Source organism: Palaemon carinicauda, chromosome 22 (genome assembly GCF_036898095.1).
Source record: "Palaemon carinicauda isolate YSFRI2023 chromosome 22, ASM3689809v2, whole genome shotgun sequence".
Lineage (NCBI taxonomy): Eukaryota > Metazoa > Arthropoda > Malacostraca > Decapoda > Palaemonidae > Palaemon > Palaemon carinicauda.
In genome coordinates this window covers 105,288,821-105,350,360 of record NC_090746.1, presented here as the reverse complement: position 1 = coordinate 105,350,360, position 61,540 = coordinate 105,288,821, and the positions used below count along the sequence as shown (strand labels likewise).

At 42.8% G+C, this 61,540-nt stretch overlaps 1 long non-coding RNA gene across 1 annotated transcript; it reads left to right on the top strand.

The window, feature by feature from the left end:
• The first annotated feature begins 942 nt into the window (after positions 1-942).
• On the top strand, positions 943-50,417 carry LOC137616673 (uncharacterized). The gene is made up of 3 exons (XR_011039472.1): positions 943-1,043; positions 25,805-25,923; positions 50,128-50,417. It is a non-coding gene; the product is annotated as an uncharacterized lncRNA (long non-coding RNA).
• The last annotated feature ends 11,123 nt before the right edge of the window (positions 50,418-61,540 follow it).

The window sequence follows — 61,540 nt, the reverse complement described above, 5'->3', positions numbered from 1 at the left end:
CTAAAACCATACTTTTTTTACCAGGAATGATGACACCGAACCTCTTTGCATGCCGTTATCATGAACCTCCTTATTTAAACTTTGCTTATGAATCTTGCAATAGTTCGAGAGAGAGAGAGAGAGAGAGAGAGAGAGAGAGAGATTGTAGGAGAGATAGGAAATTTATTGTTACCGTTCAACATAAATATCGATAGGTATGTACAGTATCTTTTACCTTCAGTGGACAGGTAAAAGTATATATATATATATATATATATATATATATATATATATATATATATATATATATATATATATATATATATATATATATATATATATATATATCCGTGTGTCTGTATGTATGATCTGCGCGTGTATGAGAGCGTATGAATGCAAGCATTTTTTATGATGGTGTACATCCATTTATTTTCTTGCAAGAGTCGGGGGGGGGGGGGGAACTCAGAAAAGTAGTTCATGTTATTTCTCCATTTTATCGTAAAACTAACAGAGTTAAGTATGCATTCAGTATATCGTCTTTTGTTTATCTTCCCAACATGACATTAAATTAAAATATACTGTTAAATGATAATTTATTAAGAAAAATAAATATTTTCACATTCCAACATTGCTACCAAATGTATTGTTCCGCAGTCGGATGTGTCATTACACTACCAGCAGTGTTGCCGGATTTGGAGATTTATCCCTAGAATTGGGAGTTTATCCCTAGATCTGGGAATTTTGTGTGTCTGATGGGGATATTCTGTACAAATTTCTGCAAATGATAAACAAATATGAGTAAACCTTCAGATTGTTGCAATTAGTTTCCTTACACTTTTGAAGTACGGTGAGTAATTTCTATATTAGGAAAGCCTTAAGGATCCAAATAAAATATAGTTAAGGAAACGGGGATTTTTTTGGGGGTTCTTTTGGGGGATTTTTTTTTAATAATAAGCCATCTGGCAACACTGACTACCAGCTGATACTTTGGAAAACAAGAACAGGATTAACTGTGGTTACGTTACGACATTTTCCGAAATTAAACACTCAAAATTTGACCAAAGGTTGGTACCTGTTATTTATATACTAGGTCAGGTATATTAGAATATCTTTAGAAATTTTTTCAAATAGAAATTGATAGATAAGTTTGTAGTTTGCAATGTTGGATAGCCCACCATATTTTGAGTCTGCATTCATGGGGCCCCAAGACATTTTACCATGGCATAACCTGGAAGGTGTAGATCATATTTGTTACCCACGTCTAAGTCTAGTTTATGACAAATGTTAGTTTCAATAGACTAGATCTTTCAGAATTTAGAGGATTCTTCAGTAAATATACGAGTCTCATTTCTAGCCAAATATATGAACCATATATTTTTCCTCCTCGCTATCTTGTGTTCTATATATTTCTAACCATGATTATTGGGGCAAACAGCCCTTTCATGAGTTTGTGGGCCCCCTTATATAGACAATTATGTTGGACCCCTGTGGGAAACCTGGGCTTTTTGGGTGGGGAAATATTATAAACGAGTGATTTACAGGAGTAATACTGGTCAGAAATGCAAATTAAGTAGAAGATAACCAGTTGGAAAAATATATGGATCGTTTAGGGCCTAAATGGCTGAAAATAGGCCAAACATGATTATTTAACAATTTTGAGATTTGTGAAAGGGTACAGAACCTAGCAAACCTACCTAACCTAGTAGTTCCTAGGTCAAAACCCCTAGCCCGGGCCAAGCTCCCAGAACCCCTTCCCAGGTTACAACCCCTAGGCGGGGGGCAAGCTCCCGGACCCCCTTCCCAGGTCACAAACCTTCCAGTCATTTGTGCAGTTTTCCATGGTTTTATTATATGTCCAAGAAATTAATGTATAGAGAAGAAAAGGTTTGTTTTACCTATGTATACAGTACCGTTTTCCTAAGTGTGTTTTCCCCTCCCCAAACCTTTGGTTCCCACTGGGGATTGCCCTTTTTTTTGACGGATGTAGGTAGATATATATATATGTATATATATTTCACTAAGTATTTACTTACCTTGAAAATAAGTTTTATTTTTGAAGAAAACGGGTTTTTTTAGTAGGAAAGCTCTCTCCGTCCGTAACTATAATAAAACCCAGTAAATAACATGATTTAACCAAATTTGACCTTCACTTCAATGGCAAACAAATAGAACAACCCGTTCAACTACTTGCTTCCCTACTACAGAATCACTAAATCTGGTTTTATTATAATTGAAATGAAGTCAAATTCGGTGAAATCACATTATTTACTACAAGAAAACATTTTTTCTGTTCAAAATGTTATATCTTAAATACAATGGTCTTTGCTCTACCGTGCATTCGCCTCGCTCGGGGGAAAAAAGAAAAACATCAAGCTTCTATGTACTGGCAAGGGGTAATGCTGCGTGCTAACATCATTGGTTGATTATTATTCCTTAGATAATTAATCCAGGTATATTTTTTAATAAAATCTAATGGTTCTTGCTTTGGCATGCGCTCTCTTCACTCGCGATAAAAGAAAAACATCAAGCTCCTATGTATTGGCAAGCAGTAGGCTATTATCCTAAATTGATTCCATCTACAGCTCTGGAAGTCACATTAGGTGGGCTGGGCATCCTAGTCTGAATAGGCTAGGTAATGGTCCTGCGCTCTAGGTTAGGTTATGATCCTGCATCCTTGGTTAGGTTAAGGGTAGTAGGCTACACATTCCTGTAATTGAGATAAGTGGTAGGGTAGGGAAAGGCAGTTATCACATGGGAGGGGGATGGAAAAACTTGAATGGGTGGTTTGCCCCAATATACATGGTTTTTAAATATTAAACTTAGCCGGTGAATATATAAATAGCTGACGTCTCCGACGGTCGACAGATTCCAAAAACTCGCGAGCGATCGCCATGAAGGTTGTCGGGTGTGCCCACCAGCGCCGACTATCGGCCAGATACCGCATATACTTCTCAACCAAACCAGTTCTTCTCTGTCGGTGGTCCAGACAACAGTGGTTCCGCTCGCACTTGACCTCAAGTTTCTACCGATTGGTGAAGTACTTGGTTTTGGTTTTATTGCTTTCGCTGTGTTGGTTTTTTGCTTCAATAAAACTCTTGAAACCCTTTTTTGATTTTTGTTGATGAACTTGGCTTTCCTTTGGATTTTCATAATGGCTGACCCTTCTCCTGTCTATCGTAAATGTGCGAAAGACTGTAACAAACGTCTTCCGAAAGCTTCTATCGATCCTCATACTGTTTGTGCTAATTGCCGGGGTAAATCCTGTCAATTAGGAGATCGGTGTGAGGAATGTGTGGTTTTATCGGAATTCGAGTGGTTGGAGTATGAGAAATATACTCGGAAACTCGAAAGAGATAGGGTGAGAAGAAGCTCTAATAGATCTATAGATTTTTCCTCTTCCCATGCCCCTGAACCTAATCCTTCTCCTGTAGTGGTAGTTTCAGAACCCCCTATTGGCACTCATGAACCTTCAATGCGTGAAATGTTATTGGCTATTCAAGTGTTGGGTGAGAAGGTCGAAACCTTGGCATCGGACAGGAACCAGCTTATGTCCGACGTTAAGCTTTTAAAAGGTCAAAGTGGTAAAGTGGAAAGTCAAAGTGGAAAAGTGGAAAGTGCGACTAATGTGTTTTGTGTTGCGACGGAGGGTTCGTCTGTTCGTGCTTGTCGCTTACCTAGTCCGAGACCTCTTTCAAGCTCCCCTGCACCAGGGAGAAGGAATGTCGTAGGACTTAAGGGAGTGAGAGGTGTAAACCAACGTACAGACGTTCCCTCAAAGGTATCAGACGTTGCTCCTCCAGCACGTCCTTACCATAAGACGGGAGAAACTAATTTCTCCTCGTCTTCCGATGATTTGCCTCATAAGAAACCTTGACGTAAGGTTTCAAGACCCTTAAAACGCATGTCAGTCCCTTCAGGACAGGTCCAGCGTCCTGGCTGTAGTCATTGGGACAGCTCTGACCGTATTCAGTCATCGGATGGCTGTTCGCCTGTTAAGCATAAACGTGACGCTGAGTCCGAGGGTCTCGTTCGGTGCGATGACTTGCATGCACAGACGTTGCCGACGTCACGGCCCGTTTCGACTCCCGTTGACCCCAAGTGGAGTGTCTTACAAGACATGCAGTTGAAACTTTAGTCCTTGATGGAAGTTTATGAGCATGACCAGGTTCGTAAAGATCCTCTGCTTGCGGTTCGCCAGTCCGGCAAGCGTGACTCAGGTCTTCAACCGCCTAAGCGAGATTTGTCTCGTCATTTTGACGTTAGCGCTAATGTTATCGGTGCTGTTAAACGTGACTCTGATCGTGTTCCTCGTCAGTCACGTGACGTTGAACGTCATTTTCCGCAGTCACAGCGTGACGTTCAGCAGCAGTCACCGCAGTCCCGACATGACGATCTTCGGCTGACTCCGTTGTCCCGACGTGACGATCTTCGGCTGACTCCGTTGTCCCGACGTGACGTCGAACGACAGTCGCCGCGGTCGGGTGTTGTTTTTCAACCTCAAGACCTGCAGTCTGTGCAGTCCCGACGTGATGTCGAACGTCAGTCGCCACAGTCTGTTGTTGTTGTTCAGCCTCAAGACTTTGTCTTTGCAGTCTCGACGTGACGTCGTTACCTCTGCTTTTGCTGCGGCTCCTTCGCATATTGATATAGCCTGTCAATCGTTGCCTCCTCGGCATGCTTCTCCGTGTCGCGGGACTTTGCCTTTGTCGGATGATGTTCCTTTGGATGAGGAAGTTGTTGATCCCCTTCCTGCTGATGTTCCTTTGGGGACTCTTTCGGATGGAGAGGAGCCTAGGGTTGCTCAGCGATCCCTTGACTTTAAAAAGATAATGCTGATCTTTAAGAATCTGTTTCCCGATCATTTTGTTTCTGCTGCTCCTCGTTCTCCTCCATCTGAATTCACTCTGGGCCTGACTTCCTCGACTCCGTCGTTCACGAAGTTGGTGCTCCCTCGCTCTTCTAAGAGAGCTTTGCGTTTGTTGGGAGACTGGTTGATGTCCAGGAGGAATTTAGGGAAGTCCTCTTTTGCCTTTCCCCCTTTCAAATTGGCTTCTCGTGCGAGCGTCTGGTATGACACGGGAGAAGTTCTCGGCTTGGGGGTGCCTGCCTCTGCCCAGGGAGACTTCTCAAGCCTTGTAGACTCTCCTCGTCGTCTGCCCATGAGACGCTCGAAGGTTTGCTGGTCCTCTACAGATCTGGATTATCTCCTTAAAGGAATTTTCCGTGCCTTCGAGGTTTTCAATTTTTTGGATTGGTCCCTGGGAGCCTTGAGTAGGAAAGTCTCGTCAGCGGACAGGGATGTCTCTATTCAGATAATGTCTTGCATGGACAAGGCAATAAGGGATGGCTCTAATGAACTAGCTGCTACGTTCACAGCAGGGGTTCTTAAGAAGAGAGAGAGACTGTGTTCTTTTCTTTCTGCAGGGGTCACTCCTTGTCAGAGGTCAGAACTTCTCTTTGCACCCTTGTCTTCTGCTTTGTTCCCTCAACAGCTTAATAGAGATATCGCGGCGTCTCTTGTCCAGAAGGACACTCATGATTTAATGGCCACGTCTGCTCGTAAGGCTTTACCTTCGTCTTCTCATGTCAGCAGACCTAAGTTTGACACGCCAGCGGCAAGGTTTATCCCGCCTTTTCATGGCAGAGCTCCCAGTAGGGGAGGCTCTCGTGCCGATAGCAAGCGAGGCAAGAAGAGAGGATCTAAATCCTCACGTGGCAGAGTCTGACTGCCCACGTCCTCAGACAGCAGTAGGTGCCAGATTGACCAACTTCTGGCAGGCCTGGGAGAAGAGGGGTGCAGACCGGGAGTCTGTTTTGTTGCTGAAGGAGGGTTACAAAATTCCTTTTGTACGAAGACCTCCTCTGGTGTAAGTTCCGATAGACCTCTCTCCCAGGTATCGAGAGGAGACAAAGAGACAGGCGTTACATCTTCAGGTGTGTCTGTTGTTAGAAAAGGGGGCGGTGGTGAAAGTCTCGGACCTTCAATCCCCAGGTTTTTACAACCGTCTCTTCCTGGTTCCGAAGAACACAGGAGGTTGGAGGCCAGTGCTGGATGTAAGTGCTCTCAACGTGTTTGTTGTAAAAACAAAGTTTACGATGGAGACCACCAAATCCGTTTTGGCAGCAGTCAGAGAGGGCGACTGGATGGTCTCTCTCGACTTGCAGGATGCGTACTTCCACATTCCGATACATCCAAACTCTCAACATTATCTGAGGTTTATGTACAGGAAGGTGGTGTATCAATTCCGAACACTGTGCTTCGGCCTCAGCCCTGCTCCTCTTGTTTTTATGAGGCTCATGCGGAATGTAGCGAAGTTCCTACATTTATCGGGGATCAGAGCCTCCCTGTATTTGGACGACTGGTTACTCAGAGCGTCGTCCCGTCATCGCTGTCTGCAGGACCTACAGTGGACTTTGGATCTTGCGAAAGAGTTAGGCCTCTTGGTGAACATGGAGAAGTCGCAACTGACTCCATCCCAGACCATTCTCTATTTGGGGACGGAGATACAGAGTTTAGTTTTTCAGGCTTTTCCGTCTGCCAACAGGATTGAGCAGGCTTTGCTCAAAGTCCGTCTCGTGCAAGAGAAAAACCGTTGCTCTGTGAGAGATTGGATGAGCCTCCTGTGTACTCTTTCGTCTCTGGAACAGTTTATCTCTCTAGGGAGACTCAACCTGCGCCCTCTCCAGTTCGACCTAGACATCCATTGGAACAAGGAGAAGACTTTAGAGACGGTCTCGATCCCAATCTCCGATCCAGTCAAGACTTGTCTAGCTTGGTGGGACAGCAATATAAGACTTTGGGAAGGTCTTTCTCTGGCAGTCAAGAACCCAAACCATGTGTTGTTTTCAGACGCATCGGATTTGGGTTGGGGGGCGACTCTGGACAATCTGGAATGCTCTGGTCTTTGGTCCGCAGACCAGAGGAGTCTTCACATAAACTGCAAAGAGCTGTTAGCAGTCCATTTAGCGCTAAGGAGTTTCGAGAGTCTGATTCGAAACAAGGTGGTGGAGGTGAATGCAGACAATACCACGGCCTTGGCTTACATCTCGAAGCAAGGAGGCACTCACTCCCACTCTCTTTTCGTCATCGCAAGGGACCTTCTCATTTGGTCAAAAGATCGAAACATCTCTCTTTTGACGAGGTTCGTCCAAGGGGAGTTGAATGTCTTGGCGGACTGTCTCAGTCGAAGAGGTCAGGTGATTCCTACGGAGTGGACGCTCCACAAGGATGTGTGCGAGAGACTTTGGATGACTTGGGGTCAACCCACCATCGATCTCTTTGCGACCTCGTTGACAAAAAGGCTCCCGACTTATTGCTCTCCGGTCCCAGATCCAGAGGCGGCCCACATAGACGCTTTTCTTCTGGACTGGTCTCACCTGGACGTTTATGCCTTTCCACCTTTCAAGATCCTAAACAAGGTGCTGCAGAAGTTCGCCTCTCACGAAGGGACCAGGTTGACGTTGATTGCTCCCCTCTGGCCCGCGAGAGAGTGGTTCACAGAGGTACTTCTATGGCTGGTAGACGTTGCAAGAAGTCTGCCATTGCAGATGGATCTCTTGCGACAGCCTCACGTAAAGATTTCATCAAAGCCTCCCCGCGCTTCGTCTACTGCCTTTAGACCAGGGGTGGGCAAACTTTTCAGTGTAAGGGCCACATTAAAAAAAATAAAATTTCACTGGGCCGCATAGTATATTTTCCAGTATAATTGATATCTACAATGTCCAAAATATATTGTTTTCAAACTGAAAATGCAATAATTTTTAATTTATTAGCATTTTAAAGTACTGTAGACTAGAGGATTCCCATGAAACGCATTTATTTAGAAAAACAATTTAAAAAAAAAAAAAAAAAAGCAAAGTAGGCCTAACTCTGTTTAAGAAATAGAAAAATATATTTTTATTAATCAATAATTTGGAGTAGAAGTTCAAGGTAAACATATAAATTAAATCCAAAAAGACATATTTTATATATTTAGGGAAAAACTTCACATGAAGCATATTTGCTTGAAAACAAAGTAACTCAATTTAAAGACAAGAAATATTTGTATTGATATTTTAAAGCAGTAACTTCACATGAAACATAAACATTTATTAGACAAGCAAAGTAGCTCAGCAACTGAGCAACAGAAGTATCAAAATGACTCGGTGAGAATGATGCAATTGACTGCAATCATTTACCAGTTTGTTGAAATTAGGTGTCAAGTGGCTTGTACTGATTCTTAACACTGACTGAAGATTCGAGTCTGTGAGAAGTGACCTGTTCTTTGACTTGTTAACTTTCAATATAGAAAAAGTCTGCTCACATATGTAAGTTGATGCAAATATCACAAACATCTTTCTTGCAAAATTTTTCAGATTTATAAACTTTTCTGAGTGCAGAGATGCATAAAACTCGACCAGTGGTTTATTTTCAAAGAGCCTCTTTAAAGAGTTGTCGGCTTGCAAATCAATCAGTTCTACCTGCAGTTCTTCAGCAGCTGTTTCAACGTCACAAATCAAACTGCCCTTCAATTGCCTTGAAATCGGCAAATCTTCTGATAAATTCATCTCTTAGAGCCGTCAACTGGTAACTGTATTTGTCTGATAGTGCTTGTGTAACAGTTCGTGTTTTCAACAGAGGAAAATGAACAAAGTTTTGCTCTTTAAGCTGCTTGGAAAAAAGTTGAAGTTTCAATTGTAATGCTTTCACTTCCACATACAATTCATGTGCAAATAAACCTTTGCCTTGTAGTTTTGTGTTTAACTCATTCAGCTTTTGCATAATGTCCACAGCAAATGCAAAATCACAAACCCATTCGTCACACTCCATTTCCCTTGAAAAGTCACAAGAAATGTCTTTCATATTAAAAAACAAGACAACCTCTTCTTGAACGTCCCACATCCTCTTCAATACTTTCCCCATACTTAACCATCGGATATTTGTGTGGTACAGCACATCAGTAAAATCAGCCTCGATGTCTTCCAAGAAGCTTCGGAATTGCCTGTGATTCAGTCCCCGTGCTCTTATTAAGTTCACTGCACGCACCACTGGATCCATAACGTGTTTGAGTTTAAAAGATGATCTACAGAGGCTTTCTTGATGTATGATGCAGTGAAAAGACAACACACTGTGCGATGGAAAATCTTCTTTGATTTTATCATTCATCAAGGTCACAAGGCCACAGTGTTTACCTATGAGTGAAGGAGCACCATCAGTTGTAATACTTGCCAATTTATCCAGGCTTAATCTAGACCTGATTAGACTGTTAATGACACTATTGTATAAATATTTTCCAGTAACAGTGTCTTTGAGAGACTCCATAGATAACAATTCCTCTGTAATTTCGAAGTTTTCGTCAATTCCTCTGATATAAATGAGTACCTGGGCAGTATCCTGAATGTCATTACTCTCATCTAAAGCAATAGAAAACCACTGAAAACTAACACTGGCTGTTAACACCTGATCTTGAATATTCATTGCAATTGCATCTATGCGACGAACAATAGTTCTTCGTGACAGAGATATGGCTTCCACTTTAGATATGACTTCAGGACACACAACACTGACAGCATCAACCATGCAATCTTTAATAAATTCTGCTTCTGCAAACGACTTATTTTGTTTTGCAATTTTATTTGCCAATACAAAACTTGCCTTTGTTGCATTCCTTTGTAAAGATGAAGTTTTTTCAAACACATTTTGTTGTTTCTTCAAACTTTTCATCAGATCAGTTGCCTTCTTTTGCAGTTCTTGCTTTGATAAATTGCTTCCAAAGTTGGTGTGCTTGGTTTGAAAGTGCCGTTTCAAATTGTATTCCTTGAAAACAGCAACTGTATCATGACAAATCAAACATACAGCTTCAACTCCGACGTCAGTAAAGAAATACCTTTCAGTCCACTCTTTGTTAAATACTCTGCATTCGTCTTCAATTTTTCGTTTTTTAGAAGGCTTCGAATCATTCATTTTGGGTAAAGTTTGAAAGATAGTAAAAGCTGTGCTGAAATAAAATGTCCAACGTCTTCTTTCTCTGGAATCTGCCAGGACACTGAAATGATTGAATATAAGGCAATAAACTCGTTGGCGCGGTAACAAAGTTACAAGGTGACCAAAACGTTTTGTACACTATCGAAATTTAATCCCACTGGCCACTGGTAGCAAACGTGTCCGATACACGCTTCACTCACGCATACGCCCATCCCAGATGCCGAACTGCATCTTTATTCAACGATGGCCAATTATAGATTAAAAAATGAATAAATAAAATAGAATAAGAAAATTAAAATCATGAAAAAATCTATTTCCGTCTGGTTGAAAAAAAATAATGAGTGAGAAAGGATGCAAATAAAATAGAGAAAAAATGCAAGATAGAGAGATAGAGATAAAAAAGCAGAGAGAAAGAGATAAAGAAGAGGTCAGGCAAGAGAAAAGCCCTTTTGTCCGTAACAAAAGGGCAGGGAAAGAAATAGAGTGAGCGAGAACAAATTTCCGATTACTTACATTCCAATTTTAAAATACTGGTTATCAAATCCTTTTGGACATTTAATATCCAATATTTGGAGGGCCGCATGAATTCCATTGGTGCGGCCCTCGGGCCGTAGTTTGCCCACCTCTGCTTTAGACTATCGAAAGACTCTCTAGAGCTCGAGGGTTTTCGAAGGAGGCAGCTAGAGCGATCGCGAGGGCTAGAAGATCCTCTACCATCAGGATCTATCAGTCGAAATGGGAGGTATTTAGAGACTGGTGTAAGTCCTCTATTTCCTCTTCCAGTGCCTCTGTAGCGCAGATTGCAGATTTTCTGCTTTATCTGAGAAACGGTCGCTCCCTCTCTGCATCCACCATTAAAGGCTACAGAAGCATGTTAGCTTCTGTTTTCAGGCATAGAGGTTTGGATCTTTCTAATAACAAAGATCTTCAAGACCTGCTTAAGTCTTTCGAGACTTCCAAGGAGCGTCATATTTCGACATGGTCCTACAATTCCTTATGTCAGACAGGTTTGAACTGTTCAATTCAGCCTCCCTGAAGGATCTTACCCTCAAGACACTTTTTTGGTGAGCTTGGCTTCGGCGAAAAGGGTTAGTGAGATACATGCTTTTAGCAAGAACATCGGCTTCTCCGCTAATAAAGCAGTATGTTCTCTTCAACTTGGTTTTTTGGCCAAGAATGAACTTCCGTCTCGTCCTTGGCCTAAATCATTTGAAATCCCCAGTCTTTCTGAGATTGTGGGGAATGAAGTTGAAAGAGTGCTGTGCCCCGTTAGAGCTCTTAAATTTTATGTATCCAGAACTAAACCGCTACGAGGTTGTTCAGAGGCTTTATGGTGCTCCGTTAAAAAGCCCTCTTTGCCCATGTCTAAGAATGCGTTGTCTTATTTTATTAGACTTTTGATTCGGGAGGCACACACTCATTTAAGTGAGAAGGATCGTAATTTACTTAAAGTCAAGGCTCATGAAGTTAGAGTGATAGCAACTTCGGTAGCGTTTAAGCAAAATAGATCCCTTAAAAGTATTATGGACGCTACCTTTTGGAGAAGCAAGTCGGTGTTCGCTTCATATTACTTGAAAGATGTCCAGACTCTTTATGAGGACTGCTACACATTGGGACCATTCGTAGCAGCGAGTGCAGTAGTGGGTGAAGGTTCTACCACTACATTCCCTTAATCCCAATATCCTTTTAATCTACTCTTGAAATTTTTAATCTTGTTTTGAGTTGTAGGGGAGACTAAGCAGTCTTTCGCAATCTTTTTGATTTGGCGGGTGGTCAAAATATTGTTTCTTGAGAGCGCCCAGATTAAGGGTATTGATGAGGTCCTGTTATAGGGGTGTTCACCCTGGATATAGCAGCTCCTGGGAGTCTCTCAGCATCCTAAGAGGATCGCTGGGCTTCGTGAGGATAGCGGACTAATGAGGCAGAGTAATCATCAGAGTCAGCTTCCTTACCAGGTACCTATACTTAAGTTTGTTTTTTGAATATTTGTCAAAAACTCTTGAGCATATACGCCTTTATTGTTTTAATACTGGTCTCTACCCACCACCATGGGTGTGAATCAGCTATTTATATATTCACCGGCTAAGTTTAATATTTAAAAATTATATTTTCAATATTAAACTTAGCCGGTGATCATATAAGCTGCAACTCTGTTGCTCGACAGAAAAACCTACGGTCAAAATACGCCAGCGATCGCTATGCAGGTGGGGGTGTACATCAACAGCGCCATCTGTCGAGCAGGTACTTAGTACTCCAAGTGAACAAAGAACCAATTTTCTCTCTGTCGGGCTACCGGCAAGACCTACTAATACGCTGTTACTAACTGGATTTGTTTTCACAACTATTTGGTGAAGTACACTATTCTAGTTTTGAGCTTTCGCTATGCAGGTGTTTTATCTTCATCTCAAAACTTGAACTCGTTTTGGATAGATTTAATTATGGTGACAAAGAGAGTATGGACTCTCTTTCACTTTTAAATGGCCGACCCTTCCCTTAGACGGAAGTGTGTTTAGGTTTTTAGTAATTTTGCTTAACACGTTATAGATCTATATATTTTATATCTCTCCGCCTTTATTAGGCCTCTTCGATTAACTTTCCATTTATTATAAACATATAAAAATAAATTTTTATGTTTTGTTTATATGCGACCTTTCCTGATAGTAGGCGGTCCTAACTTGGAACCGAAGTTAATCAACGTTGAGCCCGTTATATCGTATTTAGCCTTTAAAGAATTTAAAACTTTTTAAATTTAATGTTTTATGAAAGAATTTCTTTGATAGTCTTCGTACTGTTTTCAAAGATGAACTAACGTTTAGTTTTTTAGACTACGCAGTTGTTGACGTTCAGGACGTTCAACATGCGCTCTATCGTTACGATAGAGAGAGAGTGTATCACGGTTTCACTTTGCAGTAAGAGTAAATCGATTCTGACGTTTCGTTCATTCTTTCTTAGCTTAAATGTTTTAAATTCTAAATTAAAGGAACTTTTTATTTGGAAAACCTTTCAGTTTTTTCCTTTAGTCAAATAACATGTTTTTTTGACGATATATAATTGGGCTCTTCTCTTAGGTGCGAAATCAAGAGAGAAAGAGAGAGAGAGATAGAGACGGAGGGAGAGAGAGGAGAGAAAACGTTCCGTTCAAGCGGGTAACGTTGTTCTCGTGTTACTCTCCTCCCTAGTCGCTGTACGGGGAAGAAGGTAAAACGTTTCTAGGGTTTTATTCTTGTCCCCAGGCTATGTGCGGTGAGAGATTGTAAACGTAGTTTATTTGAACTAGTGTTTAGTCTCTTTCCCAGCCACTGAATTTTTTATCTTTATATATGTTTTCTGTTTTTTGCTAGTATTAATGAGCTGCATTATACGACTGATTTCGCAATTACTACCTTTTAATGAAGGGTAGAATTGCGTGTTTCAGGTAGAAATCAGTAAAAGTTTCGATTTCAATGAAATAAGTGCAAAACAGAAAATCGAAGTGATAAAGTGATATGCGCAAAGTGTTACAGTGTTGCGTCCGAGGGTTCGTCTGTTCGTGCCTGTCGTTCACCTAGTCCGGGACCTCTTGCAAGCTCCCAAGCCCAGGGGAGAAGTAATGTCGAACGACTTATGGGTTCCTCAGGCCTTGATCAACGAACAGACGTTTCCCTCCGTGGTTTCGGGCGTATCTACCCAAGATCGCCCCACCCACACAAAGACGAGAGAGCCCATTTATTTCTCGTCTGCGGAAGAGGTTTCTCGTAAGAAACCATGGACCAAGGTCTCGCAGCTTATTAAGCGCAAGTCGGTCCCTTCCGCGCAAGTCCAACGGCCCAGTTGTAGCCACTGGGTCAGTTCGGACTCGCTGCAGTCTTCCGACGACTGCTCACCTCCTAAGAGAGGCAAAGCAGTACCGCATCAGGCAGTCACACCGTCTGTTGCCGCACCTGCTCCTGTAGACCCTAAGTGGTCTTTGCTGCAGACCATGCAGTCTCAGTTAACGTCATTGATGCGGGACTTTCGTGCGGAGAAGGTTGACACTGCACCAACCTCTAGCCTACAACCAACACGGTTGTGCGTCCTGTGGACGCTGAGGCGACCTTCTGCCGCACTCCAGCTGAGAGAGTCCCGCCACCCATGCGTTCCAGTGTACCCTGCCAGCCGCATGTTGACGTTCAGTAACGCACGGAACCTTCCGTTGACGTTCGCGAGGTACAACAACAGTCTAAGTTGTTTTGTTTTGACGCGGTGCGTCAACCTCCGCATTCTAGAGTTGTTTTGACTGCTCAGTATAGACAGTCAAAGCAGTCTCGAGTGAACACTGTATGTCCTCACGCACCTGTTGTGGTTGACAGTTCAGTTGTTGACAGTTCACAGACTGTCAAGCAGTTACATGACGTTGCCTTCTGGTCTGCTACTAATGCACCAGTGCTGTATGTCCTCACGCACCTGTTGTGGTTGACAGTTCAGTTGTTGACAGTTCACAGACTGTCAAGCAGTTACATGACGTTGCCTTCTGGTCTGCTACTAATGCACCAGTGAGAGACTCACTGAGATAACCTAGCTTTTATCGGACAAGGTTCCTGTAGATGAGAAAGTGCTGTTCTCCCTCCTACTGATATTCCCTTGAGGACTCTGTCATTTGGAGAGGAGCCTTAAGCTGCTTAGCCTCCTATGGACTTTAATTAAATCATGATGATTTTTTAAGGATCTTCGTCCGGATCTTGTAACTGCTGCTCCTCGTTCGCCTAAACGTCAGAACTTACACTAGGCCTAGCTACTTCGAAGTCGTTGTTTTTAAGCTAGTGCTCTCTCGCTCTCCTAGAGAGCGTTACGTTGGCTAGGCGACTGGTTTTTGCACCAGGAGGAGTTTTAGGGATACAGCCTTTGATTTCCCTTCTTTTAAACTGGCTTATAGAGCGAGAGTCTGATAGGACACGAGAGAAGTTCTCGGCATGGGAGTTCATGCCTCTGCCCAGATAGACTTCTCAATTCTGGTAGACTCGCCCTGGCGCCTAGCCAGGAGACGCTCCAAGTTGTTTACAGGTCAACTTCTCAACTTTTGTCGAGCCTTTGAAGTTTTGCTGTACTATTATGTCACACATAACAAGGCTTTCAGGGATGGTAAATGGTTCCGCCTCAGTCGCTAACCCCGTCTGTTGCCACACCTGCTCCCGTAGACCCTAAATGGGCTTTGCTGCAAGACATGCAGTCCAAGCTTGCGTCCTTGATAGAGGACTTAAATGCGGAGAAGAACCTTCTGGCCAACAACCTTCCAACCGGTTGGTTGTGCGCCCTGTTGACGCTGAGGTAACCTACTCGCGTCTGCCAGTTGAGGTGGTTCCTCCTTCTGGCCAACAACCTTCCAACCGGTCGGTTGTGCGCCCTGTTGACGCTGAGGTAACCTACTCGCGTCTGCCAGTTGAGGTGGTTCCTCCACCGATGCGACCCAGTGTGGGTTGCCAGTCGCACGTTGACGTTAAGCGACGCTCGGAGGTGGTTGTTGACGTTCAGGACGTTCAACAACCAGCAGAGGTGACTTGTTGTGACGCAGTGCGTCAACCTCAGCAACCCGGTAGGGTGTTGACTGCACAACCCAGACAGTCTAGACAGTTTCGGGTTGACGCTGTACTTCCTCGCGCACCCATGGTTGTTGACAGTTCACTGACTGTGCAGCAGTGCCATGATATTGCGTCCGGCTCCGTCACGCATCCACCAGTGCGACCGGATTCAGCGAGTCAGACGTTGCCCACTCCGTTGCCGTTTCCTCACCAGTTTCGGATGAGGAACCCTCTGATGAGGACGTTGCTGAACAAGACGATCAGCCCCCAGCCCTGCTATCCATCCAGAAGATGCTGAAGAAGGAACGCTGCCCAGTCAGGCTGTGGATGAGTCTGGTAGGGACACTGTCATCCGTGGATCACACCTCCGTCCTCTTCTATACCATCTAGCTTTTCACTGGAAAAAGGACAAGACGCTAGAAGCGGTCTCGATCCCGGTTTCCGGAAAGATAAAGTCTTGTCTGACTTGGTGAAAGGACTATATCAACCTTAGAGAGGGTCTTCCCCTGACTGTTCAGACTCCCAACCACGTTCTCTTCTCGGACGCATCGGACGTAGGCTGGGGTGCGACATTAGACGGTAGGGAATGCTCGGGATTATGGAACTCGAGTCAAAGGACAATGCATTTCAACTGCAAGGAGCTACTGGCAGTACGTCTGACCTGGAAAAGCTTCAGGTCTCTCCTTCAAGGCAAAGTGGTGGAGGTGAACTCGGACAACACCACGGCTTTGGCGTACATCTCCAAGCAAGGAGGGACCTACTCTCTGACATTGTACGAGATCGCAAGGGACCTCCTCACCTGGTCAAAAGGTCTAGACATATCACTAGTAACGAGGTTCATCCAAGGCATCTTGAATGTCATGGCAGATTGTCTCAGTTGGAAGGGACAAATAATTCCAACAGAATGGACCCTCCACAAGGATGTATGCAAGAGACTTTGGGCCACCTGGGGCCAGCCAACCATAGATCTCTTCGCAACCTCGATGACCAAGAGGCTCCCAATATTTTGCTCACCAATCCCGGACCCAGCAGCAGTTCATATAGATGCCTTTCTACTAGATTGGTCACATCTAGATCTATATGCATTCCCTCCGTTCAAGATTGTCAACAAGGTACTGCAGAAGTTCGCCTCTCACGAAGGGACAAGGTTGACGCTAGTTGCTTCCCTCTGGCCCGCGAGAGAATGGCTCACCGAGGTACTTCGATGGCTAGTAGACGTTTCCAGAACACTTCCCCTAAGGGTGGACCTTCTACGTCAGCCACGCGTAAAGAAGGTACACCAAGGCCTCCACGCTCTTCGTCTGACTGCCTTCAGACTATCGAAAGACTCTCGAGAGCTAGAGGCTTTTCGAAGGAGGCAGCCAGAGCGATTGCTAGAGCAAGGAGAACATCCACCCTTAGAGTCTACCAATCGAAGTGGGAAATCTTCCGAAACTGGTGCAAGTCAGTATCCGTATCCTCGACCAGTACCTCTGTAACTCAAATAGCTGACTTTCTCTTATATCTGAGGAAAAAACGATCTCTTTCAGCTCCCACTATCAAGGGTTACAGAAGCATGTTGGCATCAGTCTTCCGTCACAGAGGCTTAGATCTTTCCAACAATAAAGATCTACAGGACCTCCTTAAGTCTTTTGAGACCACGAAGGAGCGTCGTTTGGTTACACCTGGTTGGAATTTAGACGTGGTACTAAGATTCCTTATGTCAGACAGGTTCGAACCGCTACAATCAGCCTCCCTGAAAGATCTCACCTTAAAGACTCTTTTCCTGATATGCTTAGCCACAGCTAAAAGAGTCAGTGAGATTCATGCCTTCAGCAAGAACATCGGATTCTCATCCGAAACGGCTACATGTTCTACAACTTGGTTTTCTAGCCAAACACGAGCTGCCTTCTCGGCCTTGACCAATATCGTTCGATATTCCAAACTTATCGTATGGTTGGAAATGAACTAGAAAGAGTCTTATGTCCTGTAAGAGCTCTTAAGTTCTATTTAAAAACCTTTACGAGGCCGTCTGAAGCTTTATGGTGTTCAGTTAAGAATCCATCTTTGCCTATGTCAAAGAATGCTTTATCCTATTTTATCAGACTGTTAATACAAGAAGCTCATTCCCATCTGAATGAGGAAGACCAAGCTTTGCTGAAGGTAAGGACACACGAAGTTAGAACTGTCGCAACTTCCGTGGCCTTTAAACAAAATAGATCTCTGCAAAGTATAATCGACGCAACCTATTGGAAAAACAAATCAGTGTTCGCGTCTTTTTATCTTAAGAATGTCCAGTCTCTTTACGAGAACTGCTACAATCTGGGACCATTCGTAGCAACGAGTGCAGTAGTGGGTGAGGGCTCCACCACTACAATTCCCTAATTCCATAACCTTTTTAATCTTTCTCTTGAAATGTTTTATTATTGTTTTTGGGTTGTCCGGAAGGCTAAGAAGCCTTTCGCATCCTACTTGATTTGGCGGGTGGTCAAAGTCATTTCTTGAGAAGCACCTAGATTAGAGGTTTTGATGAGGTCCTGTTGTATGGGTTGCAACCCTTGATACTTCAGATCCTAGGGGTCGCTCAGCATCCTAAGAGGATCGCGAGGCTCCGTAAGGAAGACGTACTTAAAAAGGCAGAGTAATTGTTCAAGTCGACTTCCTTACCAGGTACTTATTTATTTTATGTTTGTTATTTTGAATAACTGCTAAAATGAAATACAAAATACTTAGCTCATAATAATGTAAACATGTAATGCTGGTCTCTACCCACCCCCCTGGGTGTGAATCAGCTTATATGATCACCGGCTAAGTTTAATATTGAAAAATGTTATTTTTATTAATAAAATAAATTTTTGAATATACTTACCCGGTGATCATATATTAAAGGACCCTCCCTTCCTCCCCAATAGAGACCCAGTGGACCGAGGAGAAAATTGGTTCTTTGTTTACTTGGAGTACTAAGTACCTGCTCGACAGATGGCGCTGTTGATGTACACCCCCACCTGCATAGCGATCGCTGGCGTATTTTGACTGTAGGTTTTTCTGTCGAGCAACAGAGTTGCACCTTATATGATCACCGGGTAAATATATTCAAAAATTTATTTTATTAATAAAAATAACATTTTTCAATTTAAAATAAATTTTTGAATATACTTACCCGGTGAATATATATAATGAAAGGCCCTCCCTTCCTCCCCGATAGAGACCCTACGGACTGAGAAGAACTGGTTTGGTTGAGAAGTATATGCGGTATCTGGCCGATAGTCGGCACTGGTGGGCACACCCCTTCATGGCGATCGCTCGCGAGTTTTTGGAATCTGTCGACCGTTGGAGACGTCAGCTATTTATATATTCACTGGGTAAGTATATTAAAAAATTTATTTTAAATTGAAAATATCATTTTAAATAGATAAACCACAGGGTAACGCGTAGGAAAATAAATAGATAAACCACAGGGTAACGCGTAGGAAAATAAATAGTTCAAGTATTTGCCTAGAAAATATAGTATCATATACTTACCGAAGAGCTATTATCTCAATCTTTTTGCTGCTTTAGAAATCAATGGTAAATAACTTTGCTTATGCTTTTGTCCTTTTAATCTCTTAACATATTTACTAACTGACCTTTTTAACCAAATAAAACTTTCAAAAGTTTTACACTACAGGTCTTGGAAATTTTATGCACCAGCCATTTTTTAGAACCAATTGTAAGTTAATGGCTGTTTGTAGAAAGTGTGAGTAAAAATATATTATAGAATCTGCAGGTATTTCATTACAAATGATACAAAGTAGGTGAATCTTTACTATTGCTCATTGAAATTGTAAACTTATGATAGCGGATCTATTAATGCTAATTTATAAGTAACATGCCTTTTGAAAGGTTATTTTAGATCATTATAATAGCAAGAACGTCATGTTCAATTTTATGTGATTATTCAAAATGTGAGTTTTTCAATATTTAACTTAGCCGGTGATTATATAAGCTGCAGCTCTGCTGCTCGACAGAAAACTCTACGTTAAAAATCCGCCAGCGATCGCTATGCAGGTAGGGGGTGTACTTCAACAGCGCCATCTGGCGTGCAGGTACTCAGTACTCATTGTAAACAAAGAACTCAATTTTCTCTCTGTCGTGCTACCGGCAAGACCTACTAATTCGCTGTTGCTAACTGGATTTGTTTTCACAACTATTTGGTGAAGTACACGTTTCTAGTTTTGAGCTTTCGCTGTGCAGGCTTTCTCTTCAATAAATCCTTGCATTCTTTTTTTGATATCGGATTATTTGTTGATGACTTTGGATAGTTTTTGAATTCCCCTTTGACCAATTCAAAATGGCTGACCTTTCTCAAGTCCCTAAATTCAGGAAGTGTAATGCTAGGGACTGTTCAAGGCGTCTTCCGAAGGCCTCTATCGATCCTCACACCGTTTGTTCCAATTGTCGGGATAAAACCTGTCAATTGGAAGATCGATGTGAGGAATGCGTTGGGCTTTCGGAGAAATATACACGTAGGCTAGAGAGAGATAGAGTCAGGAGAAGTTCATCTCGTTCCGTTGATTTTTCCTCTCCTCATGCCCCACAACCTATTCCTTCCCCTGTAGTGGTTGCTCCTAATCCCCCTTCTGGCACTCAGGAACCTTCGATGGCAGATATGATGCGTGCCATCCAAGCTCTGGGTGAGAGAGTTGAGTCCTTGGCTAGTGACCGTAACCAGCTCATGGCGGACGTCAAAGAGCTGAAGTGTAAGAGTGCAGTGGGAAGTGATAAAGTGAGTGATAGTGTTGCGCTTGAGGGTTCGTCTGTTCGTGCCTGTCGTCCTCCTAGTCCGGGACCTCTTGCAAGCTCCCAAGTCCAGGGGAGAAGCAATGTCGTACGACCAAAGGGTTCGAGAGGCTTTAATCAGCGAACAGACGTTCCCTCCGTGGTTTCGGGCGTATCTACCCAAGATCGCCCCACCCACACAGAGACGAGAGAGCCCATTTATTCCTCGTCTGCGGAAGAGGTTTCTCGTAAGAAACCATGGACCAAGGTCTCACGACCTCTTAAGCGCAAGTCGGTCCCTTCCGCGCAAGTCCAACGGCCCAGTTGTAGCCACTGGGTCAGTTCGGACTCGCTGCAGTCTTCCGATGACTGCTCACCTCCTAAGAGAGGCAAAGCGGTACCGCCTCAGGCAGTCACACCGTCTGTCGCCGCACCTGCTCCTGCAGACCCTAAGTGGTCTTTGCTGCAGACCATGCAGTACCAATTAACGTCTCTGATGCAGGACTTTCGTACGGAGAAGGTTGCTGCTGCACCAACCTCTTGCCTACAACCAACCACGGTTGTGCGTCCTGTGGACGCTGAGGCGACCTTCTTGCGCACTCCAGCTGAGAGAGTCCCGCCACCCATGCGTTCCAGTGTACCCTGCCAGCCGCATGTTGACGTTCAGCGACGCACGGAACCTTCCGTTGACGTTCGCGAGGTACAACAACCGTCAAAGTTGTTTGGTTTTGACGCGGTGCGTCAACCTCCGCAACCCAGTGTGGTTGCCTCTGCTCGCCCACATCAGACTAGACAGTCTGGAGTAGACGCTGTGCGTCCCCGCGCTGCTATGGTTGTTGCCAGCTCACAGACTGGGCAACAGTTCCATGACGTTGCGTCCGGTTCAGTCACGCGTGCACCCGTGCGACCGGACTCAGCTGACCAGCCGATACCTACTCCTTTGCCGCTTCCTCCTCAATTCTCGGATGATGGACTCTCTGATGATGACGATGCGGCACACGTTGATGAACCACATTCGGACCTTGACGAGCCCAAGTCCACGCAACCCTCTTTGGACTTTAGAAAAGTTCTTGCTCTGTTCAAAGAGATGTATCCGGACCAGTTTGTGTCTGTGGCTCCACGCTCTCCTCCGTCAGAGTTTGCTTTAGGTACGCAGTCATCCTCGCCTGCCTTTACGAAACTCGTCCTCGCACGCTCGTCCAAGAGAGCTTTACGAGTTTTAGGAGATTGGATGCAGTCCAAAAAGAGTCTAGGGAAGACAGCCTTTACGTTTCACCCTGCTAAACTCTCTTCCAGATCGAGCGTCTGGTATGCCACGGGAGAAGTTCTCGGCTTGGGAGTTCCTGCCTCTGCCCAGGGCGACTTCTCAAGTCTTGTAGACTCTCCCCGCAGGCTAGCCATGAGACGCTCTAAGATATGCTGGTCACCTTCGGAACTAGACCATCTGTTGAAAGGAGTATTTAGAGCCTTCGAGGTCTTCAACTTTTTGGACTGGTGTCTGGAAGCTTTGAGCAGGAAGATCTCCCCGACTGAGAAGGAATCTTCCTTGCTCATCATGTCCTGCATGGACAAGGCCATACGTGACGGATCTAGTGAGCTTGCTGCATCGTTCGTATCCGGGGTCCTCAAGAAGCGTGAGAACCTTTGCTCCTTCCTGTCAGCTGGAGTGACACCGTGTCAAAGATCAGAACTTCTGTTTGCTCCTCTCTCTAAGTGCCTTTTTCCAGAGGACTTGATTAAGGAGATTGCTGCTTCTTTGATTCAGAAGGACACCCATGACCTGGTTGCGTCCTCTGCCCGCAAAGCCACCCCTTTGCCTACCTTGTCAAGACCAAGGATGGACACTCCAGCGTCCAGATTTATTCCGCCCTTTCGTGGCAGAGCCTCCAGCAGAGGAGGTGCTCGTGCCGAAGGGAGACGTGGGAAGAAGAAAGAACCAAGTCCTTTAAAGGCAGAGTCTGACTGCCACCTTCTTCAGACAGCAGTGGGAGCCAGACTCAAGAACTTCTGGCAGACCTGGGAGAAGAGAGGCGCAGATGCACAATCTGTGAAGTTGCTCAGAGAGGGGTACAAGATCCCGTTTGTACGCAAACCCCCTCTAGCAACGTCTCCCATCGATCTCTCTCCCAGGTACAGAGAGGAAGACAAGAGACGAGCATTGAAACAGGAGGTGTCTCTCTTGCTAGAAAAGGGAGCGGTAGTCAAAGTCCTGGACCATCAAAACCCGGGCTTCTACAACCGTCTCTTCTTAGTGGTAAAGAAGACAGGAGGGTGGAGGCCGGTGCTAGACGTCAGTGCGCTGAATGTCTTTGTCACAAAGCAGACGTTCGCCATGGAGACCACAAAGTCCGTTCTAGCAGCGGTCAGAAAGGAAGACTGGATGGTCTCTTTAGACCTAAGGGACGCATACTTTCACGTCCCATCCACCCAGACTCCCAAGCTTTTCTGAGATTCGTTTACGAAAAGGTTGTCTACCAGTTTCAAGCCCTGTGCTTTGGCCTAAGCACAGCTCCTCTTGTGTTTACGAGGCTGATGAGGAATGTAGCCAAATTCCTTCATTTAGCGGACATCAGAGCCTCCCTCTATTTGGACGACTGGCTACTTAGAGCTTCTTCCAGTCGTCGCTGTCTGAAGGATCTAAAGTGGACTCTAGATCTGACCAAGGAATTGGGTCTCCTGGTCAATATGGAAAAGTCTCAACTGGTCCCATCCCAAACTATTGTGTATTTAGGGATGGAGATTCACAGTCAAGCTTTTCTGGCTTTTCCGTCGGCCCCCAGAACAAGTCAAGCCCAGTTATGCATCCAGAACATGCTGAAGAAGGAACGATGTTCAGTCAGGCAGTGGATGAGTCTGATAGGGACACTATCATCCCTGGAACAGTTCGTATCGTTAGGAAGACTACACCTCCGTCCTCTTCAATATCACCTAGCTGTTTACTGGAAAAAGGACAAGACGCTAGAAGCGGTCTCGATCCCCATTTCCGAGAAGATGAAGTCTTCCCTGACTTGGTGGAAGGACAGTATCAGCCTCAGAGAGGGTCTGCCCCTGGCTTTTCAGACTCCCAACCACGTTCTCTTCTCGGACGCATCGGACACGGGCTGGGGCGCGACATTAGACGGTCGGGAATGCTCGGGAACTTAGAACTCGAGTCAAAGAACAATGCATATCAACTGCAAGGAGCTACTGGCAGTTCATCTGGCCTTGAAAAGCTTCAAGTCTCTCCTTCAAGGCAAAGTGGTGGAGGTGAACTCGGACAACACCACGGCTTTGGCGTACATCTCCAAGCAAGGAGGGACCCACTCTATGACGTTGTACGAGATCGCAAGGGACCTCCTCACCTGGTCAAAAGATCTAAACATTTCTCTAGTAACGAGGTTCATCCAAGGCAACTTGAATGTCATGGCAGATTGCCTCAGTCGGAAGGGACAAATCATTCCAACAGAATGGACCCTACACAAGGATGTGTGCAAGAGACTGTGGGCCACATGGGGCCAGCCTACCATAGATCTCTTCGCAACCTCGATGACCAAGAGGCTCCCAATATATTGCTCACCAATCCCGGACCCAGCAGCAGTTCATATAGATGCCTTTCTACTAGATTGGTCACATCTAGACCTATATGCATTCCCCCTGTTCAAGATTGTCAACAAGGTACTGCAGAAGTTCGCCTCTCACGAAGGGACAAGGTTGACGTTAGTTGCTCCCCTCTGGCCCGCGAGAGAATGGTTCACCGAGGTACTTCGATGGCTAGTGGACGTTCCCAGAAGTCTTCCTCTAAGGGTGGACCTTCTACGTCAGCCACACGTAAAGAAGGTACACCAAGGCCTCCACGCTCTTCGTCTGACTGCCTTCAGACTATCGAAAGACTCTCGAGAGCTAGAGGCTTTTCGAAGGAGGCAACCAGGGCGATTGCTAGAGCAAGGAGGACATCCACTCTTAGAGTCTACCAATCGAAGTGGGAAGTCTTCCGAAACTGGTGCAAGTCAGTATCAGTATCCTCGACCAGTACCTCTGTAACTCAAATAGCTGACTTCCTTTTATACCTGAGGAAAGAAAGATCTCTTTCAGCTCCCACTATCAAGGGTTACAGAAGCATGTTGGCATCAGTCTTCCATCACAGAGGCTTAGATCTTTCCAGCAACAAAGATCTACAGGACCTCCTTAAGTCTTTTGAGACCACGAAGGAGCGTCGTTTGGCTACACCTGGTTGGAATTTAGACGTGGTACTAAGATTCCTCATGTCAGAAAGGTTCGAGCCCCTACAATCAGCCTCCTTTAAAGATCTCACTTTAAAGACTCTTTTCCTGGTTTGCTTAGCCACAGCTAAAAAAGTCAGTGAGATTCACGCCTTCAGCAGGAACATCGGATTTTCATCTGAAATGGCTACATGGTTGGAAATGAACTAGAAAGAGTCTTATGCCCTGTGAGAGCTCTTAAGTTCTATTTAAAGCGCACTAAACCTTTACGAGGCCAATCTGAAGCTTTATGGTGTTCAGTTAAGAAACCATCTTTGCCTATGTCAAAGAATGCTTTATCCTACTTTATCAGACTGTTAATACGAGAAGCTCATTCACATCTGAGTGAGGAAGACCAAGCATTGCTTAAGGTGAGGACGCACGAAGTTAGAGCTGTCGCAACTTCCGTGGCCTTTAAACAAAATAGATCTCTGCGAAGTATAATGGACGCAACCTATTGGAGAAGCAAGTCAGTGTTTGCGTCTTTTTATCTAAAGGATGTCCAGTCTCTTTACGAGGACTGCTACACACTGGGACCATTCGTAGCAGCGAGTGCAGTAGTGGGTGAGGGCTCAACCACTACAATTCCCTAATTCCATACCCTTTTAATATTTCTCTTGAAATGTTTTTATTGTTGTTCTTTGGGTTGTCCGAAAGGCTAAGAAGCCTTTCGCATCCTGGTTGATTTGGCGGGTGGTCAAAGTCATTTCTTGAGAGCGCCTAGATTAGGGGTTTGATGAGGTCCTGTTGTTTGGGTTGCAACCCTTGATACTTCAGCTCCTAGGGGTCGATCAGCATCCTAAGAGGATCGCGAGGCTCCGTAAGGAAGACGTACTTAAAAGGCAGAGTAATTGTTCAGGTCGACTTCCTTACCAGGTACCTATTTATTTTGTTTTTGTTATTTTGATAACTTCTAAAATGAAATAAAAAACTCTTAGCTCATAAAAGTGTAAACATATATTACTGGTCTCTACCCACCATCCTGGGTGTGAATCAGCTATATATTCACCGGCTAAGTTAAATATTTAAAAATGATATTTTGATTATAAAATAAATTTTTTAATATACTTACCCGGTGAATATAAATTAAATGACCCTCCCTTCCTCCCCAATAGAGACGCAGTGGGACGAGGAGAAAATTGAGTCTTTGTTTACATGAGAGCTGGGTATCTGGTCGACAGATGGCGCTGTTGGGCACACCCGCAACCTGTATAGCGATCGCTGGCGAGTTTTTCCGTAGAGTTGTCTGTCGAGCAACAGAGTTGCAGCTATATATTCACCGGGTAAGTATATTCAAAAATTTATTTTATAATCAAAATATCATATTTTCAGAAATTTTTGTTCTTTCTCAGGTGCATCTTAAGCAAGGAGCTATGGAGACTGAAAATTGAAGGTCTATGATTTTACTGCACTTCAATGAGAGCATACAATCTATAAAAAACAGATGGCTGAATTATCTGTAATTTTAAAGGTAAGGGTAATAAAGAGCTTTGTTTGTTACATTAGATTTGAATTGTTTTGTAAAAAAAATTATGGTTGTTTGTAGATAAAAGTCAGATTGACTTCCAAGCAAATTAAAGCTGCATTACTGTACTCCTTTTAGGGATTATGAGGATTGAAGGTTGTCAGTGGATTGCATCTGGACATGTTTATGGATGGAGTCAGATTATAAATAATTTGATACATAATTATTCAAGGAAGAATTTTCTTAGTACTGTAGTATATTACAGTAAGATTGTCTGCATGACAGTTGTTATATGAACTAATTGTAGATTTTACCCAATGAAGGGAGTTATAGGTTTTAAGTGCTCTTGTTAGAACACTAATGTAGTGTTGTATTACGAATTGATTAAGATGGGAGTTGATTGCCAATAGATTAGGATAGTGTTAGATTTTCAATGTATGTTCCTACACATATACGAAACCCCAACTTTAATTGGAGTATGATCTAAACTTTGCTGGAACTCTGATGTTAAGATTTACAATGTGTCTGTAGTTACTGCTGTTCATCAGCACACAAGAAAAAGCACTTTGATTAAGCTGCCGGGTTGTACACACGTAAGCTGGGTGTCTTCCTGTTTTCACTGTTTAAACAGGTTTTCTTCTTTTTTTTTTACATAGTTAAAGTGTGTGTGTGTGATGCAGAGACCACATGTGGACATGCAATCTTAGCCTGTGGTTGCTGATCAGGAGCCATTTGGGTCCACATTCTTTGTGTGCCTCTATCATGGGGTATGACTTTTTCAGGCTTTCCCATGCAATGAGTGTAAGGATTAGCCATCGGGGCATTAAATGATGTACAGTGAACCCTCGTTTATCGCGGTAGATAGGTTCCAGACGCGGGTGCGATAGGTGAAAATCCGCGAAGTAGTGACAGCATATTTACCTATTTATTTAACATGTATATTCGGACTTTTAAAACCTTCCCTTGTACGTAGTACTGTTAACAAACCACCCTTTAATGTACAGAACACTTAATGCATGTACTACAGCACCCTAAACTAAAACAGGCACAAATATTAAAGGCGATTTTATATCATGCGTTTCCTAAACACCTAAAAAGCACGATAAAAAATGGCAACCAATGTTTTGTTTACGTTCATATCTGATCATAATGAAGAAACAAACTCATTTAGTGTACACATATATGTATAGGTTAGTTTTTGCATCGATTATATTGATTATACAGTACTGTATGTTGATTTTTTTATTACCAATGTTTTAGTTTACGTATTTTTCTTAGGACTTCCAAATGAAATCTTTTTCTTTATGACGCCGCCTGAAACGACGGCGTGTACGCTCAGTAAACAACCACGCTCAGAACAAACAAGGCATTTAACGCGCATGATGATAGTGATAAATAATGATACAGTACATACAGTATTTACAGTAAAAGCATTTACAAAATATGTTACCTTACAAATATAAATTATACAGTACTTGTACGTAGCAAAGCAGGAAAACAATTTGAGAGAGAGAGAGAGAGAGAGAGAGAGAGAGAGAGAGAGAGAGAGAGAGAGAGAGAGAGAGAGAGAGAGAGAGAGAGAGAGAGAGAGAGATTGTTTTACGTACGTAAATGTAAATTTTAAACAAAAAAAATATGATAGGTTACAACATGTAGACTTTTAAAACCTTCCCTTTAACTTAATGCATACAGTACGTACATTACTAAACTATAAAACAGGTTAAAGTAAAAAATAAAGATTGTTACTGTACTCACCACGAAAGAAGTTGAAGAAAAACTTGAATGGTGATGGCGATGAATTTTCTGCACAGTAGAAATGATGATGATGAAGCTGATGATGTGTTCTACTGTGCAGTCAATGATAGTATTTTACGTCTCTTCAGACGGAGGTGTCTTTTCCTGGGACACCTCTTCAACTTCTTCCTGGGAAACTTCTTCAATTTCTTCCGAAGGCGTACTAGCAGGAGGAACTGGCTCTTTTTTGCGAGGCTGGAAGAACATTGTGATCGGAAGTTGTTGCCGCTGCTTCTTTTTTCGATCCAAGACCATTTTGTAGGGAGTCATGTCTTCATCGATCTTGTTGCAGAATTGCATCGAGCGAACCATATCCTCGTCCCACTCTTGTAACATTTCTTTCGCCTCCTTCATATGGTTGCAGAACTTGGCAAGCCGTTCTAATGTTAAGCCCGTTTCTTCGACATTTTCTTGGGTCTCTTCCTGGGTACCCTCACTCTCTTCCTCACTTGCCGATTTCGTCAGGTCTTCGAGGTCTGCGTCAGTTAGGGGCTGGGAATGGCAGTCCAACAACTCGTCGACGTCTTCAGTCGTCATGTCGCCAAACCCGTCACCTCCAATTATGGCAGCCAACTGCACAGATTTCCGTATTGCAGAGTGTTGGATTTCCAACGGAGTAAATCCCTTGTCGTCGTAAACAATATCGGGCCACAGCTTCTTCCAGCTCGCATTCACGGTTGCAGGTTTCATCTCTTGAAGTGCCTTTTGAATATTCTGCAGGCACGTGGCTATGGTGTACTGCCGCCAGTACGCCTTCAAGTTGAAATCTTCATCCTCGTCATCTTGGGCAGCATCCACACACGCAACGAGGTCCACCAAGGTATTCTTCGTGTAGAGGGCCTTGAACGCCCTGATAACCCCCTGGTCCATCGGTTGAATTAATGACGTGGTGTTGGGTGGCAGGAACTCAACCTGAACGCCCTCACGCGACAGGTCAGTTGCGTGTCCACCAGCGTTATCCATAAGGAGAAGGATCTTGAATGGCAAGCCCTTCTCTAAGAGATATTCATGGACTTGCGGGATGAAACACTGGTGGAACCAGTTGGAGGTCAGCATCTTCGTAATCCATGCTTTTTGATTATGCATCCAGTACACGGGAAGGAAATTCTTATTTTTATTTTTCAAAGCGCGAGGATTTTTCGACTTATAAATAAGCCCCGGCTTTAACAAAAATCCAGCAGCATTGCCACACATCACGAAGGTAACGCGATCCTTGAATGCCTTAAAGCCAGAGGCTTTGGCTTCCTCTTTGAACAGGAAAGTTTGCGACGGCATTCTCTTCCAAAACAAGCCGGTTTCATCCATATTAAACACTTGTTCCGGCTTGTATCCACCTTCAGCGATAATGTTCTTGAAAGTCTGGTTCACGTAAGTTTCAGCAGCGGCAGTGTCAGCGGAAGCAGACTCCCCATGCAGGGAAACGCTTTTCGGGGCGAAGCGTTTCTGAAACTTCGCGAACCATCCTTTGCTTGCGGAAAAACGTTTCTGAGGCTGGGAATCAGTGGATGTCCCTGGTTGAGGATCATCTGCATCATCATCATCTTCAGCATGGTTGCCGTCGTCGTCTTTAGGTTTCTTTGCAGCAAAATTCTCATATAAGCTCAAAGCCTTTGTTTGGATGGTGTTCGTATCCAAGGCTATGTTCTTCTTCCGGCAGTCGGCAATCCACACAGCTAAAGCACCTTCCATGCGTACGATCGTTTTATTACGCGTTGTAACGACTCGCTTCGCTGATCTGCTAAAGGTGATTGCAGCAGTCTTTCTAATGTTCGCCTCGTCCTTTTTGATATAGCGAACGGTGGATTCGTTGATGCCAAAATGGCGGCCGGCGGCCGCGTAACTTCTACCATCTTTTAACATGTCGAGAAGCGTAACCTTCTCAGCTATCGTCATCATCCTTCGGTGGCGTTTAGGCTCACTACCAGCCTTACTAGAAGCAGAACGCTTGGGAGGCGTTGTACAGTAGGATTTAACAGAAAGTTCAACAAAAAGTTCAACTTAAAACAGTCGCACACAGCACAGATTAAACTTCACAAACTTAAGAACGTCTACTCAGCGATACGCGGAAAGAGAAAGTGAACGATCCAGCCCCGCGAGAACTTTGATGCTGCGGGTAGAAGATGCGGGCAAAACACCAATCACAGGCTAGATAACAAAACTTGAGTTTTGATTCGTCATCTATCAGCGCTTGAACCAATCACAACCCGTCTTACAGTACTATGATGCGTTGATTACTCATAGAAGATGCCCCGCGCATAATGAACGTACGTAGATTAAGTACAATACCGTAATAATAATAAATAATGATAATAATACTGTACAGTAATAATAATAATAATAATGATAATAATAATAACAATAATAATTTTATTAACAACAACAACAACAATAATAATAATAATAACAATAATAATAAAAATTTACGTACGCTATTTTACGCCTCTCTCTCTCTCTCTCTCTCTCTCTCTCTCTCTCTCTCTCTCTCTCTCTCTCTCTCTCTCTCGTACGCTTACAGTATTCGAAATGTGATTTTTGCAACAAAGAATATTATTGGATGCAGTACTGTACTACGTACGTATACATACAAAAGATTCATGGAAAAGAAGCACATCCATTACAGTACACACCATTCTAATATGGTATGACTGCATCTGATTTGCGTTTCATGTTCGATTTAATTTTACTACGTACTGAATTATCGTATGATCACATTCTCTTTTCGTGTTTTATTTCTTTCTTTGCTGAATTATATATCATATGTAATGCAATGAACAATCAGTAAGAGCAGATATTACTAATTACAGTATTAATGGAATTACAGGTAACAAAATATCGTATTTGGTTGTCTTCAGATTTCGTGGTATTTTTGAATTTTCCGGAAAATCCGCGATATGTATATATATATGGGTTATGGGAAAACCCCGCGAAGTGGTGAATCTGCGATTGTCGAACCGCGAAGTAGCGAGGGTTCACTGTACAGCAAGAAAAATTATAAGCCAACACAAACCATTCACCTTCGAGGTCATCCTCAAAATTGAGAAAGTTTGCGGGCGTTTTTTCTTCTTCGGGTACCTGAAATTTTTGTCACCCTCCTCCTCTGGGATGATGACAAAGCAGAATGACCATTCTGATATCCTTTATGGGTAAGCTTCGAGAGAAGCAGTGATAGCTGGTTATCCAAGAAGAGACTGCTTTTTCCCTGTCTGCCTGATAAGGAACCTCAGTCCTAAGTTGACAGCAATGCCAAGGAAATGGCCATCAGGTCACTCTGACCTTCTGTGGGCTTGGAGAGCATAAATTGCTGCAAGTCCTAGGTACTTCCAAGCTGGTATTTTCCTCACTTGCTATATGGGGAGAGGAAATTTCCTAATTTGGACCCCTCCTCCTCGTCTGTAGACCATGGAAACACTGACGACCACTTCAAGGAAGGAAAACAAGAGACCTCCAACTGCTCCACGGGCTTTTTGCATGGCATTGCAAAGATGTCTGGATACTTTGAAGTCTTTTGCAACAGTACATCAACCAAAGTGGGGCATTTTTGCGATTGTTGTCGTGGAAGGGTTGACGATCGGGTCGGTCAGAGCACCTTTACAGCTAAATTTGAAATTTCTTGTCTATCTTTACTTGAAATTTCTTGTCTATCTTTACCTGGAGAAAATCATCTGGGTTTCGGTGGTTGAAGGACTATCACTCAGCCTAGAGTCATGTCTTTAGGCTAAAGGGCGTAGACCTTTCCTCATTGTGGGAATTATCCATGCTCATGAATAGCTTCGAGCAGTCTTGGCCACCAAGAGAACTACGACAACCTTTTTTGGATGTAATTCGTCCTTGGGTCCCTTAAAAGGGCTCGTTATGACAGGTGTCAGATATATACCTCACTCAGAAGACTTTTTTTATCTTATCATTAGCCTTGGTGAAGAAAATAGGCAAACTTCACAGTACAGTACAGGTATATCCAAGGTTGTAAGTTATTCTGAGGAAGGGAGAAAGGTCTTTCACCTTCGTTCCAGAATTTTTACCAAAAATATAGAACCCTGCCATTGAGGACGACAGTTTTGATTTTTTCTCTATCACTTTCCTTAGGGGTGCAACTAACAGTCTGGATTATTTGCATTTTCTCTTGTGAGGGTGCTTAGACTACTTGAAGAGACTCCAACCCTTCAGGTTAGAGATTCAAAATCTTTTTATTAGTTCTGGCAGGACTGAAAGAGATTCAAAGGAACCCATTCTCCTTCTGGTTTTGTGAAACCATGAAGAAGGATATCCCAAGGAGCAGACAACCTGGAAGATTCATTTCCAGCATGATTTTATGAAGTTAGAGTAATTAGTTTTACACTAGCCTTTAAGAAGAACCTGACAGTGGCGCAAGTAAGACATGTTTTTAAACATCTGACTTACCTGGTAGTTATATATATAGCTTTAGTCCCTGACATCACGGCAGAATTTTAAAACTTCTGGCAATCGCCGATTGGGTAGCCAGGTGTACCACTGGTGCGCCCTCTACCCAGGTACATGGAACCAGTCCAACTATTCCTCAGATCTTCCCTGCTGCCTTACCGGTGACATCGTTAGAATTTCGCTAGGTTTGACTTGTGTTTATTTGCAGTTTATTTTGCTGAAGAACACAGGCTTTTTTTTTTTTTTTTTTTTTCTGACAGAGTGAGTGGTTGGAATATGATCGCTATGTTCGTAAGCTTGAAAGGGATAGGATCAGGAGAAGTAAAATTATGTCTCGCTCTTCTAGGGTTGGTTCTCCCCCTCTTGTTAACGAGCCTGTCGATCCTTCCCCTGTAGTGGTGGTCCCAGATCCCCCTACTGTAAAAACTAACGAACCAACTCTTAAAGACATGATGGTGGAAGGAAATCATTCGGTTTGTCAGTGCGCTTCCGCCAGAACAATGACGTCACAATTCATGTGACGTAAACTCTACAAAGAATGACTTGCAAAATATGTAAATTCATTTCTTTTTCTTGCAAGGAATGAAAAGAAAATACTTACTTTCAAAGCAGAAGTATTTAATTTTTATAATGTATAAGGAAATACTTTATTTTTAAGAAAATATTTGTCCTATTAGTATAATTTCTTTAGATAATCATCAATCTACCATCAGAGATTAAATAAAACTAGCGTACAGTCAAATTTAAGCTACGTAGTACTCATAACGATCGATAAAGTGCCACAAAATACTTTGTATCGTTATTTAATATTTTGGTAATGGGAATACTAATATTAATCGTTAGCCTATTAGATTCTCATTCAAGCCCTTGGCGAAAGAGTAGAATCCCTCGCAGCGGGCAGGACTACATTATGGTCTGATGTGAAAGAGTTAAAAATTGCAAGAGTCAGTGCTAAAATCAGTGCAGTGGAGGGTGCGGCTGCTCGGACCTGTCGTTCTCCCAGCCCTGGACCTCTTCCAAGCTCCCCAACCCCTGGGAGAAGGAATGTCGACAGGCGAAGGGAGGCGAGAGGCGTTAGCTCCCGAGCAGTCGTCCCCTCGAGCGTACCTGTTGATGCTTACCAGAACGCTCGCCCTCGCCATGGGAAAGGCGAGGTAAAAGTGTTATCTTCGCCGTCGGATGACGCAGCTCACAGATGGGGCTAGCGAATTACGTATTTCCCTTCCTGCTCAGAGGGAAATCCTCCGGCCAAGCAGCCATCTACTTCGGTAGGAGCCAAAAAAGCAGCCTGCAGACAAGAAGAGAGTTGCTCGTCATGACGCCGAGCATCAAGATTCTAAACGCCATGACGCCAAGCGTCAGAAAGTCAAGCGTCAAGAGTGCCATGACGCCGAGCGTCAAGGGGTTGGACTACATCACGCCAAGCGTCAAGAAGTTGGAAGTCATGACGCCAAGTGTCAAGAATTTGGACGTCGTGACGCCGAGTGTCACAACCTTGGAAGGCATGACGCCGAGCGTTAAGAAGTTGGACGTCGTAACTCAGAGTCAGAGCCTTGGACGTCGAGCTACTAACGCTGCTGTAAGAGTTAGACATGATGTTAACCCATATCGACTATTCGAAATTAGTGTGAATCATGCAATACGAGGAAGAACTTTTTGTTATGCTGCACTGAGACACTTCATCGACCTTTCAATTGATGTCAAGAATGGCAAAATTGTGGCAGCTTTCACAAAAAACCTGAAGACTTATCTCTTTGGAAAGTGTTATAATAGTGATCTGAAAACTATTAAGCCTGAATACAAATGCTAGTGAATAATCCAGAGCAAAATATAAACTGGAAAGAAATTATCTTCACACATCAAGGACCGCCTGAACAGACTCTTAGTGTCTGATGGAGGGCGAGAAATGAACCCCTAAAAGTAAAAGTAAAAGTAAGTCATGAAGCCGAGCGTCAAAAACACGGACTTCATGGCTCCGAGCGTCAAGTTTTTGGACACCATGACGCCAGGCGTCAAGATTTTGGATGTCATGACTCCAGGCATCACGAAAAGGAGGAGTCGACATCAAGAAAACAGGACGTCTTGACTTCGGTACGAGGACAATCAGAAGAAGGGAATGACGACTGTCATCTTTCCCCTGGTTATCTTTTAGAGGATGTTTCAGAAGAAGAGGACCCGAAGAACCACCATTCTTCGGCATACCTGAAAAGGCTCAGGAGAGTTTTTTCTGGGGTCTTTTCTGAGAACTTTTTTCCTGCTGCTCCTCGTTCCCCGCCTTCAGAATTTACGCTCGGGAAATCTTCGAAGGAGTCTCTTTTTACGAAGATGGTTTTGTCTCGTTCATCCAAGAGAGCCTTAAGGTTATGGGAGACTAGATGCAATCTTAGAAAGACCAGGGGAAAAACAATTTTCTCGTTTTTTCCTCTGGCCAGATTAGCATTCAGGTCGAGTATTAGGTATAAAATTGGAGAAGCTCTTGGCCTGGGAGTCCCTGCCTCTGCACAAGGGGACTTCTTGAGTCTGGTGGACGCCCCTCGTCGGACGGCCATGAAAAGGACTCAAGTCTTTTGGTCAACTTCTGAGTTGGACCACCTGCCCAAAGGCATTTTCAGAGCCTTCAAAGTTTTTGATTTCCTCGATTGGACTCTGGAAGTCTTGGGGGGAAAAGGATGGATTCTTTGAAGGATGTTGACACAGAAGGTCTCGTCCATGTTATGTCATGTATGGGGAAGGGGTTGAGAGATGGGGCCAATGAGTTAGCGGCGCTTTTCTCAGCAGGTGTCCTTAAGAAAAAGGGCCCAAATGTGCACTTTTCTGGCGAATGGAGTTACGCCCTTGCAGAAATCTGAGCTGCTTTTTGCACCTCTTTCTTCGCTCCTTTTCCTGCAAGATCTGTTCAAAGAAGTCTCTTCTGCGTTAGCCCAAAAGGCTACACTGGACATAGTGTCGAAGACAGCGAGAAAGGTTCTGCCAACGTCCTTCTCGATTTGTAAATCTAAGGAGGAAACACCAACTCATCAGTTTTCTCAGCCCTTTCGGGGGAAAACCTTCGGCAGAAGTAGTACCACACCTGTACGAAGGAGATCGAAGAGGAGAGACTCAAGACAAGGACGAAGCAGGGTCTGACAGCATTCATCTTCAGACAGCGGTAGGAGCCAGACTATCTAATTTCTGGTAAGTATGGGAGAAGAGAAGAGCAGACCTTTGGTCTTTTCAGTTGCTCAAGGAGGGATACATAATTCCTTTCCTAGGAAAACCTCCTTTAGTAGTTACTCCGATAGATCTCTTGGCCAGATACTGAGGGGTATCAAAAGTACAGGCGATTCAACAGCAAATTTTGCCGTTATTAGAGGAGGCAATAGAGAAGATGCGAGATCTAGGGTCACCAGGCTTTTACAATCGCTTGTTCCTGGTTCCCAAGAACTCGGGGAGATGGAGATCAGTACTGGATGTGAGTGCGCTCAACGTCTTCGTACAGAAGACGAAATTCACGATGGAATTAACAAAATCAGTCCTAGCGACAGTCAGAATGGGCGACTGGATGGTCTCGTTAGACCTTCAGGATGCGCATTTTCACATCCCCATCCATCCGATCTTCAAGAAATACCTGTGATTCGTGTACAAAGAGTAGGTATTCCAGTTTCGTGCTCTTTGATTCGGACGTAGCACCGCGCTTCAAATCTTCACAAAGTTGATGTCCAATGTAGTGGGAATGCTGCATTTGAGAGGTATCAGAGCCTCTCTGTATCTGGACGACTGGCTCCTCAAAGCTCATTCCTACATTCGCTGCCTGGAGGATCTGCAGATGACGGATTTATCAGGGAACCCTTTCCTTGCTAGAGTAGTTTGTCTCCTTGGGAAGGCTGAATCTTCGCCCTCTTCAGTTCCATTTCAATCAGCATTGGAACTAGGGGATAGAACTGGAGACAAAGTGTATTCCCATTTCAGAGCCCATGAAGCAATGTCTTGGGTGGTGGAACGACCCCTCAAGCTCCAAGAGAGTCTTTCTCTAGAGCAGAGGAACCCAGACCTAGTGTTGTGCTCCGACGCCTCGGACTAGAGGTGGGGAGCAACACTGGGAAAGTTGGAAATCTCGGGTTCCTGGACAAAAGAACAGGAGGCCCTCCATTCAAATCAAAAGGAGCTGTTGGCAGTCTTTTAGCTCTCAAAGGGTTCGAAAATTCAGTTCTGAACAGGATGGTGCAGGTCACCTCAGACAACACTAAGGCGTTGGCCTACATAGGCAAGCAAGGCGGAACCCACTCGAGGTCTTTTTACGAGACGTTGAGAGAGCTCCTTTACTGGACAAAGGCACGTGAGTCTAGTCACAGGATTCATTCAAGGGGAAAGAAATGTCATGGCAGACAGTCTGAGCAGAAAGGGTCAAGTCTTGTCAGCAGAATGGACGCTTCATTAGGTGGTTTGCAAGAGCCTGCGGCAGACGTGGGGTGGTTCTTGCATAGACCTGTTATCAGCGAAAACGAATAAACTGGAGACTTACTGATCTCCAGTTCCAGATCCCGAATCTCTTCACATAGACGCATTCCTCATGAACTGGCCTCACCTAGATGTGTATGTTTTTCCGCCATTCAAAATAGTACACAAGGTGATTCAGAAATTTGTGTCGCACGAGGGCACCAGAATGACGCTAGTTGTCCCCTTTTGGCCGACAAGAGAGTGGTTCACAGAGGTACTGGAATGGATGGTGGACACACCGAGAAGTCTCCCTATGAGAGTAGGACTACTCAAACAACCACACTTGGAAAGGTATCACCTTAACCTCCAAGCTCTACATCTAACTGCCTTCAGACTCAAAAAACTCACGAGAGCTAGAGGTTTTTTGAAGGAAGCAGCTAGTGTGATTGCGAGAGCAAGGAGAGCTTTCACAATAAAGGTTTACTAATTCAAGTGGGAGGTTTTTAGAGAATGGAGCAGAGACAACTCTTTTTTCCTATTCCAGTACCTCTGTGACTCGGATAGCTGACTTCCTTTTGTACCTTTAAAGGAGGCGTAAGTTTTCGACCTCAACCATTAAGGGGTACAGAAGTATGTTAGCTGCTGTCTTCAGACATAGAAATTTGAACTTGTCTGATAATAAAGATCTCCAGGACCTTTTCAGATCCTTCGATACCACTAAGGAAGGACATCAGGACCCACAGGCTTGGAATCTAGATGTAGTCCGTAAGTGAAATTCATACCTTCAGCAAAGCTGTAGGCTTTAGACATAACAAGGCTTTCTGCTCCTTACAACTAGGGTTTCTAGCAAAGAACGAACGCCCTTCACAACCTTAGCCCAAGGCTTTTGAGATTCCGAATCTTGTGGATTTCGTTGGAGAGGAATTAGAGAAGGTCCTTTGTCTGGTAAGAGCCCTGAAGTTTTACCTTGGGAGAACGAAGGATTTACATGGTAAGTCACAAGCACTTTGGTGCTCAGTCAAAAAGCCTTCTCTACTAATGTCAAAGAAGGCTCTTATCCTTCTTCATCAGACACTTAATAAGGGAAGCTCATTCTTTTTGTAGTGAGGCGGATCTCAAGCTTCTGAAGGTCATAGCACATGAAGATAGAGCAGCAGCAACCTCTGTAGCCTTCAAACAGAATGGGTCCTTGCAGAGTATCATGGACACGGCATTCTGGAGGAGCAAATCAGTGTTTGCCTCACACTATTTGAAGCAAGTACAGACTCTTTACGAGGACTGCTGCACTCTGGGACCATTCGTAGCAGCGAGTGCAGTAGTGGGAGAATGATCTACCACTACAATCCCATAACCTAATACCCTTTTTCTTCTCTTGGAACTGTTAATTTTTTATGGTTGTTTGGAGACTGGATGCAGTTTTCCACAAACATTGATTTGCAGTCAGGTGGTCAGTTTGTTCCTTGAGAGCACCCGGAACAAGGGTATTGGAGGAGGTCCGGTCACATAGAGGTTATGCACTGGTTTGACAGCTCCTAGAGGTCTTCAGCCCCCTGGGTGGATTGCTGGATCTCTTGAGGAAAGCGGACATAATGAGGCGGGAAATCATTGAAGTCCGCTTCCTTAACAGTTACGAACCCTTAAGTTTATTTATTAACTCTTAGGTAAATTCCAACAATGTTGGCTGTCTCTGACCCGCCACCAAAGGTGTCAATCAGCTATATATATAAAACTACCAGGTAAGTCAGATGTTTAAAAATGATATTTTCATAATAAAATAAATTTTTTAACACTGTACTTACCTGGTAGTTATATATAATTTAATTCCCACCCTCCTCCCCTCTAGAGACTAAGGGTATGGAAGATCTGAGGAATAGTTGGAATAGTTCCAGGTACCTGGGTAGAGGGCGCACCAGTGGTACATCTGGGTACCCAATCGGCGATTGCTGCTAGTTTTGAAATTCTGCTGTGACGTCAGGGACTAAAGCTATATATATAACTACCAGGTAAGTATGTTCAAAAATTTATTTTATTATGAAAATATCATTTTTACTGTGATCTGTGGTAGCTGCTCAACAGGTTGTTTAATGTACTGAGCTCCTTACGAGACAAGAAGCATCTAGTGATTCTAGTCTAACCTCTCATGTCAATAAGACTAGAATAAGAGTTAGTGCCGGGCCTTTTTCATTCTTTCTTCCCCTCTCTTGGGGTGCAGTGGTCATGCACTAGATCAGATGTTTGGTGCATACAAGCTTTCACTCTGAGGTCTGTTCTACATATAATGTTATATATATCTTCCTCCATCCTCCTCACGGTGGGAGGATAGTTTGTATGCAAAACCCATTACTTAAATAGGCCCTTCGTTATGACAGCATATCCTTACAAGGGTATAGGTTCTTCTGTGACCATCTGTCTATAGACTAACTTAGTCTAACTTTTAGAGTCTATTTCTCAAAAGTTTGTAGGTAGTATGAGTCTTGACTGCCAGCAGGGTTATAGAGGCTTCCTCCCTCTTAATGTATATTCATGTAGGAAAAAATCAAAGGTTTTAATAGTAATTTGTATTTTTCCTGACTTAACAAACCTTGAGTTCTTTAAGTTTCACTTCAAGCCTCAACCACCCTGCATGTCTTAGGTGAACGTTGAAGTGGGTTCTCAGTGTGCAAGCAAATGGTCGGGTTTCCCCGCCACCTACATCTCTGTAAATTTTAACAGCCGATTTCCAGCCAAACTGAAATCATATATATGTTGAAGGACTGAGGTTTGTATAGTCAAAAATAAATTAATTTTAAGATTTGTGATATTTGGGAAGGACTGGATTGCCACTTACAGGTATATTTCCTTGTCAACACATTAAAGTTACAACTGGTTTGCTGCTATCCATTTGAATTTCTAGTCAATGCAATTAATTAAGATTCCAAGTAATGGATCTAGTTGGGCTTTCATATAATGAATAAAATTAGAATTTGCATGTTTTCAAATTACAATAGACTTTGTTTTGTCAAAGGATTCATGTAAGATTAGATTTTTACTGCAATAAGGCAGGACTGGATACTTGGTTAATTGTTTTGAAACTGGTTAAAAATCTAATTGAATCATCAAGTTTATAGTTAGGAGTGTATCCACTTGACCAGGGAATGTCCAACTTGCAAGCCTAGTTACCAGACACTGAGCAGTAATGATGTCAGAAGCACGAAAAATGAAACCAAGGGCGTGAATCTAGCAACAAACAAGTGCTATAAGGTCTAGATAAGTCCCACGGTCTCCTTATTGATAAGGCAAAGTTGTAAACCAGTGTCTACACGTTAGTAGTAAACTCAGTCATACTTTGCTCAGAGGAGTTATTTGATAGTTTTTAAGCCAATGTATAGTATCATTGTCATGGCGAGGATACCCGCAGGAGATTATTGCGGTCAGGGTATCTCACATTTGGTGCTTTAGGCATTACGTAAGGGTCTCTGTAATGTTTACTCTGCACATAGTTGTGGTTGCTGTATTTCCTTCTACTCTTTCTCTGTTAAAGCTTCCTGTCCTGCATCTTGCTGTCTCCCCTCTTTTGACATCTAACTGTAGGTTTTTTTCTCTGTAAACTTTTGCTATTTAATGGCCTCACTAACCCTAGTACCTATTTGATGGCCTCACTAACCCCAGTACTAGGCTATATATCATAAATCCATTCCATGTTTTCCAGCAAGATTAAGAGAAAAATATAGAAGGGCAATCTCCAGGCTGATGCATTATAGTTGCTCTGCTTTGTCAATACAAAGAAGCACAGAAAAGGACAAATTGCAAAAGGACAGTTGCCAAGAACTAGAAGGGGACGCTGTGTGATGATTTTAATACGCTGCAATATTGCTAAGAATCAAACTTTAAACAAATTGTACAATTTAGAGATATAGCCATTTATAACCTTGGAGAATTTTGTTACGCATAACACTAAAATATTAGCACCCATATGTTTTTTGGTAAACTTGTTACTGTTAGAATCTAGTGTTATTTTTTTTTTTGCTTAAACTATGAACATTTGACCATGGCAGTAAGGCTGTTTTCCTATGATGTTCTTGCTTCTAACATCATTGTGTTCTGGTAAGGATGGATACCCATCATACGCAGCCCAGTCGTGTAGTAGAATTAACATTTGTTCTTACATAAATACGAACCCTCGTCTTTTAATAGGAGTATGCTTTCAATGAATGTGGAGACAGCTATGAAAACTTTTACGTGTTGGTTGGCGAGTCCCGCCCACCCAACATGTGACTTGAGCTTGCACTTTTTCCCCCAGCAGAGGGTATAGATATACTTTCAGTGTCTTTTTTTGTCTGTGTTAGGTTTTTACATTTTCCTTTATGCATATAATAGTTTTGACAGATCGTCTTGTGCAAGACATTTTAAGGAAGAGGAAATTTTTGCAGTTATATCCAATAACTGTAGCTGTAGGACAGCATCTGGGCCTCTTGCTGACCCATCCTTGTTCTTGTTGGACAGCATTACTTTAGGCTGTCTCCTTCGTTAGTATGGCTATATAATGACAATAATAACAAATTCTCCGGAAGGGGTCTACCCTTTCGACGTACTTCCATCGGAAGAAGCCACTGCTGAGGGTAATGGAAAAGGTTGTGTTCAGCCCATTCTCTCATTGTGTCCATAATCCCGAGAAGATACTAAAGGCATAAACCCAGTGGCTCTCTCTTTAGAGTTCCTGTCTTTCCCTGTGAGTGTGTTGCCATTGGCCTGTGTGACCCTGTGAAGGCAAACTTCAAGTTCTTGCTTCCTCTGCATCTTTGCTGGAGTCTTTGTTCCTACTTCCAGGAAAAGAACAAAGACGGAGAGGTCCAGGAAGTTGACTGAGAGGGGTTACGTTCGCTGACTACCGTTTCTCTCCTTCTTGGAGAGAGTGCTGTACGTACCTGCATTCTGCTAGTGTGATAGTAATTTCTTGCAGGAAAAAACATCAAGTAAGCATATATAAGAGGTGCCTGGGTGCCCAAAATAGGTGTTTTCACACCTATTGTGAGTATTCAGTTTTGTATCGGTTTCGGTGGGGATAGGTCACCACTTGCTTGATCCCTACAACCTAGATCTCCAAGTTAAAGAGGAATTCAGATTTTGAAGAGAGGAAACTGAGATAACTTTGTCTCCTCAACCTATTAACAATCAATTACACTTTTCAATAAGAAGAAAAATCTGTAGATTTTTGCATAAAGTTTTGCCAAGGCCATGCATTTTTCACTTAATATTTTGACACACACACACTCTCTCTCTCTCTCTCTCTCTCTCTCTCTCTCTCTCTCTCTCTCTCTCTCTCTCTCTCTCTCTCTCTCTCTCTCTCTCTTTTTTTTGAGGATTTATGGTTTCATTTTGATATAGTTACAGTAATAGATGTTTATTTAGTTGCCAAACAACATCATATACTGTAGTTTATTATCTTTTTTCTTATTACAGATAGGTTTATATAAATACTTATTTTACAATCCTCATACAGTACTCTCAAAATTCAGAAATTTGTGAAAGATAAAATTCCAATTCATTAAGAGGAATACAGTGAAAGTCAAAGTCCTAATCTTGTAATGAAGTTTTTGTTCATTTTTAGGGTTGTTGGATAGATGGCTTAATGTAAGCTATTGTTTGCTATTTAATCATTAAATGCAGTATTCACCATGAAACTTAGATTATTTAAAAGTAGCATTAAATACTAGGAATTTGTAATTGTGAGTGTCATGCTGACTCTTACAATGATCTGGTGATGTCAACACTCGATAATAGTCAAAATCATAATTGTAAAATAAGATTAGTAATTAAGTTACACAATGATAGGTGAGTCAAGGGACAAAGGCAGGATATTGGAGCCATCGGTGGTAAAGGCAAGCTTTATATAGGTAATGGAGAGGTTGAATAGATTTTCCATTAATTTAAGGTAACATTGGTTAATCAGTGGCAAAAGATACATACAGTATTGTTATTTTGGTTATTAAAGACGTTAGGATCTGGTTGTCCATTTTATTGTTGCATAGGTTAGTTCATTGATGACTTATACCCAGGCTTGTAGTGGTAATGTATTCGCCTAACACTTGAATGGCAGAAGATCGATCCCAGCTGGGGACCAGGAGTTTAAACTGTTTACTAGGGAGGCCACTGCTGTGATTTGGCCTTGCCTGGCTAACTTTCTAGTGAGCATCTGTTCTGATGAAACTGGAACTGAAACCAGACACCTTTACCTAAGTAGAAAAAAAAACTACAACATTGAAGAAGCTAGTCAGTGAGCTAATCTAAATTGGTTAGTGAATCGGTGTGTTATAAGTGTTTCCATAGTTTAGGGTAGAATAGTTAAGATGAAGATGGGTAGAATAAGCTAGTTCATTGATTGAAGGTTAATTAGAAAATCCACCTTAAAAAAGATTGTGCGAGGATAGCTGAAATGAGTTTATGGAGGATCCATAGGATATTTAATGAATATGTATTATGTCATTTCAATTACGAACATGACACATTTACCGGTACTTGATAAATTTAGGAAGCTGCTGTCTCTCTTCTCTCTTTAGGAAAGCTAAACACAATAATTATTCATTTGGCCAGCACTATACTCTTGTATACTAAATAGTTTACTCCTGAAACTGTTACCGTGTTGGTAAAGCTTAATTTTGCTCAGAATTTATACATACTTTTTTATAACCCTCTCAGACTGGGGACACCTTAATGCAGTGAATGGGTTTGTGTTTTGCCATGATCAGCAAACCTGTACTAGCCAGGGACACCCATACTGGGTTGGTATGTTGTAAACCATCAGACAAAAGTCTCTCACCATCACCAATTCGTACTGGCCAGTGTGGTGATGAAAACGAGCCAAACCCCAAACATGCTTAAGGACATGTCTAAAGCGTTTTTCTTGCTGTGGACTGAAAACAGCTGCATTTGTTGTTGTTGTTTTATAAATTTTATATGAAGTGTTGAGTGTGTGTTTGACCAGGTAACCCCTTTGGTGTAAGGTAGAATGTTTTATTCAGGAAATTCCATTATTGTAGTGAAGTAATTCCTTTTTAGGATTTAAGAAGTGATACTTTTCCAACTTACAAGATATGCTTTTGGTTGTAATATTTGCTATTATTAATGTTATGAACGTGTCTAGTTTGTCATTATTTTCCATATTTTTTATTCCTTTTAGTTTATCAAGCATAATTTTTCAATATTAAACTTACCCGATGATCATATAGCTGTCAGCTCTGCTGCCCGACAGAAAAACCTACGGGCGGAATACGCCAGCGATCGCTATACAGGTGGGGGTGTACATCAACAGCGCCATCTGTCAAGTAGGTACTCAAGTACTCGATGTCAACATAGAACCAATTTTCTCTCTGTCGTGCCACTGGCAAGACCTACTTAATACGCTGTTACTGACTGGATTTGTTTTCACAACTATTTGGTGAAGTACACTATTCCAGTTTTGAGCTTTCGCTATGCAGGGGTTTTATCTTCATTTCAAAACTTGAACTCGTTTTGGATAGATTTAATTATGGTGACAAAGAGAGTAGGGACTCTCTTTCACTTTTAAATGGCCGACCCTTCCCTTAGACGGAAGTGTGTTTAGGTTTTTAGTAATTTTGCTTAACACGTTATAGATCTGTATATTTTATATCTCTCCGCCTTTATTAGGCCTCTTCGATTAACTTTCCTTTTATTATAAACATATAAAATAAATTTTTATGTTTTGTTTATATGCGACCTTTCCTGATATAGGCGGTCCTAACTTGGAACCGAAGTTAATCAACGTTGAGCCCGTTATATCGTATTTAACCTTTAAAGAATTTAAAACTTTTTAAATTTTATGTTTTATGAAAGATTTTCTTTGATAGTCTCGTACTGTTTTCAAAGATGAACTAACGTTTAGTTTTTTAGTCTACGCAGTTGTTGACGTTCAGGACATTCAACATGCGCTCTATCGTTACGATAGAGAGAGAGTGTATCACGGTTTCACTTTGCAGTAAGAGTAAACCGATTCTAGCGTTTCGTTCATTCTTTCTTAGCTTAAATGGTTTAAATTCTATATTAAAGGAACTTTTTATTTGGAAAACCTTTCAGTGTTTTCCTTTAACAAATCTCATGTTTTGACGATATATATTGGGCTCTTCTCTCAGGTGCGAAATCTAGAGAGAAAGAGAGAGATAGAGACGGAGGGAGAGAGAGGAGAAAAACGTTTCGTTCAAGCGGGTAACGTTGTTCTCGTTTTACTCTCCTCCCTAGTCGCTGTAGGGGAAGAAGGTAAAACGTTTCTAGGGTTTTATTCTTGTTCCCAGGCTATGTGCGGTGAGAGATTGTAAACGTAGTTTATTTGATCTAGTGTTTAGTCTCTTTCCCAGCCACTGAATTCTTTATCTTTATATATGTTTTCTGTTGCATTATACGACTGTTTTCGCAATTACTACCTTTTAATAAAAGGTAGGATTGCGTGTTTCAGGTAGAAATCAGTAAAAGTTTCGATTTCAGTGAAATAAGTGCAAAACAGAAAATCAAAGTGATAAAGTGATATGCGCAAAGTGTTACAGTGTTGCGTCCGAGGGTTCGTCTGTTCGTGCCTGTCGTTCACCAAGTCCGGGACCTCTTGCAAGCTCCCAAGCCCAGGGGAGAAGTAATGTCGAACGACTTATGGGTTCCTCAGGCCTTGATCAACGAACAGACGTTTTTCCCTCCGTGGTTTCGGGCGTATCTACCCAAGATCGCCCCACCCACACAAAGACGAGAGAGCCCATTTACTTCTCGTCTGCGGAAGAGGTTTCTCGTAAGAAACCTTGGACCAAGGTCTCGCAGCTTATTAAGTGCAAGTCGGTCCCTTCCGCGCAAGTCCAACGGCCCAGGTGTAGCCACTGGGTCAGTTCGGACTCGCTGCAGTCATCCGACGACTGCACACCTCCCAGGAGAGGCAAGGTGGTACCGCAACAGGCAGTAACTCCGTCTGTTGCCGCACCCGCTGTTTTAGACCCTCAGTCACAACGGACAGTAGCTCCGTCTGTTGCCACTTTTGTAGACCCTAGTGGTCTTTACTGCAGTCTATGCAGACTCAGTTAGCTGCGGTTATGCAGGAGTTTCGTGCGGAGAAGGTTAACGCTGCACCCGTTAGCCTACAACCTGCCACGGTTGTGCGCCCAGCTCACGCTGAGGCTGCCTGCTCCCACACTCCGGCTGCGGAGAGGTTGGCGCTGCACCCGTTAGCCTACAACCTGCCACGGTTGTGCGCCCAGCAGACGCTGAGGCTGCCTGCTCCCACTCTCCGGCTGCGGAGAGGTTGGCGCTGCACCCGTTACCCTACAACCTGCCACGGTTGTGCGCCCAGCAGTCGCTGAGGCTGCCTGCTCCCACACTCCGGCTGTGAGAGCTCCTCCCCCCATGCGCAATCAACCCTGCCAGACGCATGCTGACTCCCACAGGCGCACGGAGCACTCCGTTGCCGTGCGTGAGCTACCACAACAACAGGAGGGTGGAGTTAAGCTGCCGTGTTTTGACACGGTGCGTCAGCCTCCGCAACCCACTGTGGTTACCGCCACTCGCCCGCAGCAGACTAGTCAGTCAGGAGTTGAGGCTTCCCCACACAGCTTTGGTTGTTGCCAGCTCACAGACTGTCAAGCAGTTACATGACGTTGCCTTCTGGTCTGCTACTAATGCACCAGTGCTGTATGTCCTCACGCACCTGTTGTGGCTGACAGTTCAGTTTTTTTTTGACAGTTCACAGACTGTCAAGCAGTTACATAACGTTGCCTTCTGGTCTGCTGCTAATGCACCAGTGCTGTATGTCCTCACACACCTGTTGTGGTTGACAGTTCAGTTTTTGACAGTTCACAGACTGTCAAGCAGTTACATAACGTTGCCTTCTGGTCTGCTGCTTATGCACCAGTGAGACCCTCACTGAGATAACCTAGCTTTTCTCGGACAAGGTTCCTGTAGATGAGAAAGTGCTGTTCTCCCTCCTACTGATATTCCTTTGAGGACTCTGTCATTTGGAGAGGAGCCTTAAGCTGCTTAGCCTCCTATGGACTTTAATTAAAGCATAACAAGGCTTCCAGGGATGGTAAATGGTTCCGCTTCAGTCGCTAACCCCGTCTGTTGCCACACCTGCTCCCGTAGACCCTAATGGGCTTTGCTGCAAGACATGCAGTCCAAGCTTGTGTCCTTGATAGAGGACTTTTTACGGAGAAGAACCTTCTGGCCAACAACCTTCCTACCGGTTGGTTGTGCGCCCTGTTGACGCTGAGGTATCCTACTCGCGTCCGCCAGTTGAGGTGGTTCCTCCACCGATGCGACCCAGTGTGGGTTGCCAGTCGCACGTTGACGTTAAGCGACTCTCGGAGGTGGTTGTTGACGTTCAGTGTGTCACTAGGAAGACGTTCAACAACCAGCAGAGGTGACTTGTTGTGACGCAGTGCGTCAACCTCAGCAACCCGGTAGGGTGTTGACTGCACAACCCAGACAGTCTAGACAGTTTCGGGTTGACGCTGTACTTCCTCGCGTCCCCATGGTTGACAGTTCACAGACTGTGCAGCAGTACCATGATATTGCGTCCGGCTCCGTCACGCATCCACCAGTGCGACCGGATTCAGCGAGTCAGTCGTTGCCGTTTCCTCATCAGTTTCGGATGAGGAACCCTCTGATGAGGACGTTGCTGAACAAGACGATCAACCCCCAGCCCTGCTATCCATCCAGAAGATGCTGAAGAAGGAACGCTGCCCTGTCAGGCTGTGGATGAGTCTGGTAAGGACACTGTCATCCGTGGTTCAATTTGTGTCACTTGGAAGACTACACCTCCGTCCTCTTCTGTATCATCTAGCTTTTTCACTGGAAAAAGGACAAGACGCTAGAAGCGGTCTCGATCCCGGTTTCCGGAAAGATAAAGTCTGGTCTGACTTGGTGGAAGGACTTTATCAACCTTAGAAAGGGTCTTCCCCTGACTGTTCAGACTCCCAACCACGTTCTCTTCTCGGACGCATCGGACGTAGGCTGGGGTGCGACTTTAAGCGGTAGGGAATGTTCGGGATTATGGAACTCGAGTCAAAGGACAATGCATTTCAACTGCAAGAAGCTACTGGCAGTACGTCTGACCTGGAAAAGCTTCAGGTCTCTCCTTCAAGGCAAAGTGGTGGAGGTGAACTCGGACAACACCCGGCTTTGACGTACATCTCTAAGCAAGGAGGGACCTACTCTCTGACATGGTACGAGATCGCAAGGGACCTCCTCACCTGGTCAACAGGTCTAGACTTTTCACTAGTAACGAGGTTCATCCAAGGCAACTTGAATGTCATAGCAGATTGTCTCAGTAGGAAGGGACAAATAATTCCAACAGATTGGACCCTCCACAAGGATGTATGCAAGAGACTTTGGGCCACCTGGGGCCAGCCAACCATAGATCTCTTCGCAACCTCGATGACCAAGAGGCTCCCAATAGTTTGCTCACCTATCCCGGACCCAGCAGTAGTTCATATAGATGCCTTTCTACTAGATTGGTCACATCTAGATCTATATGCATTCCCTCCGTTCAAGATTGTCAACAAGGTACTGCAGAAGTTCGCCTCTCACGAAGGGACAAGGTTGACGCTAGTTGCTTCCCTCTGGCCCGCGAGAGAATAACTCACCGAGGTACTTCGATGGCTAGTAGACGTTCCCAGAACACTTCCCCTAAGGGTGGACCTTCTACGTCAGCCACGCGTAAAGAAGGTACACCAAGGCCTCCACGCTCTTCGTCTGACTGCCTTCAGACTATCGAAAGACTCTCGAGAGCTAGAGGCTTTTCGAAGGAGGCAACCAGAGCGTTTGCTAGAGCAAGGAGAACATCCACCCTTAGAATCTACCAATCGAAGTGGGAAATTTTCCAAAACTGGTGCAAGTCAGTATCCGTATCCTCGACCAGTACCTCTGTAACTCAATAGCTGACTTTCTCTTATATCTGAGGAAAGAACGATCTCTTTCAGCTCCCACTATCAAGGGTTACAGAAGCATGTTGGCATCAGTCTTCCGTCACAGAGGCTTAGATCTTTCCAACAATAAAGATCTACAAGACCTCCTTAAGTCTTTTGAGACCACGAAGGAGCGTCGTTTGGTTACACCTGGTTGGAATTTAGACGTGGTACTAAGATTCCTTATGTCAGACAGGTTCGAACCGCTTCAATCAGCCTCCCTTAAAGATCTCACCTTTAAGACTCTTTTCCTGATATGCTTAACCACAGCTAAAAGAGTCAGTGAGATTCATGCCTTCAGCAAGAACATCGGATTCTCATCCGAAACGGCTACATGTTCTACAACTTGGTTTTCTAGCCAAACACGAGCTGCTTTCTCGACCTTGACCAATATCATTCGATATTCCAAACTTATCGTATGGTTGGAAATGAACTAGAAAGAGTATTATGTCCTGTAAGAGCTCTTAAGTTCTATTTAAAAACCTTTACGAGGCCCGTCTGAAGCTTTATGGTGTTCAGTTAAGAATCCCTCTTTGCCTATGTCAGAGAATTCTTTATCCTATTTTATCAGACTGTTAATACGAGAAGCTCATTCCCATCTGAATGAGGAGGACCATGCTTTGCTGAAGGTAAGGACACTCGAAGTTAGAGCTGTCGCAACTTCCGTGGCCTTTAAACAAAATAGATCTCTGCAAAGTATATTCGACGCAACCTATTGGAAAAGCAAATCAGTGTTCGCGTCTTTTATCTTAAGAATGTCCAGTCTCTTTACGAGAACTGCTACACTCTGGGACCATTCGTAGCAACGAGTGCAGTAGTGGTGAGGGCTCCACCACTACAATTCCCTAATTCCATAACCTTTTTAATCTTTCTCTTGAAATGTTTTATTAATATTTTTGGGTTGTCCGGAAGGCTAAGAAGCCTTTCGCATCCTACTTGATTTGGCGGGTGGTCAAAGTCATTTCTTGAGAAGCGCCTAGATTAGAGGTTTTGATGAGGACCTTTAGTATGGGTTGCAACCCTTCATACTTGAGCTCCTAGGAGTCGCTCAGCATCCTATGAGGATCGCGAGGCTCAGTAAGGAAGACGTACTTAAAAAGGCAGAGTAATTGTTCAAGTCGACTTCCTTACCAGGTACTTATTTATTTTATGTTTGTTATTTTGAATAACTGCTAAAATGAAATACGGAATACTTAGCTCATAATAATGTCAACATGTTATGCTGGTCTCTACCCACCCCCCTGGGTATGAATCAGCTATATGATCATCGGGTAAGTTTAATATTGAAAAATGTTATTTTCATTAGTAAAATAAATTTTTGAATATACTTACCCGATGATCATAAATTAAAGGACCCACCCTTCCTCCCCAATAGAGACCCAGTGGACAGAGGAGAAAATTGGTTCTATGTTGACATCGAGTACTTGAGTACCTACTTGACAGATGGCGCTGTTGATGTACACCCCCACCTGTATAGCGATCGCTGGCGTATTCCGCCCGTAGGTTTTTCTGTCGGGCAGCAGAGCTGACAGCTATATGATCATCGGGTAAGTATATTCAAAAATTTATTTTACTAATGAAAATAACATTTTACTAAAAGTATAGTCTTGATTTTAAAGTGCAGGAACAATAAATATCTCAGTATTATTAACATTTTGTATTTATTTTTCAGACTAAAATCATGAAAAGAGCACAAAATATTATAGCTTCCTGCACAAAACAGGAAATGGAACTGCAAATATGCACTATAATGCAACATTCCGAATGACATCAGCTTAAAGATCGGCAGTGCATAATCGGGGATTAACTACAAGAAAAATACCAGGAGGTTTCTGAGGAAGACAATTTATAATGTCAAAAGGACCACCGACGAATCGTCTCAACTGAAGCATCCAGGATTATTAAAATTCTCTCATGAGAATATCATTCGGGACTGCAAATCTTTTGAAATGCTAAATTGACCAGAGTTATTGAGGATTTAGGGGGTTGTGTTATATTGGTCACTCCATTTATGTCCCTTATGTTCAATAGCAATCACTAACTAAAGAAAAAAAAAAGTTACATTACAGTAAATAAGTACAGTAATATAAAACTTTATAACAACAATATTACCAGATTATTTAAAGTTTATCAAAGTGTTCCTATCTTTGAAAGCCTTGAACTTAATTATTAAAGCTATTTACACTTAGTCTAATAGCAATTACTGTACTTTATTCACTTTTAATCTTTACAAAGTCAGTGCAAGTAAAGCTAATTTTATCCATATTTTTGTTAAAAGTATTCATGATGCTATTTTTACTAGTAAATTCTAAACACCCAAAATCTTACTAGAAAATTGTCCAGATTTACATTTATGAGCTTTTTTACTCTATTTAAAATTCAGATTACAATTTCCTGATTATTATTTGATATTAAACAGGTACAATTATTTGTTATTTTTCCTGAAAACTAGTTAGCAAATACAGTATGAATATATTTAATGATAATAGATTCCTGTTACATACATAAAATAACAATAGGAATATATCGAATGATATCAGATTCCTTTAACCTCATGAAATAGTCTGAATTATTATAGGTAATGTTAAATAAATTGGATTTCTATGTATTATTGTAAATTTATGGAAAAATTATGAAATTTAGCATTGAATAGCAGAGATCAACAAATGTTAATGATAAAGGATTTTGTTGGAAATTTGCTACTAATGTTTTTAATTTTTAGTAATTAGCTGTTAAATCAAATGTTAATTTCCTCTGGACCTCTTTACCATCTATATCATATCATGTTTAAAATTGAGTAAATTACTGTGAGTGACTGAAGGGAAATTGATATCAATAGTCTTTATAGCAATTAATTTAAATTAATTCTATCAGTATATTTAAGTACATTAATTCCATGTGAATATAACCTCCAACTAATTATTTTAACTCTGAATATCATTTCAAAGATATTCATCTTTGTCTATGTATACCATTTCATCTCTTTCGAGACTTGTCTCATTATTAGCAACTGCCATAGAATTTTCTTTTACACAACAAGAAGTCTATAGTAGGCCTATGTTCTCTTAAAATTTGAATAGGAGATATGCTTAAGATATTAGCTATTAGACAAAAAAGTCTTGTCCTCTAATTAGCCACATATTGCCAATGCTGTTCACATACTTTTTTCTTGTGGATGCCAGGGAGAGTAGCTCATCATATTGCAACAATCAACATATGTTCAAGTATTTGTAATATATATATGTATACAAGAGAAGTAAAAAAAGAATACTAATTGATGTTTTGGTTATGAGATTCTAAAACCATCATATTTCCTTCCATTTTATTATAATGACCAATTCTACTTAACTCCTCCTTCCCCACCGTTATCCCTACATTAAGTTGTCGGTGGTCTGATGCACCCACTGTTATGCCTTCTATCAAAGGCATCCTCTCCCACCAACCCTCATCCCCATATCATCCTTCATATTATCTCACCATCTAATTCTCTGCCTCCCTCTTGATCTTCTCCCCCTGCCAGGTTCCTTCTAAGTCCTCACTCCCTCCCCACCATCCACCCTCAACTCGTGCCCACACCATAGTCATGACACTCTTTATCACCTGCTATTCTTATTATTTCATCATTTTCCAATATTTCAAGTGAAGATATTTCCATTATCCATCTCAGTATTTTCATCTCTGTTCTCCCAAGGTTTGCTTCCTCTTTTTGTCATAGACCCCACGTTTCCAATCCATACATCAACACTTGTTTTATTACTATGCTATAGATCTTAGTTTTTTAGCGCGATAGGCATTATCTTGTCACATAACACTCCCGCTACCTCCCTTCACTTCTCCCAAGTTTCTCTCATCCTATTCTCTACTTCATCGTCACATCCTTTCTAACTTATAGTAGATCCCAAATATCCAAATCGTTCCACCTGTTTTATAGCCCAGCTTCTACTTTCATGTATAGCTATCCTATCCCTACTTTCCTTACTGCTCACCATAGCTTCAGTCTTTTCCTCATAATACTCTCAAGTTACCCCTTTCCAAATTCTCTTGCTACTCTACAACCCTTCTCTGTAAATCTTTGTAAGTTTCAGCAGTAATCACCAAAACTTCCACAACTCTTCATTTCTGATCTCTTCATTTAACCCATTCATTGGCTTAATGCTGACCCGTGGTGTAGTCAAACACTAACTTCGAAGGTTTCTGTTTCCCCAACAGCTGTTATTACTTGTCCTTGTTCTTTTGTACATCTCTTCCTCAAGCACCAAAACAACACTTCTCTTGATGTTTTCTAAATCTACAAAAGTGCTTAGGAGTTTCTAGCTTCTCTCTATGGAAGTCATGAATAGAATAAGTTTGAATGTTTCTGAAATGCATCACTGTATTTAAGGCCTTAGATAGTGTTGCTAAGCATTAGAAGGGGTTAACTACTGCATTATTGTTCAGATGTTACTTTCCACTTGGTAAGGGTAGAAAAGACTTTAGCTATGGTACACTGCTCTTCGTGGAGAACAACATTAGCCTCTGTAACATGGTCTTCCACTGTCTTGGGTTAGTGTTCCCTTGCTTAAGGGTACATTCAGGCACACTACAGTATTGTGTTTTCTTACTTCCCTTCCTCACTTTGCTATTTTCCCTGATGGCACCATTGGCCTTATAGCATCCTGTTTTTCCAACTAGGGTTATAGCTTACCTAATGATGAAAATTCTCTCTCTCTCTCTCTCTCTCTCTCTCTCTCTCTCATTATGGTTATATCCACAATAGAAAGAATAGACGCATTTCAAAATAACTTTAGGATGTTTTGAAACTATTTCCCCTGAGGTGTTTGTAAGCTTAATCTCAAAACTTTATATTAATTTGTTAGTAATTTTTGTTTAATCATTTTCCCAAAATGTTTTAATTTTTCTGGTCATGCATAATATTCCTAATGCTTGTTTGCAGTAGATGATTGTATTTGTTTAGTCCATGTAGTGAACGGGAATTTGTTTCAAAATATTAGTGACAAAATTGATATTCAAGGGATGAAAGCTCTTTTCTACTGGTTTTAAGCTTTGCATATTCTTTATACAAAAGATGCTATTAATTGCCTCTTACTCTAGTCTAGGATATAGCCTATATAGCGAATAAGTTGTAGTTTGGAAGATTTACGAATTAAATTTATATTAAATGCTGTGATGCTAGGAATAGTAATCTAATTTGAGTTATGGTAGTTGTAAGAGAAGGAAACTATCAGTGAAGTAGTTTTAAATCAACATTCAAGGAATATTTCTTTAAGTTGATGTTCTAAGAGTGGTTTCTGGGTCGAACCTGTGACGGCCGGCGAAAAAGTCCTTCTTTGTACTTTTTCTGATATAAATCTTCCAAATATACCAGAGAAAATTAAAAGCATGGAATGCAGAGGTTACAACCCTCGCGCGAGCACCTTGTTGGTGTCGTATATCTAACAAGGGCGTTTGTAAAACACTATTCACAGGCTGTCTTCCATTTAGATAATCCCTTCATCAAAGGGGGAGGGCCGTGACAGGCCCTAGAGAATACAGTTGGGTTACCCTACCGACACCCACCACTCGCGCTCACTAGGTCATCCTTCTTTAATTGGACTTCAAGCAAGCATAGTTTTTTTTGGGCACAGTGTTTTTTCGAAGAATTTCTCGTTATTTTAACATGACTGACGTTGTTACTTCACCCTTACCAATGTTAAGTACCATAGTTTGTTTTGGCAGTTTTTGACAGTACCGGGCATTTGTTCTATTTCCATTATGGTGGTTTTTAGTTTTGGAAGCGATTGTCCTGCCGAGATATCGGCAGCCATTTTGGGTATGTTCGCTTCGGTAAATTTTCTAGTTAATTTTGCCCATCTGGTACTCTGTCATCTTGGTTATATCACTTACGTTTTATGGCCTTTTATGTTATCATTAATTATTATTAATTTTTACTATGGTATTTATTTGCTTGCAAGTCCAATTTGGACCTACGAAGAATAGCGATTTAAGATAGCGTTTTAAAGAATAGTAACGATTTAAAGCTTAGCGATTTAGTCTGTTAATTTGTACCCTCCTGGAGGGTTCGTTTTAGACTATATCCTTGTTTTTTGGTTACGTTGTCGTTATTCTTCGTTATTACTATTACTAAGAAAAGCAATCAATTTTATTAAATTTCTTATTTATTGTGTGATGTTAATTTTTAATATGTAACCTTGAGAGCGAAAGCATAGAGTGCTCGTTTCCTGTTCTACAGGTATGAGTTATCCTTTCTCTCGTTTTCTTTGAGTAAGAGAGGTGAATTTCCCGTTCTCCGTTTTTATACGATCACGAGTTATTCAAGCCTCCTCTTAGTATCAGATTTGATGATAGTACGTTTAATATTATAAACGTTTTTATTGATGTGGTTACTGTTAATATAGCTAACAATATTAATAGGTACGTTAGTGTATGAGTCATTAATTGGGGTCGTTTTATACCGACACCCTTAGCTCCGAAGTTATGCTTAGCTCCGCCTTGAGTTATGCTCCGCTATAATGGATACTCACTGGGTGAGAACTAGTTAACGTTCAGGAGCAGATTTTGGAGTGCAACGGTGTAATCCGGCACTCGGACTCCGGCTGAAGCCTTTTACACACGAACCTTTGTCATGTTTGATCATAATTACACCGTTACGGCCGGCTTCACGGGAGATAACACAATCATTCATTGAGGTTAATGTTATCGTACCGGGAACGGTCACGATATCACGGTGACGGGCCTTTGCTACCGGATCTCCGGTACAAACAGAGATCAAGCAGACGGCCAGAACCGGAGTTAACAATGTGATACCGATGAAGACTTCACAGTTTCATTATTACGGTCCCTTTTTCATCGAATCTCCGGCTTCACTGGAGATAACACAAACATTCAGTATTAGAGAATGTTATCGTACCGCTGAGGATCACGTTTTCACGATGACGGACCTTTGTCACTAGTTCTCCGTTACAAACAGAGATCAATCAGACGATCAGAATCAGGGTATGAACCCTTTTTCATGAATAATCACAATATCGTTATTACGATCCTTTTCATCGAATCTCCGGCTTAACCGGATATCGTACAGGCGATCAGCATTGAGGTTAATATTAGTTTTCCTCTGGTGTTCACGTTGTCACTATGACGGACCTTTGTACCGGGGATTGTTACCGGAGCTCCGTTACAGACAGAGCTCACTCAGACCACGGGTGGCCAATCTCTTGTTTTGCTGTAAAGGAAAGGATTTAACATGAATACAAAGTAAACTGTACTTACTTTAATGACACTTTGAATTTGCGTTGGTAATATTCATTAGTTATTCTTGAAAGTCCAAATAAAAATATATGAACATAACTATGCCTATATTTATGCATATATTTAATTCTAACTATGTATAAATATGGATAAATATCCATACAACATCGTGTTCAAATAGAAATAAATTGATTATGCCTATATTTATGCATTTTCAATTCTAACTATGCCTAAATATGAATAAATATCCATACAACATAGTGTTCAAATAGAAATAAATTGATTGTGCCTATATTTGTGCATATTCAATTCTAACTATACCTAAATATGAATAAATATTCATACAACATCGTGTTCAAATAGAAATAAATTGATTATGCCTATATTTATACATATTCAATTCTAACTATGCCTAAATATGAATAAATATCCATACAACATAGTGTTCAAATAGAAATAAGTTTCCACTCAGTACTGGGAACCAAACGTTGGCCCCTTCTAATGAAGGGCCGGGTCGAGACTAACCATGCCATGAGAGGCTATCTACTGTTCCTTGAAACTCTGGTCAGTGAACAGATGAATCAATAGAATACTAATAGCCAGTAAATAATGTTAGACCCGGTTCTGAACGTCTGAGTCAGGGGTGGCCAACCTGTGGCGGATGCGCCAACAGTGTCACATTTCATGAATACAAGTGTCGAACTATACCCCAAAAGATAGTACATTAAATGATTTTTCTTTAAAAATGATTTTTATGAGTTGTACAGTTGATCCCAGCCTGTGAATAGGATCACTAACCAAAGTTCAAGGAACATCCAGACTTATGTCCCCTTTCTTTTACAGAAGGTTCGCCTACATGGTTCCCGTCAGGATGATGATGAATCTCTCTGGCCTGCAAGAGAGGCTCTCCGCCCTTGGTTATCAAGGTTGGGAAGAAATGCTCCATCTAGAGGTCCCTATCTCCTTAGAGTGTCCTCTCAAAGGTTGGACGACGACCCCATGGACGGGCAGGTAGGTGGGGATGAATTTTGAGCCTTCAGCTTTGCAATTACCTACGTCACCGACCTAGGACCCTTAATGGATCCTGATGTTCATGTTACCCTGCATAAACCGTGACTGCTAAAAGCAACACATTCTAGGGAAAACCAAGGGGCTATGACGGAGCTCAAAAGTATGGTAGTGAGTCAGATCCGTTCAGGAACTCAGAAGTTTCCCCCTACAGCCCCAGGCATATCGAAGTAACCTCCTTCGATAAAAACAACGCATAGAGATTTGCCTTACATGTTCCATATATAGATGGTACCATAAATCTGAATGGCATAGACATCCTCCCTCTGGGGGACCTAGAATTTACTCCCAGGTACTAGAATTCCCGTTCAACGGATTCATTCGATTGAAAGAGATTGCCTTGGTTAGGTTAGACAAGGTACCGAAGGTAACAGTATTATTTCCTAAAGGGCAGGCCCGATCTGTCTGGACCAGGATGTTGTCAGTCTGGGGGTTACGATAATTCCAAGATCTGCCCTTCCAATTCGACCTACACGTTTGATGGTCTGATCGGGTTAGTTGTGGGAAATACGTTCTGTCTGAGGCCTCTATCAGACAGGAATCGATAGTCGGTTACCCACTCGTCATCACAGCCTCCCTCCGATTCGACGTCTATGCATCCAAATCCCCCTCATCAGGTGGTCTACCTCACTGATTCCCCAGGTACACAGCCCAACCCCGTTGGGATGTTTTACCTGCATACAGCCCTAGATCCGAACCCTCAGGCTCCTTTCGTGGACACCAGAGAGGAAGCTACAGGAGTAGAAGACAGTCTCGCCATCGAGACGGACCTAGAAAAAAGGGGGCTCGGAGAAGGAAAGTACCTAGATTCACCCCCTCACAACGCGGTGGTCCCGGTAGGGGGTAGACTTTACCACTTTCGAGACCATTGGACCTTCGGTCTGTGGGCTCATAGCATAATCTCTAAAGGTTTGAGGTGAAAATGGTCACAAGGTCCTCCTCCTCCACCAGTGACCTTCTCCCAGAAATCCACTCCCATCCTGGAAGAGTACACCACAGGGTTACTCAAGAAGAAGCAATCAAACGGGATCGATCACTGAAGTTCCAAAGCCACCTGTTCACAATTCCGAAGAAAGGCTTGGCGGCATTGAGAGTGGACCTGGACTTGTCAAGCTAAACTCTTACATTCTCTGCGACAAGTTCCGGATGTTGACTATCTCTCAGGTACGGACCTTACTTCCCCGTAGGACCGTCACCACCTCTGTCGATCTTACCGACGACTATTATCTTGCGCCTTTAGCTCGAAACTTCTCTTCTTATCTGGGTTTCCGCCTAAGCAGGAAAGCCTTTGTGTTCAAGACATGCCCTCTGGCCTCAACATTGATCCCAGGATATTCACAAAACTAGGAGAGAGTGTTAGAACAACTCAGGAACCAAGAGATACAGATCATTGCTTATCTGGCCGGTTGGCTCATTTGGGCCCGGCCGGTCATAGAAGGCAACAGAGCTACGAAGGAATTATTCCAATTTCTCGACAACCTGTGATTTCGGGTCAATCTCCAAAAAATCTCGCCTGCAACCATCAGTCCGCTTAGAATGGTTAGCCATTCAGTGGGACCTTTCGAAGCACACGTTGTCTCTCCCTTCCAAAAGGTAAGAGGAATAGTTTCCAAGATCAAAAAAAAAAAATTTTCTCAAACACAAACAGGTGTCCGAAGAGCCTTAGAAAGTATCCTCGGACTTTTCCAATTCACTTCAGTAACAGATCTAATAAAAGCCAAACTCAAAGACATCAATCGAGTTTGGAGAAAGAGAGCTACAGTACCTATAAGAGACATGGTCTCGAAGATCCCCTCTGTCTTGAAAATGAGACTACACCCATGGTCCGAACCGAAGGACCTCTCCAAATCGGTTCCTCTACAATTCCCACCTCCACAAGTGACATTCCATACAGCCGCGTCTCTAAGTGGATGGGGGGGATTACTCCGAACATCAGATGTTTCAGGTTCTTGTTCACTCTCCATGAAACAGTCCCATATCATTGTTCTCAAAGCCATGGCAGTGTTCTTGACCCTGAAGAGAGACTCTCCTCCGAGGTCGACCCACATCAGAGTAGTGTCAGACAGCACAGACGCAGTACACTACGTCAACAGGGGAGGATCCAAGTCACCCAACCTGAATCAGATCCTGGTCACTATCTTCGCCTGGGCAACAGAAGAGAACTGGTTCCTGTCAGCACCTCACCTAGCGGGAGGCCAGAATGTGAGAGCGGACTCACTATCCAGGACGGATCCACTGGAGTCAGAATGGTCTCTAGACATAATTTCATTCCGGTGGATACTCAGGCTCGTTCCAGGCCTCCAGGTAGATCTATTCGCAACTCAGATGAATCACTAACTTCCTTGTTATGTGACCCCAACCCTGGACCCTCGGGCTTATGCCATGGACGCATTACCCCGGGATTGGAACCATTAGAAGAAGATTTCCCTATCTCCCCCAGGGAATCTTCTAAAAACTTTTACACAAACTACGCTCCTTCCCGGGCGCAGTGGCTTTAGTACCACCTCACTGGACAAGAACAGTTGGTTTCCTCTCCTCCTCGAGTTGAAACTCAGTCCCATCCGGATCCCGTTCCTCAAACTGACCCGAGTATCCAAACTCACTGTGTCAGATTACTCAAGGATAGCCAAAACTCTAACTTTGTGGACTACAGGAAGTTGGCAGCTCGTAGAGATGCGAACATTGAACCGGAAACGATCTCTTCATCGAATGGGACAAAAAAGGGACTCGACAATTCGCCAATATGATTCGGCCGTTAACAACTAGTAGGTCCCCTAAGAGTGCAGACCATACTCGTATGTCCCCGCATTTAGCCATCTCTTTCTTGAGGTTCCTATTTGACAAAGGCCTAACAGTTAGCACTTTAACCACCATCAAGTCAGCTTTGAAGAAGATCTACCTTGTTGGGTTCAACATTAACCTAGCTGATTCCTATTTCTCATCAACCCCAAAAACATGTGCTAGGCTTCTACCTTCGGTTCGGCCACAAAAGGACTCTTGGTCTCTGAACGGTGTTCTCAAACTTGCGATGGACACGGACAATGAATCCTGCTCTTATATCACTCGTCTTAGGAAGACTTTATTTCTAACGGCTATAGCTTCAGGTGATGGAACATCAGAACTAGCAGCTCTCACGAAACCCGGAAAACATAGATTTCCTCCCTTCAGCCGAAGTACTCCTTTCCAGACAAAGCTTCCCTAGCTAAAAAATGAGGATCCGCAAAATAGGTGCTCCTCTCGGAAGATTATTCTTCATCCCCAGGATTTTTCTCCGTGTACAGTCACACTCTCAAGCCCCTTTTTAGCTAGAACTGCCACCCGCTCGTCTGGCTCCTTGGTTATCAGGGAACAAGGAGGTACTATTTCCATTCACGGTATCAGGCAACAAATCCTCTACTTCATTAAACATACTAATCCGGAATCATTTCCCCAGGCTCATGATATACGGACAGTAGATGCCTCCAACAATGATTTCCAGAACAGGGACTTTGATGATTTTAAAAAATATACGGGTTGGAAATCCCCTATGGTTGTCAAACGCCAATATCTAAAGATCTTACAGGCCCTTAAATACCCAACGATGGCAGAGGGGAGCCTTATCTCTCCCCATTAATCTCCTCTTCTTCCTTTCTTCCATCTCTTCTCTTCTCCCTCCTACCCGCCACTCACACCACGTCGCCGCTCTCCTTGGTAGTTTGTTAGCCCTATGATATTTGCCATGTTTAATTCCTATGGTTTAACTGTTATTGTAGTTACCGTTCCTTTAATGTTTAGATATACTTAGACATGTAAGGTTTGATGCCTTTTGCGATTCGACACTCAGTTGGTTCCTTGTCGTCATGATTATTTAACCTTACGTTCCCTATGTCATTTGGCTGGTTGGTAATTGGACGATTACTTTATTATATCATAGTATTGTCGTACATGGTGATTGTATTCTCCTCATTATGTTATTAATTTATTGGGTTTGGAAGGCATTCTCTGGTACTTTTTCGCCGGCCGTCACAGGTTCGACCCAGAAAAGGGATTTTGACGAAGGAAAAATCTATTTCTGGGGAGAGACCTGTGACGCCCGGCGAAACCCTTCCCGATGATTTTTGTACAGACCCACCCTTTCCTTGCCAAGCCATATGTTCTTGCAGAAGGATGACCTAGTGAGCGCGAGTGGTGGGTGTCGGTAGGGTAACCCAACTGTATTCTCTAGGGCCTGTCACGGCCCTCCCCCTTTGATGAAGGGATTATCTAAATGGAAGACAGCCTGTGAATAGTGTTTTACAAACGCCCTTGTTAGATATACGACACCAACAAGGTGCTCGCGCGAGGGTTGTAACCTCTGCATTCCATGCTTTTAATTTTCTCTGGTATATTTGGAAGATTTATATCAGAAAAAGTACAAAGAAGGACTTTTTCGCCGGGCGTCACAGGTCTCTCCCCAGAAATAGATTTTTCCTTCGTCAAAATCCCTTTTTGATATGAAACTTCAAGATTATTCAGGAAATTCTTAAATATTTAGTTTTACTTGATGAAAAGATTTATATTTTGTAGAATACTTGGTTCTTAAGCTAAACTTTAAGGGGTTTAGGAATTGCAGCCAAGTCACTGTTTCGTAGGAAAGAGAAATAATCAGGACATGATCAATTACTTAGGAATATGAGAGGATTAATTACCAATAGGGAAGATAAAAAAAAAAATCAATCGGTTTAAAACAATATAGTGAATGACTTTGAGATTGTTGCATTTTGAAAGAGTATGTTAAAGTTAGTAGTTTTAAA